At 31.6% G+C, this 61,950-nt stretch overlaps 3 protein-coding genes across 7 annotated transcripts; all 3 read left to right on the top strand.

The window, feature by feature from the left end:
* The first annotated feature begins 42,077 nt into the window (after positions 1–42,077).
* Positions 42,078–44,499, top strand: LOC107940001 (F-box/kelch-repeat protein At1g74510-like). Its single transcript, XM_041083199.1, has one exon. The coding sequence runs from the start codon at positions 43,094–43,096 to the stop codon at positions 44,273–44,275; it is 1,182 nt and encodes a 393-aa protein (XP_040939133.1). The 5' UTR covers positions 42,078–43,093; the 3' UTR covers positions 44,276–44,499.
* Positions 44,500–47,515: 3,016 nt separating this feature from the next.
* On the top strand, positions 47,516–50,263 carry LOC107940010 (ABC transporter A family member 7). 5 transcript variants are annotated; one of them, XR_001695298.2, is made up of 8 exons: positions 47,522–48,055; positions 48,186–48,263; positions 48,640–48,683; positions 48,778–48,937; positions 49,205–49,313; positions 49,397–49,481; positions 49,729–49,857; positions 49,955–50,263. XR_001695298.2 is itself a non-coding variant. In XM_016873418.2 (6 exons), exons 2-6 carry the CDS (start codon positions 48,258–48,260, stop codon positions 50,144–50,146), a joined length of 456 nt encoding a protein of 151 aa, XP_016728907.2. In that variant the 5' UTR covers positions 47,516–48,055; positions 48,186–48,257; the 3' UTR covers positions 50,147–50,263. The 5 variants fall into 5 exon arrangements, 1 of the variants encoding a protein (XP_016728907.2); XR_005906397.1 differs by having other exon boundaries at positions 47,521–48,055; positions 48,640–48,942; XR_005906398.1 differs by having other exon boundaries at positions 47,523–48,055; positions 48,640–48,937.
* A 7,675-nt stretch (positions 50,264–57,938) lies between these two features.
* On the top strand, positions 57,939–59,294 carry LOC107940008 (F-box/kelch-repeat protein At1g74510). The gene has a single exon (XM_016873416.2). It carries the CDS (start codon positions 57,966–57,968, stop codon positions 59,145–59,147), a length of 1,182 nt encoding a protein of 393 aa, XP_016728905.1. The 5' UTR covers positions 57,939–57,965; the 3' UTR covers positions 59,148–59,294.
* Positions 59,295–61,950: the final 2,656 nt, after the last annotated feature.

Consider the following 61,950-nt stretch of genomic DNA (forward strand, 5'->3'; position numbering starts at 1 on the left):
ACCAAAAAGGGAGCTGTATGAAAAATTTGGGCACCAACCGGGAAACCCTTAATCATTCCAGCCAACAAGTGAGCGACATAATTCACCTCCCTTGGAATTTGCTCAAAACCAATTCTTCATTCACGACTAAATGACTCCAGAATTCTTAGAACCAAATCTCTATGTAAATACCCTCTCAAACCACCATTGATACTTTTAATAGCAAGTGTGCAATCTGTTTCAATATCTCTCCATTTAGCATCCCACCCCATAATAAGACCGTCATAAATTACCCATACCTCCGCTTATTCAACACTATACCTGCCGATATTTCTACCTATCCCACACACCTAATTATCGTACTCATCTCTCACCACTACTACCGACGCGACTAAACCTGAAACCGGACTACAGGCACCATCGATATTCAATTTAATGAATCTTGAAAGAGGTGGAACCCGCATTCGATCCCCGTTGTAGGATAATTATATAAATATATGCTTAAAGTATATATGTAACTCTATTAATTGTGTTTGAAAATTAAAAAAAAAAATACTAATAATTACAAATATCATAAAAGGAAGGTTGGTGAGAAAAAAGGAAAGAGAAAAATGCATGCAAAAACAAATCTGATAATTTTAAATACAATATAATTATAAAATAATAAAAAAATAAAAATAAAAATACAAAACAAAATATAAAAATAATTATATTTTTTAGTGAAGACTAAAGAGGGTTTGAAATTTCAAACACGTGAGGAAAACATGGTTCGTAGTTTGGTTTTCCTTTGCAATTCTTACACAGCAACTTTCTTCCATAGAAGTTGTAGGCCCCGCATTTTCCTTCCTTTTTTTTTCTTTTTAAAAATAATTAAAAAAATTACAATTTTAAATATTTATGTCTTTTAGTTATAAATTCACTTCTCTTTCACCCAAAATTTTTTATAAGCTCTCTGTCTGTAACACCCCAAACCCGGCCCAGACGTTATGACCAGATCCGACATGCCACATCGAAGCGTTCAAAATATTTTATATTGTTGATCCAGAAAAACTTACTTAGTGTTTTAAAAGATAATTTCATTATAGGTTAAAGTGAATGGAAGCTGTGCACCAGGTAAGAAACCGGAAAAGAGGTGGTGAGTCCATCGGACTGCTTAAGTACCAAGCTCCTTTCGGATCCAATCCTAGACATGCATACCGCCATTGCCACACCTTAACGTCATGGATATTTCTAGGAAACCGATTTGATTAAGTCACTTTTAGGAAAAGTGATTAATTTTGGAAAATACTTTCATTGCGGAAGCTTTGCTTGTTGTCGTGTTAATACCTATCTTAGTAATACATATTAAAACCATCAAAAATAATTAAGCGGCCTTATTACATTTAAAAACCCAAAACTTCAAACGTAAATAAAAGGATGTCCAGTTCACCAGAAGAAAATCAAACTTTCAGAACGGGTGGCCACTCCGAATTCCCTCACAGCTCCAAGCCCACTATGGTTGGGGATTTCCTGCGTGGATGAAAATAAAAGGGGTGAGTTTGGGGAAACTCAGTGTGTAAGGAAAACCCATTTAAAGCCCAAGTCAGCTCAAGCCTATTGGGCCTAAGCCCATTCAGGTAACAGTGATACTGGGCCAGAGCCCTTTTCAGATTACAATAAACTGGGCCTTAGCCCCTTATTCAGATAACAGTATGGCCCATAGGCCCATTTCAAAATACATGCAACATCAATAAACATATGCAAGCCCATTTGGGGAGACTACTCAACCCACCAACCACTACACTCCACCCGTACCAGCCATACACTCCATGTGGGGAATAGCTCAACCCACCCAGCCCAACACTCCACAGTTGCAGCCTTGCTGCTCAGTTAACAGTAAATTGAGGCAAAGCCTCCAGTATGTGGACAAGCCACTTTCAGTACTTCCTCCGTCAATATCCCAATCCTATGCATCGGATAATAACAACATGGCATGCAGTAAATAACAACAGTCAAACATGCATTTAGGTCAATTTAACCCTAGGGGTATTTCAGTAATTTATCTACTAGGGGTAAAACTGTAAATTTTCCACTTTTAAAGGTATTTCAGTAATTTATCTATTTTAAGGTTTTTCATGCATATTCCTACTTTTCACGTACTAACAGAATCACGTATCGAGGGTTCTTACTGAATTGGGCCCGTTGGCCCATCATTCCAATTTTGGCCCATTAAGCCCCAAAATATCTAGGGCACAGAAATCATGCACTTTGCAGTCCAAATTTTGCAGCTTACCAAAAACATTAATCGATTTACCTCACGAGCATTCGCACACTCGCAAATCTACAAAATACCGGTTTTTGGCATTTCGACTTTTCGACTTTGCCGATCCAGACTAAGAAAGAGGGTGTTAGTTACACACCTGTTTGCGACGATATGCTGACGAGATCCACACACGAACCGCCTACAATTGGATTACTAACACGCTAATCTAACTATTCAAATACAAACTACGTATTAACCCCTTACAATATTCGGCCAACCACACCTACAGATCATAGTAAGCTTATAAGAAATCAATAAGCAACTCATTAACAAATTTTTGTCAATGTTTACCACATAATCATAATTTCACTGCAAGCTGTCTTCCTGAGCAACAGTCACTAAATCATTTATAACTAGAGCTACGAAACTCCAAATCAAGTGCCGTTAATTTTCCCTGAAAATAGACTCATATATATTATATCCATAAAATTTTCAGAATTTTTGGTTTGTCCAATCAATACCAGATTTTTCTCAAAGTTTCGCATGTTTCACTGTTTGACTAATCTGACCACTCTTCATTTCGAATCAAATTTCTCATTGTAAAGAATTCAAAATATGTTCTCGTTTATTTCATTTGAAACTAGACTCAACATGCTTTAATTACATAATTTATTCAGCTTCTAATTCATCTCCCACAATTTATGGTGATTTTCCAAAGTCACGTTACTGCTGCTGTCCCAAGCAGATTTATTACCAAATTCACTCTTTCACACATAACTTGCATGCATGTTATTTAAACATGTATATCACCAATCAATCATCACATATCTATGATTTTACTTAAGTAAAATCTCCATTTCATCATTTTAAAGCACAACATGTTAGCCGATTTTTCCCTTTAGCATCTAAGGCACATGCATGTTCATTTGTTTGGCTCAACTTCATTTATCTTCCATTTTTCATCAAAAGAACATGAAACAACAACCATTTCCTTCATTTTAATTCGTGACCAAATGCTCACAATACAACCAAAAACCAAAATATGCTTCAAGAGTTAAGGTAGAATCAAGAAGAACTCATGAACATCAAGATAGAAGCAAACTACCATGAACTTACCTTCAATTTTCTTCCCCAAGTGACCAAACATTCAAGAGCTTTCTCCTCTCCTTTCTCTTCTCTAACTTTCGGCTATGATGAACAAAGATGGACAAAACTTTGTTCTTTTCACCCCTTTTTCTTTTAATAAAATTTCATATTTCATCCATTTAATTATTTAATACAAAAGACATGAAATGCCCATCATGGAACATTTACCTAAGCCATTATCATGGAACATTTACCTAACCCATTATCATGGAATATTTACCTAATCTATTATCATGGAACATTTACCTAACCCATTATCAATTTGTACCATGAATTATGGATATCAAGTGCTCATATTGTCTACAACAACATGATGGCTGGCCACTTCATGTAAAATGGGAGGTTTGTCATGCAAATCCTCCTATTTTGCACTCCTATTTATTTGGCCACTTCAATTTAGCTTATAGCATTTTCAAACATTTTCATAATTTCACCCCCTTTTTCTTATGGAACAAAAATTAACTAAAATTGTTGGGTTTTATCTTAAGCTTGGGCCTTCTAGAGGCCCACTAACATAATTAAACCTATGCCAACATTCACAGAATTCCCGAAAATTGGAGCGTTACACTGTCTCTCTTACTCTCTAAGTGAATATAAACTATAGCTAGAGAAAGAGAGAATTTGAAGCAAATTGAGCTTTTGTTTTTTTAATTTGATCCCTAAATAGCTAAAAGCTTCAGCCCCTTTGTTATCCAATTTGTAAGCCTTTTTTTCGTTTCTTTTATGATGGTTTGTGGATTCATCTTCAACTTTGTCATTTCCATTGTTAAAGCTTATGGTTTCTTTTTCTTTTTTCTTTTGTTTTTTAGTGGAATTTCTCTTTAAGGGCAGCATCTATTATGAAATGAGAGTAAACCCTTTTTTATTATTTGAAATGTATTGATTTTAGAGAAGGGTAGATCATTTGTCTTGGTTACATTTTGGAGCTAAACTTAGATTTGATTTTTATAGTTGATTGTTAAAAAATGTGGCATGTGATTGACTCTTGACAAATTTTCTTTCCTTTTCTTACCGTTTCTTAACTTTATATGTGTTCTTAGAAGTGAAATAAAAAAAAAACATCTTTTGGATAATTATCATTTCTCATTAATGTTGCAGATTTTAATTTTCAGGTTATTTCTACTTCGTAAAGAGCATCAAGTTGTAAGTTTTATCAGATTGTTTGATTCTTAATTCTTGGTTTTGATTACTAGAGTATTCTTGTTATGAGTGTTGCTTTTGATGATAAGCATTATTTTATCGTTCTTTTTTTTTGTTTGTAATAATTTGTTTTTTGCTTTGTTTGGGTTGATAGTAGTGTGCTATTCCTTTTCTTCTAAATTGAGTTATTTTTTTTCTTGAGATTAGCATGAATAGTGTATTTCAGCTCTCTTAAAATTGATTTCAGCAGAGATTTTATAATATTTTTTGTTGAATTTTATGGAATTCTATGATATGTGAATTGGTGCATTTCCTATATAAACCCCCCAACACATACACACATTCTGTTTATATATTTCATGTAGTGGCTGATCAATTTTACATATTATTATCATGAAGAACAAAAGGCAAGGTTTCTGGTGCTCTCACAAAGCTACAATTAGTAAGAAGACAAAAAATCTTACGGCAAATAGGGGTGTCAAAGTATTCATAGGTAACGAGAAGAAGGAAAAAGGGAGGATATGTGGCTTGCCCAAATTGGCCAACGAGAAAACCACTGCTATACTTGGGACAATTCAGAATCAAGTTTACTAATCCACCAGCTTGGGCGAGACATCTTGTAAGACCCCGAAAATTTCTATAGTAAGATATTATCATTGATATAGAAAAATAAGGAAACAAGTGAAAAAAAGGGAAGTTTTGAGTTATGACAACGTTGGGAAGTAAATTATGATATCTTGATTCATGAAAGGATTAAATTGTAAAAGTGTGAAAAGTTTTATTGCCTAAGAGTAAATACTCAAAACTTGAGAGGTTAAAGTGTAAATATAAAAAATTTGAAGGGCCAATAGTAAATATTTTAAGGGTGGAATGATCTAGAAACTAAGGAAAATGGATGAATTAGGACCAAATTGAATAGGTGAAGAATTATGATGGACTAAATTGTAATTTTACCAAATTAAATGATGATTCAAGAGTGGAATTTTAAAAGATAATAAAGGGCAAAATGGTCAATTGAAAGAGAGAGAAATCTAGAAAGTAATGATGATGTTGATGATATTTTATAATTATTTAATTAAAATAAATATTATTTTAATATTTTAATGAGATATTTTATTATTTATTGTTATTTTATTATTAATTTATTTAATATATAAGGAAGGAAAGATGAAGAAGTTCTATCATCTTTGATCCATGCAATTCATGTTAGAAGAAAAGAGAAGAAAGAAAGTTTTCTTTTCTTTACAATTTGGTCCTTCCACAAAAAATCCACCATTTTCACTTAGAAATCAAAAGAATTTCCATAATTATCAAGAGATAAAGATGAAAAGAACCATGAGGATCTAGAATATCAAGTTAGATTCAAGAAATAGAAGCTGGAGAAGAGAGAAAATCAAGTTAAAGATTGAAATCAATGAGACAAGGTAAGAACATCAAGATTTCAATATATTTTTAAGTTTGATACTATTGAAAAAGCATGAAAATGATGTTAATGTAGAGTTTTCTTATATAAAGTTTTATGTTCTTGATATGTTTGTGAAGAGAAAGTAATGAGAAATAGTGTAGAGAAAGAAAATAAGGATGTTATAAACATGGTAAATAAATATCTTGCACTAAAACAGTTTTGGACAACAACAGTAGGCTAACTTTTAAAAATCACCATAAATTGTGGAAATTCAATTAGAGGATGAGAAAAATATGTAATTAAATCTCATTGAGTCTAGGGTTTTATAGAAGAAACGGTGTAAGCAATGTAATTTTGAATTATGAGATACAATAAATTTTGTGAGACAAGTTCAGAATGATTTCGGGTTCCCCTGTTCTGACTTTGGAAAATCATCAAAAAATGGATAAAAATAATTAAGGGCTTAAATTTATATGTTTAAAATCCTTAATCAGTATTTTTTCAATATAAATAATCAGAAACATCATCCGAATCTTGTACTAGGAGATAATTAATTCTTAGCGAAGAAGGGTCAGAACTACCAGACAGCAGAACATGGGTAACTTTAAAGAATAAACTGTACTTATTGGCTAAATAAAAAATTCTAAAAATTTTATAGTAAGAATATATGTGAGTCTAGTTTCAGGGAAAATTAGTGGATTTTAATTTGGAGTTCTGTATCTTAAGATAAAAATAATTTAGTAACTATGATACAAATGGACAACTTTGAATATACATATAAGTAAATAGTGAAATTATAGATAATGTTACTTATAAGCATGTTATAGACATTAAGGATGTGGAATGGAGAGGAGGATGAGGAAAATATATATGAATATTCAGCTAGTATGGCTAATTTACATGTTTTAGGCTCAAGGACTAAATTGAATAAAAGTAAAACTTTAGGGAGCAATTTTGTAAAAAAGTCAAAAATGACCAAATTGAAGGGAATGAATTTTTTTATTATCTAAATTAATAAATTGAATGAAATTATTAATTTAAGATCGAGTGAAAATCAGGAAAATGGTATATTACCAAAATATCCCTAAATCTTGGTATTCTGTAATTTAGTCAGGTAGGTTCGTATAACTTGAATGAGCATGTAAATATGTCAATTTAAATATTTTATTATATTTTATATGATGTTTGAATTGAATATATGAAATGTATGGATGTTGAAATGAAAGAAATAAAACATGTTCTGAAACTACTTGAAAGGGATAAAATTTGTTTGAATATTGGGTTCTAGATGGATATAGGTGATTCCCCAAATGAAAGAGTTCCTGCATGTGTTGCAGAAATAGATAACACGGATGGTTAATCTGACAAAAGCCTTCTCGAGAATATAAAGTGGATAGGATTCGTTCCTGATTCAATATAATACCTCAAAGTGGATAGGATTTGTTCCTGATTCACTGTGGTAATTTAAAGTGAATAAGATTTATTCTTGATTCACTATGGTAACTTAAGGCGGATAGGATTACGGTTACATGATATATGATCCATTATGGTAACCTAAGGTGGATAGGATTTGACCTGAAAAGGGTAATCCTGATTCGCTTCGGTTACACGATACATGATTCCTTATGATAACTTAAGGTGGGTAGGATTTGACTTAAAAGGTAATCCTGATTTACTACAGTTACATGAGATGTGACTCGAGAGAGTGCTTGATGATTAAACGTCCTAAGGGTTATTTCTGAATATGAATTGATGGAATATGGAAATGTACGCTTTGAATGTATTGTTAAGAAATCCATCGGAACTCCAATGATTCAATGATAGAATATTTGATATGATACGAGAAATATAATATGAAAAGGATGCTACATGAAACATGAAAATGAGTACTAAATGATATAAATTAATTGAAATTATTCTAAAAATTTCGGTAATGCCTCGTATCCTATCCCAGTATCGGGTACGGGTATGGGGTGTTACATTTATTGGTATCAGAGCTAAGGTTTAGTCGGTTCTCGGATCGAACGTAGTATATATGAAGTCTAGAAATACATGTCATTATAAAACTTGTGATAGCGTGATATCTTCCAACTCTGATGATATTTGTTTTACTTATAAAATGACATGCTTTCCAATGGAGCTAATTTCGATAATGCTAAAAACGATGCTTAAGTGTATGAGTAAAAAATTGATTATGATGAATCGGAACTTATAAGGTATGAATAAATGTTTTATAATACATGTCGATGATGAATATTATGTTATATGTATTATTAAAAGTAAATTATATTACTACACGAAATATTGTACTGATGGCTAAATTACAATATATATATATGAAGTACATGATAAGGATTACTAGTGAATTATGGATGAATAGTGAATTTTAAAATATATTACACGTATTAAAGATACAGAAGATATAAATGTACGGATTATTGGTACAAGTATTAAATTGTAAATCATGTAAAAGCATTGTCTAGTCTTCTGGGCCTCTGCTAAATAAAAAAAACAATTTTCGTTACAAGATAAAGGATTATCTCTGAGTAAAATTGTTGATTACTGTAACACCCCTAACCCGTATCCGCTGCCAGAATAGGGTTTCGGAGCATTACTACCATTTGCAGATCACTTAAAAAAATTAAAATACTTACCGATTCAATGCATCATATAAAATAAATATATTACCATTCAATCAGCAGTTTGACACTTGTATAAGCATCAAACAACAACATTGTTAGTATACTTGCACATATCTCATATAAATTCAACATTGATATATCTATTTTCTCGACATGTCGCACTTGAGTTTAATAATAGTTTCAATTACATAATTTCCTTGTATCAACATATCAAAGATAATCATATATGTACATGTCATGAAACATATCATGCTCTTACCGTTTCTTCACAAGCATATATCATTCATTTCATTATATCAATATTTTATGCTTCATCATTTCCATATATTTTATGTATATTTATTCTGGTAATAGCTTATATCAAACTTAACATAAATTATATTCCATGTACTTATACTTATTTCGTTTATCCATTTTCATAATTATTTCATACAACGCTTTTGTACATATATTTCCATATGAACAGTTCTTGTAAACATTTCACACAACCATTTCATATAACCATTCGTCATCTGATACATTTTAACTGAATATCAATTGTTCAACAGATGTTATAGTGTCTCCCATCCACGGTCTTATTTATCTTTGACGTGATGCCATAGAGTCTTTCAACTATGGTCTTACTCATTTTCTATCATGTTGCCATGGTATCTTTCAACCATGGTCGTATTCTTTACATGTCACGTTGCCATGGTATCTTTCAACCATGGTCTTACACATCTCATATCAGGTGGCCATGGTATCTTTCAACCATGGTCTTACACACAGGTTGCCATGGTATCTTTCAACCATGGTCTTACACACAGGTTGCCATGGTATCTTTCAACCATGGTCTTACACATTTCATATTAGGTTGCCATGGTATCTTTCAACCATGGTCTTACACACAGGTTGCCATGGTATCTTTCAACCATGGTCTTACACATTTCATATCAGAGAGCACACTCCCGCGAACCTCATCCTTACAGTGGGATTACCAGTCCAGGCTAAATCCCCTGTAATATAAACTCATAGAGTATTTTCGGGATTACCAGTCCAGGCTAAATCCCCTGCAACGATAATTACTCTAATGAGCTTGGATCTGAATTACCAGTCCAGGCTAAATTCAGACCCTAATTCGAATTACCCGTCTGGGCTAAATCCGTTTTACACATATTCTTCGGGAGGGCTATATCAGGATAGGATCACCCATCCGGGCTAGATCATTTTTACCGTCAATTCCTTTTCAGAGATCCATCGAATTTTCCTTTCATTCAACCGAGATTTCTTCTCCTTTTATCAAATTTATCAATGTTTCATAAATTTTCATACAATGAACATTCAAATCATATTCACATAAATAACATACCATCTCAAGCATTTAAGAATATAATTCAAGTTACACGAACTTACCTCATTGCTTGTTTGTGTTTATAATTTCATTAATCTGATATCTTTTCTTTTCCACGATCAAGTCTCATATTTGAGTCGTCCAGATCTTTATAAATAAATTTAATCATCATTTTCATTCATTTCATATTCTAATGCATTTAATTAATGCTCTAGGAAAAATTACCATTTTGCCCCTAAACTTTTAATTAATGACGATTTCATCCTTAGGGTCAGGAAAATAAAATTCTTGCAATTTAATCCGTATTTCCAGCTATTATTCTCATATATATTGATAACAATCCATGAATTCTATAAAATATCAGAATTTTTCATAATTTCAATTTAATCCCTAAAACATGTTTTCCCCCGATCTTGAACTAAATTAATAATTTCATTCAATTTTGTAATTTAAATAATAAAATAATCCATTTCATGCAATTTGGTCATTTCTGACATGTTTACAAAATTACCCATAAAGTTTTACTTTTATTCAATTTAGTCCCTGAGCCTAAAATATGCAAATTAGCAATGCTAGATGAATATTCATACATATTTTTCATCCTCCTCTCCATTCCATATCCTTAATGTAGATAACACACTTGTAAGTAACATTATCCATAATTTTTATTATTTACTTTTATGAATATTCAAGCTGTTTATCTACATCATAGTCACTAAATTATTTATATCTGGATCTATAGAACTCCAAATTAATATCCGATAATTTTTCCTGAATCTAGACTCATATATATTCTTACCATAAAAATTTCAGAATTTTTGGTTTAGCCAATAAGTACAGTTTATTCTTTAAAGTTACCCCTGTTCTGCTGTCTGACAGTTCTGACCCCTCTTCACCAAAAATTAATTATCTCCTTATACAGGATTCAAATGATGTTCTTGTTTGTTTATCTTAAAAATATACTCATTTAGGATTTTATAAATATAAATTTAAACCCCTAATTATTTTTATTCAATTTTTTATGATTTTTCAAAGTCAGAACAGGGGAACCCGCATTCATTCTGACCTTGTCTCACAAAATTCATTATATCTCAAAATTTACAAATCCATTGCTTACACTATTTATTCTATGAGAAACTATACTTAATAAGCTTTAATTCCTTATTTTTTTTAATCTTCTAATTCGATTTCTACAATTTATGGTGATTTTTCAAAGTTAGTCTACTGCTGCTGTCCAAACTGTTTTTGTGCAAGCTATTAATTACCATGTTATAACACCCTTATTTTCTTTTTCTACACCATTTCTCATCAATTTCTCTTATTTTCTCTTCACTAACATATAAAAAACATAGGACCTTATGTAAGAAAACTCTACTATAACATTATTTCCATGCTTTGTCAATAATAACAAACTTAAGAACATATTGAAATCTTGATATATTTAACTTATTCTATTGATACTAATCTTTAACTTAATTTTCTCTCTCCTCAAGCTTCTATTTCTTGAATCCAACTTGATATTCTAACTCCCCATGCTCTCCTTAACATTTTTGTCTCTTGGTAGCTATGGAAATTCATTTGATTTTTGGGTGAAAATGGTGAATTTTTGGTAAAAGGACCAAATTGTAAAGAAAGCAAAACTTTCTTTCTTCCTCTCTTTCTCTCATGTTAGTGCATGAGAAAATATGGATGAGAATTTCTCATCTTTCTTTCTTTATATACTAATAAAATAATAATAAAACATCTTATTAAAGTATTAATAAAATAATATTTATCTAATTAAATAATTATAAAATATCAAAATATCTCTAGCATCATTATTACTTTTTAAATTTCTCTCTCTTCCAGTTGACCATTTTGCCCTTCATTATCTTTTAAAATTCCATCCTTGAGTCATCATTTAATTTGGTAAAATTGCAATTTAGTCCCTCATAGTTCTTCATCTATTCAATTTGGTCCTAATTCATCCATTTTCCTTAGTTTCTAGATCATTCCATTCTTAAATTATTTACACTATTGGTCATTCAAATTTTTCATATTTACACATTAACCCCTCAAATTATGAATATTTACTCTTGTGCAACAAAACTTTTCTCAGTTTTACAAATTAGTCCTTTCTTGAATTAATAATCATAATATACTTCTCAATATTGACATAACTCAAAATTTCCCTTTTTGTCACTTTATTTCCTTATTTTACTATATCAAGGATAATATCTTACTGTAAAAATTTTCAGGGTATTACATTTCTCTCCCCCTTAAATAAATTCGGTCCTCGAAATTTCGTTGTTCTCTTTTGATCATGAATTTCATTATTTCTGTAGTTCTATAGTTTCTTTCTGTACATATTTACCCAGTTTATCATTTATATCCATTCTCTATCCTTTCATTTCACAATTTATTTTCAATACAATATTTCACATTTGCCTTTCAGAGCTTCTACCAACAGAAATAGAAAATAATATCATATGAATCTTATTATCAAGTGTTCTATCACATATATTGGCTTGGAAAACCAAAGAAAGATAGAGTAGTACTACTTGTGAATTAATCAGACTTGCGATAATTTCTGTCTATTAGCATATTTATCCAACCTTTCCATATATTGATTATAGCATCCAAACATGAACAGTTCCATATGCCTCTGAAAATATCAGTATATATATAAGATACCCATATAAAATCCCAAAAAAAATTTTACTATAATATACCCAGTTATAACGGCTATATTCAAATATTTTTGCAATTTATTCACCAATCTATTGACTAGTATAGTCATCAATAATTTCACATTATTTATTTCACTCAAAAAAAACTAATTCGGAAGAAATTTTCAGTTAACTATTCTGTAAATACCATATTTAAATAAATCGATTTTCCCATAAATAACTTCTTTCTTTAACAGTGATATTGTATATCTCAACTAGTTTAAGAAAAATCTGATATCTCTATTCAGAACCCATCTTTACTTATTAACTCATTCTCAGTTCCGACTGCATTATCAATTGTTCAACCATTGAGCTTTTCACTTTCCGCTTCTGAACTTAATCAATATAAATCTCATGACTTTCATTCCATAGAATTGTATTAGTAAAGGGGTATAGATCGTAAAGCCTCATAATTTAATTGTCATGTATTTACTCATATAATATTTATCATTCTCAAGTACTATAAAACATTTATCTGTACTTTTACGAGTTCTGCTTCATCATAATTAACATTTTTACTCAGAGATAATCCTTTTCCTCATAACGAAAATTATTTACTTTTTACTTAGCAGAGGCCCAGTAGACTAGATAGAACACTTCGGATATATGGGACTTATATAGAGGTGCGTTATTATGCACTATTAAACAGAGAACACTGAAATGCTATACAGAGAGTACGAATGTACTGAATGTGCTAATAATCAGAGAGCACTAACGTGCTAGTAATCAGAGAGCATGCTGAGGTCCCTTAATTTCCTAGTAGTTCTAATCTTGTCTACTTGGGCAAATTATTTCATGCACGCATATCACTTTTACACCTTTCGCATAATGCTTTTACATGCTTTACAATTTAATCATTGTACCAATAATCCGTTTATTTATGTCTTCTCTACCTTTAATACATGTAATATTTTTCAAAATTTACTATTCATCCATAATTTACTAATAATCCTTATCATGTACTTCATATACCACTTTTATATATTTTGTAATTTAGTCATCAGCACAATATTTCGTGTAGCAATATAATTTACTTTTAATAATACACATAACATTCATCATCGACATGTATTTATTAATACCTTTATGAATTCCGATTCATTCTAATCAACTATGTACTCATATACCTGAGTATCGTTTTTAGCATTATCAGAATTATCTTGGGTTAGAAAGCATCTCATTTTATAAGTAAAACAAATCTCATCAGAGTCGGGAGATATCATACTATCACATATTATAATGACATGTGTTTTTAGACTTCACATATACTACGTTTAGTCCGAGAACCGACTAAACCGTAGCTCTGATACCACTAAATGTAACACCCCTAACCCGTATCCGCTGCCAGAATAGGGTTTCGAAGCATTACTACCATTTGCAGATCACTTAAAAAAATTAAAATACTTACCGATTCAATGCATCATATAAAATAAATATATTACCATTCAATCAACAGTTTGACACTTGTATAAGCATCAAACAACAACATTGTTAGTATACTTGCACATATCTCATATAAATTCAACATTGATATATCTATTTTCTCGACATGTCGCACTTGAGTTTAATAATAGTTTCAATTACATAATTTCCTTGTATCAACATATCAAAGATAATCATATATATACATGTCATGAAACATATCATGCTCTTACCGTTTCTTCACAAGCATATATCATTCATTTCATTATATCAATATTTTATGCTTCATCATTTCCATATATTTTATGTATATTTATTTTGGTAATAGCTTATATCAAACTTAACATAAATTATATTCCATGTACTTATACTTATTTTGTTTATCCATTTTCATAATTATTTCATACAACGCTTTTGTACATATATTTCCATATGAACAGTTCTTGTAAACATTTCACACAACCATTTCATATAACCATTCGTCATCTGATACATTTTAACTGAATATCAATTATTCAACAGATGTTATAGCGTCTCCCATCCACGGTCTTATTTATCTTTGACGTGATGCCATAGTGTCTTTCAACTATGGTCTTACTCATTTTCTGTCATGTTGCCATGGTATCTTTCAACCATGGTCTTACACATTTCATATCAGGTTGCCATGGTATCTTTCAACCATGGTCTTACACACAGGTTTCCATGGTATCTTTCAACCATGGTCTTACATATTTCATATCAGGTTGCCATGGTATCTTTCAACCATGGTCTTACACATTTCATATTAGGTTGCCATGGTATCTTTCAACCATGGTCTTACACACAGGTTGCCATGGTATCTTTCAACCATGGTCTTACACATTTCATATCAGAGAGCACACTCCCGCAAACCTCATCCTTACAGTGGGATTACCAGTCCAGGCTAAATCCCCTGCAACGACAATTACTCTAATGAGCTTGGATCTGAATTACCACTCCAGGCTAAATTCAGACCCTAATTCGGATTACCCGTCCGGGCTAAATTCGTTTTACACATATTCTTCGGGAGGGCTATATCAGGATAGGATCACCCGTCCGGGCTAGATCCTTTTTACCGTCAATTCCTTTTCAGAGATCCATCGAATTTTCCTTTCATTCAACCGGGATTTCTTCTCCTTTTATCAAATTTATCAATGTTTCATAAATTTTCATACAATGAACATTCAAATCATATTCACATAAATAACATACCATCTCAAGCATTTAAGAATATAATTCAAGTTACACGAACTTACCTCATTGCTTGTTTGTGTTTATAATTTCATTAATTTGATATCTTTTCTTTTCCACGATCAAGTCTCATATTTGAGTCGTCCAGATCTTTATAAATAAATTTAATCATCATTTTCATTCATTTCATATTCTAATGCATTTAATTAATGCTCTAGGAAAAATTACCATTTTGCCCCTAAACTTTTAATTAATGACGATTTCATCCTTAGGATCAGGAAAATAAAATTCTTGCAATTTAATCCGTATTTCCAGCTATTATTCTCATATATATTGATAACAATCCATGAATTCTATAAAATATCAGAATTTTTCATAATTTCAACACTTTTCAATTTAATCCCTAAAACATGTTTTCCCCCGATCTTGAACTAAATTAATAATTTCATTCAATTTTGTAATTTAAATAATAAAATAATCCATTTCATGCAATTTGGTCATTTCTGACATGTTTACAAAATTACCCATAAAGTTTTACTTTTATTCAATTTAGTCCTGAGCCTAAAATATGCAAATTAGCAATGCTAGATGAATATTCATACATATTTTTCATCCTCCTTCTCTCCATTCCACATCCTTAATGTAGATAACACACTTGTAAGTAACATTATCCATAATTTTTATTATTTACTTTTATGAATATTCAAGCTGTTTATCTGCATCATAGTCACTAAATTATTTATATCTGGATCTATAGAACTCCAAATTAATATCCGATAATTTTTCCTGAATCTAGACTCATATATATTCTTACCATAAAAATTTCAGAATTTTTGGTTTAGCCAATAAGTACAGTTTATTCTTTAAAGTTACCCCTGTTCTGCTGTCTGACAGTTCTGACCCCTATTCACCAAAAATTAATTATCTCCTCATACAGGATTCAAATGATGTTCTTGTTTGTTTATCTTAAAAATATACTCATTCAGGATTTTATAAATATAAATTTAAGCCCCTAATTATTTTTATTCAATTTTTTTATGATTTTTCAAAGTCAGAACAGGGGAACCCGCATTCATTCTGACCTTGTCTCACAAAATTCATTATATCTCAAAATTTACAAATCCATTGCTTACACTATTTCTTCTATGAGAAACTATACTTAATAAGCTTTAATTCCATATTTTTTTTAATCTTCGAATTCGATTTCTACAATTTATGGTGATTTTTCAAAGTTAGTCTACTGCTGTCCAAACTGTTTTTGTGCAAGCTATTAATTACCATGTTATAACACCCTTATTTTCTTTTTCTACACCATTTCTCACCACTTTCTCTTATTTTATCTTCACTAACATATAAAAAACATAGGACCTTATGTAAGAAAACTCTACTATAGCATTATTTCCATGCTTTGTCAATAATAACAAACTTAAAAACATATTGAAATCTTGATATACTTACCTTGTTCTATTGATACTAATCTTTAACTTGATTTTCTCTCTCCTCCAGCTTCTATTTCTTGAATCCAACTTGATATTCTAACTCCCCATGCTCTCCTTAACATTTTTGTCTCTTGGTAGCTATGGAAATTCATTTGATTTTTGGTTGAAAATGGTGAATTTTTGGTAAAAGGACCAAATTGTAAAGAAAGCAAAACTTTCTTTCTTCCTCTCTTTCTCTCACGTTAGTGCATGGGAAAATATGGATGAGAATTTCTCATCTTTCTTTCTTTATATACTAATAAAATAATAATAAAATATCTTATTAAAGTATTAATAAAATAATATTTATCTAATTAAATAATTATAAAATATCAAAATATCTCTAGCATCATTATTACTTTCTAGATTTCTCTCTCTTCCAATTGACCATTTTGCCCTTCATTATCTTTTAAAATTCCATCCTTGAATCATCATTTAATTTGGTAAAATTGCAATTTAGTCCCTCATAGTTCTTCATCTATTCAATTTGGTCCTAATTCATCCATTTTCCTTAGTTTCTAGATCATTCCACTCTTAAATTATTTACACTATTGGTCATTCAACTTTTTCATATTTACACTTTAACCCCTCAAATTATGAATATTTACTCTTGTACAACAAAACTTTTCTCACTTTTACAAATTAGTCCTTTCTTGAATTAATATATCATAATATACTTCTCAATATTGACATAACTCAAAATTTCCCTTTTTGTCACTTTATTTCCTTATTTTACTATATCAAGGATAATATCTTACTGTAAAAATTTTCAGGGTATTACAATTACGATGTAACAGAACTCGTAAAGATACAGATAAATGTTTATCAGTACTTGAGAATGATAAATACTATGTTATATGAGTAAATACATGAAAATTTAAATTATGAGACTTTACGATCTCTACCCCCTTACCAGTATAGTTATATGCAATGAAATTCATAAGATTTATATTGATTAAGTTCAGAAGTGTGAAAGTGATAAAGTTCAATGAATGAGCAATTGATAATGCAGTCAGAACTGAGAATGAGTTAATAAGTAAGGATGGGTTCTGAATAGAGATATTAGATTTTTCTGAAAACTACTTGGGATATACAGTACCACTGCTAAAGAAAGAAGTTATTTATAGGAAAATTGATTTATTCAGATATGGTATTTAGAGAATGGTTAACTGAAAATTTCTTCTGAATTAGTTTCTTGAGTGAACTAAATGATGTGAAAATTATTGATGACTATACTAGTCAATGGATTGGTGAATAAATTGCAAAACTATTTGAATATAGCTGTTATAATCGGGTATATTACAGTAAATTTTTGGGATTTTATATGGGTGTCTTATATGTATTGATATTTTCAGAAGTATATGCAACTGTTCATGTTTAGATGCTATAATCATTATATGGAAAATGTTAGATAAATATGCTAACAGACAGAAATTGTCACAAGTCTGATTGATTCACAAGTGGTATTACTCTATCTTTCTTTGGTTTTCCAAGTCAATATATGTGATAGAACACTTTATACTAAGATTCATATGATATTATCTTCTATTTCTGTTGGTGGAAACTCTGAATGACGAATGTGCAATGTTATTCTTCTGGACTTTCTCTGACATGTTATCAATCTTTATATTATTCAATATGAATTATCTTCTCGAAAATTTGGTATAGTTTCGCAATTTGGATTTTGTTATCTCAGTTTTCTTGTCATTTTATGGTTTGACTGAAAAAGATATTCATTGATTAATGGTAATTATACTTACTACTGTTATAAATCCTAACTTGAACATGGGAATTTGGTAATATGGATCAAAGATTATAGAAACTATATCACGACACTGGTTATTGGGAATACTCTCGATTTTTCCTTTCCTATTTGGGAAATATTATTGAAGTTTAGGTATTATTGCATCTATACTGTTGAAATGTCAGATTTATTATAGCACCATAGTTTTTAATTTATTGGATGATTATGGTTTTGGAATAGTTTAAAGCTTCGATATTAATTATAGAAATAGTTACATCAATGATACGATTATTACAGAAATATATAAGATTTGAATGGATTGATAAATGATAGCAAAGTTTTGATCAGTTTAAAGTCTTGTTGAACGAAGCATCAATTCTGATTCAGTTCGAATCGGGTAAGGAAATTGTAATTTATAGTGATACATCATCGAATGGATTACACTATATTTTGATGAAGAAAAGCAAACTAATAGCTTATACTTCCAGATAGATAAATCACAGGAAAAGAATTTCTCGATATATGATTTTGAATTGAAAATTATTGTAGTTGCATCAGGAATTTGGCAACATTATTTGTTTAATGAAAGATGCTATAATTCTGAAACTGGCAAGTGGGAGACCATTCCAAGCATGAATAAGGCCAGAAGAATGTGTTCTGCGGTGTTCATGAAGGGGAAGTTTTATGTTATTGGTGGCATTGGGGTTGAGAATTTGAAGATAATAACATCCGGAGAGGTGTATGATTCGAAGACCAAGACTTGGAGTGAGAAACGAGAGGGCTAGATCAATAGAAGAACATTTTATAGCAGAGGGACCTCCTCTATTGGCAGTTGTGAATGATGTGTTGCATATAGTTGATCATGTACTGAATCAAGTGAAAAAATATGACAAGGAGAAGAACTTATAGGTAACAGTAGGGCGATTCCATGAGCGTACAGCCTCACTGAATGGGTGGGGTATAACATTTAAGGCAGGCATGGATCAACTAATGGTTATTGGGGGACCTAGAAGTGCAGGGTTTGTTCAGATCAACTCTGAAATGACCCGAAATTTATGGTTGCTGGAAAAGTGTATTTTTGGGTCTTCATTTTTGTAAGACGGATTCGTAAATATTTATTAGAAATATTTACGAAGTTAGTTGTGAGGTTAATTAGGTTTTGGATGGGTGAATTAGTTTAAATTAAGGTTAATTAGGTATAAGGATTAAATTGAATAAAGTATGAAAATTTAATTATAGATTAAAGAAAAGTTCAAGGATTAAATAAATAAATAAACCAAATAGAGACAATTGTATGGTAATAAAAATGTACATGTGTAAATTTTTATATACATACATTTGTAATAAATATATATTACTTATTATTTAAGAAAATATTAAAATATTATATCATTATTATATTATATTATTATTATTATTATTAAAATAAAGATAAAAAAGAATGAAAAAGGAAACAGAATAGCAAAACAAAAATAGGGAAAGAAAAGAGAAAAAGAAAGAAAGAAAAGAAAAAGGGAAATTAGGGTTTTAAAGGTTCAAAGTTCAAGTGGTAAGTCAATTTAATCCCTTTTCTTGTAATTTTTGATGTTTTTGGAATCCTAGAACAAAATACTACTTGATATAAGTGGAAAATTTGAAAGTTAGATGATTTTTAGATGTGGTTTATGTTGAATTAATTGAATAATTATGCTTTGAATTGATCGAATTTTAAGTTAGAATTGAGATAAGGATTGAATTGTAAAGTAAATCATAAGTTTTTATGTAGTAGGGACTAAATTGATAGAATTTTGACATTAGGAAATTGTAGTGAAAATTAGAGAATTAATTTTAGTTTTGGGTAGAAATTGAATGAAAAATAAAGAATAAATTGTAAAGAAATTAAACTAGTTTTGGTTAGGGATTAAATTTGAATGTATTCAAAAGTTGAATAGAAATTGAAATAATTGATGTGAATTGTGTTATATTGATAAATTTTAATTCTTTATTTCCGTAGCTAACTTTGAGCCGGAGACATCGGCTAAAAAGAGGAAAGAGAAAATCAACAACGAGTGACTCAGAAAAAAATACGGTTTGTATTTCTATAATCTGAATTTTAATTATTATTTGTTATGTTTTGGTTTATATGTTATGGTAAGTAATTAAGGTAAGTATTAGTAATTGTTATTGAATTGAATTTGTATGGATATATGTGATTGATGTGAAAATTGAAAATTGGATATATGTTATATTTGAAATAATATATTGATTGGGATTGTGATGAAATTGATATGAATAAGTGATTATTATGAAATTTGAATATTTGTTATTGAAAAGTGAATTGAATTGTATTGAATTGAGAATATATGTGATTAATTAAAATGTGTATTGATTGTAAACTGGAAAGTGAATTTAATACCTTATTAATTGTATCGGGCTGAGTCGGATATAGTTGGCATGCCATAGGATTGGAAGAGTTCGGGGATACTTCGGCTTTGAGTCGATGAGGCATTATAAGTGTCGTATTACTATTATTACTTCGGATAAATCCGATGAGGTACTGAGTACTGTATTGTTACTGTTTTACTTCGGTAAAGTCGATGAGGCACTGAGTGCTGTATTAGTGTGTTTTCGTTGGACCCGTGTATCCGTCAAAGTCCGAGTTTTATTAATAGGGTAAATAAATGAATTGGCAATGAGAATGAGATTGAATGATTTTTGTACATGAATTAAATTGAAATATTGAAGTGGGTAATGAAATTGAAATGTATGAACCATGGGTTCATGGAATGGTGATTGATATAGTGAGATATGTGAATTGTGTTTTACATTGAGAAGTGCTATTTGAGATATCAATTAATGAGAATTGAATAAGAGGTGAACGAATTAAATAATTAAATGATTATGCTGATTATATGATTTAAATATGCATATTATGTTTATTTCATTTAAGTATTTGGATTATAGAAATACCACTGAGTTTTATACTCAGCGTATGATTTATTTTCGTGCGCAGGTTAGGTTAAAGTGAGAACGTTGAATCAGCATCCAGAGCCGACCCCGAACTCAAAGTGGTGATGGACATTTCTTTTTGGTAAATGGCATGTACCTAGGATGTTATACTTGTCCTTTTGGAGAATGTTTGTAAATGAAGTATAAGTTAATATTGGTACTTGTATAAATATGTTTTAGGTTATAGCTATTAAATGGTATATTTTGGTTGAAATTAGTATAATTTAATTGCGAAATGTTTATATTTGAACTGAAATGTCTGGTAATACTCCGTAACCCTATTCCGGTGACGGATAAGGGTTGGGCTTTGGTAATACTCCGTAACCCTATTTTGGCGACAGATAAGGGTTGGGGATGTTACAAACTCTTGCATCCCTAAGGAGGGTCCACTAGAATGGAAATTGGTCGGCAGAAAGCCCTCTAGCACTTTTGTGTATAATTGTCCCGTCATGGGATGCTGACATGTGCATCTAGTTTCGATGGCACCATGTTGTTGCATAAAGTCTTTTTCTGCTACAACCTATAGACACAGTCATAAAAGGAGGCTTGAAGATTTCGACCCTTCTTAGTTTTATTATGTTTTGTAAATTTCTTTCCATTTTCTTTCTTGTTCCTTTTGTTGGGTGGTTGCCATCAGGGTTTGTTAAAGTTTGTGTTATGTAGAACAAAGCATAGTTCCATAACAAAATCCAATTACATTTTAGACTGTTTTCAATGTTAAGCAAGTTTCTTTCTACCAAATATCAGTCTCGATCAATTATTGAACACACACATATTAATAACAGTTTACCCATTCCATACTCTTTTCCTCTAGGGAAAGAAAAAGATAAAAAGGATGTATGATCATGAAAAGCTTAATCCTTTCCACTAATGAGAGGGAGCAGTACCAGGAGAGAGAGAGAGAGAGAGAGAGAGAGAGAGAGAGAGAAGGGGGGAAAGGGATTTTTTTATTTAATATTAAATATATTTTTTTAAATTTTTAGTAAATTAATTTTTGAGGATAAATGATAGTAGCTAAACTAACTAAAAATTCGACTAAGGCAAGCGCACCTATTGAACAGTAGTATAGTTAAGGTGAGACCCGAAATATCGTATCCATAAGGACTAAAAGTACTAATAATTACTATCTTTTTATTATCTAGCCTAAGAACTGAAGGGAGGTTTTCTAAACCAAACTTAATTATCTAATTAACTAAGAACACGACAAAAATAAAAGTTGGAAAATTTTCTTTGGAAAACCGATGGAGAAGACAATACCCAAGGAAGAATCCACCTAGACTTCACTTATTACTTCTGACTTAGACGATTTATTCACTTGACTCAATCCGAAGAAATCCATGATTTATGTTATTATCTCTCTCGAGACTAAAAACAACTGACTCTAGGTTGATTAATCGAAATCTCTTTCTAATTAAAACCCCTATTGTCACATTAACTCGACCTATGGACTCCCATATTAGATTTGACTCTAATCCGGTAGATTTATGTCGTCCTATCTCTAGGATTGCATGCAACTCCACTTAATTATGGAGGATCTACTCTTAAACAAGGACTTTTGCTCCATTGAATAAGCACATCAAAACCTGAATTAATATCCTGAAATATTAAAACAAGGATTAAATCTCACAATTAAGAATAAGAACAAGTATTTATCATATAATTCAATTAGTAATAAGATCCATCTTAGGTTTCAACTTCCTTAGGTATTTTGGGAATTTAGTTCATAACAATAGAGGAAAACATCTCAAAATTGGGACAACAACAAAACATAAAGAAACCCAAAGAACTTCTAAGGAAATTGAATGGAGATCTTCAGTCTTGAAGGAGATCCTACTTCCGAGTTGATTCCGATGGCTATCCCTGAGTATTTTCTACCTTCTACTCTCTGTCTCCTCTTTAATCCTCTTCTAAGGTGTTTATGTAGACTTTGAAATGCTTAAAAACCCTTAAAATTAGCCTTTTCTAAGTAGAATTAGACTTGGGCTCAAAAGGGACACGGCCGTGTGGCACGCCCGTGTGATGGTGTTCAGGCCGTATGTAATTCTAAGTTGGTTTTTAGTCGACACAGCCATGACACACGGGCGTGTGGCCTGCCCGTGTGTATCACACAGGCGTGTGGTTTACCCGTGTGAAAATTCCTAGGCCGTGTGAAATACTGAGATAAGCCCATTTTGCCCGTTTTTAGCCCGCTTCTTGCTCTTTTCACCTTTCTATGCTCACCTGAGCATAAAAAATGAAATTAAAGGATTAAGAGCATCAAATTCACTAAATCTCATGATAAATCATCCAAAAATATGCCAAGCATGGGATAAAAATATGTATATATTATGGCTTATCAATAAACTATCAAAATAGTCACTTTTGTTTGCCTCATGTTATATTTTAGTCACTTATGTTTGAAATGTTACATTTTAATAACTTACATTATTGTTTTGTTACGAAATTGTCACTTTGCCATGAAGATCTATTACCTCCTAAACAACAGTCCGGTGTGGTAGTTAAAATGATTGTTAAATGCCAAGGTGGATGTTCAGTCAAGTAAATTAATTGATTTTTTAATTAATTGAATTTTCTAACCTTGATCTGGAAGAAAAACTCTTGGTCTCCTTTTTCACTTAGTTTTCATTAAAACTCTTGGTCTCCTTTTTCACTTAGTTTTCATTTCTATTTTGATTGAAAAAATCATCTATTTTCATAATCTTCTTTGTTGAATTGAAACAGTAGAAATCAAATTGAGTGCTCCATCAATCGATTGAATTTTTTATTCAAAATAGAAGAACAAATGATCGATTCGATGGATGGTCTAGGCATGGATTACAATAAGTAATGAGTTTTTTTTGTTCTTTGCTTGGATTTTGGGTTCAGATATTATGGTTATTTTTTCGCAAAAGATTATCCATATTTTCATGTTTTTCTGTATATGTGATAGACAAAAAAAGACATGCTTTATTTTTGTTTATTTATGTATTGTGGGCAACCACAATAGCAAGCAGGTATAGAGGTTGTTGCATCCATTTCTTCTTATTTTTCTTCTCCATAGTTCTGCTCTTCTTTTTAAACTCAACATTGCTTCTTTTTAAACTAGAGAAAATTGGGTTTTAGGGAACAATTTTGTATTCTATTTTCATAAAAAAATTTAACTTTTCTCATCCTAGCTAAACATCCACGTTGGCATTTAAAAACCTATTTTAATTGTTACGTTAGACTGCCTTTTGGGATGTAACAGATCTTAACTGTAGAGTGATCATTTAGTAACAAAATGTTAACGTAAGTGACTAAAATGTTGCATTTCAAACATAAGTGACTAAAATGTAACCCAAGACAAACAAAAGTGACTATTTTAATAGTTTACCCAATTTTTTAGTGATACTTATCATTTTCTAATTGCCTATAGATTCAACCTTAATTATGGAAATAAAATTGATCTAGATTTGACCAAAAAAATAATATCAATTGCATGAATAAATTTTTTTTTATATATTAAGTAATTAATGGTTCTTTGTATTAATTTTTTTAACACAATAACTAGAATTATTTATAACCCCTCTCCAACTCATAAATATAAGGATAATGCATTTCAACAAACTCGAACCCACATCCTCCTGCATTAGGAACAATATCCATGGCGATCGAATTAAGACTCAATTTGACTATTAACATTTTTATTTTGGTCATTTTATTTTTTATTTTCAATTTGAAAAATTTTAAATTTGAGTAAATTATCGAAATTTAGAAAATGTAAAGGTAAACTATGTGATTTTAGTGAAGAGCCACTCGCTCTCCCTCTCCTTCCTCCATTTTTTATCAAGCTCTCCTCCCTCATTTCCCCATAATCACCGCACTCCCTTCAGTTCAAGCATAACCACCGTACAAACTAAGAATTTAACAAAATAAGTGTAACACCCCTAACCCGTATCCGTCACCAGAACAGGGTTACAGAGTATTACCAAAATTTTCAAAACAATTTTGGTTAACTTATGCCATTTACTATTCATAGTCAAAATCAAACATATTTAATCTTACAGTTACTAGATACTCAGTTCATTTTTATGTATGTTGTAACAAACATGTTAACCAAATTCCATCATCATTATACTAACATGATTTCTATAAATTAATCATTTCAAACATATACCATAATATGATCTTTTATACGTAAACATCGAAACATGTTTATCACTAGCCATTCCAATGGCTAGTTATAACCAAACCTTTATATGCCGTTGTTGACCAAATTAACCTATACATGCCATTTTAACCATAATTAATTACCATATATATATATATAGAAATGGGTCAATGGATAGTGTGAGTGATCTCCTCCAAGCTTCCAATCCAACGAACTTCCAATTTATATTCATTCATTTCAATATAAACATGTATGGCACATTTAATCCTTTTGGTCACAAACCCTAACACATATCCTTACCATATCTTGTATCCCTATAATGTTTTCAAAACATATCTCTATATTTCAATTACATTTTCATATTAATTCATCTCAAGTTCAATCTAATTCATGTCAGAACTTTACTTATTACTCAATTGAGATAACAATAACTATATGGATAGTACACTGAAGGTGTACAAATCTATTCCCATAGATGAACGTATTCATAAAACCATTTCATGTTCATATATAAACATTTCATGCTTTCATATTTCATGTAACATTATTTTCATATATTTTAGACAAATACATGTAAAAATAATTTCTTTTCATGTCATATTTCCATCTCTCATATTTCATTCCATGGCTGTAACGCCCCAGAAAAATTTCGGCTTTTTTTAAATTTTGACATAAATGTGTATCTGCTTCAATGGTTAAGTATTCTGAGTGGATGTGAAAGGTCCCAATTCCAAGCCATGACTTGGGCAAATTTTGGTATTTTTCTGAATTAAGCCTTAAACTTGATTAGTGGGCTTATATTTGATTATTGTAATTTAATATTAGAATGGGCCTGCTGGTCTGATGGGTAACGAAACTAACTAATATTTCGACTAAGGCAAGCACACCTATCGGTTTGTAGTATAGCTATGGTGAGTCCGGAATATCGTATCCACGAGGACTAAAAGTACTAAACTCCACTGAGACAATACCCAGGAAAGAATCCACCTAAACTTCACTTATTATTCTGACTCTGAATCAAACGATTTATTCACTTGTCTTGATCCGTAGAAATCCCTAAATTATGTTAATATCTCTTTCGAGACTAAGAACAACTGACTCTAGGTTGATTAACTCGATTTATGGATTCTCCTATCAGATTTGACTCTAATTCGACAGATTTATGTTGTCCTATTTCTAGGATTGCAAGCAACTCCGCTTAATTATGCTAGATCTACTCTTAAATAGAGACTTTTTCTCCACTGAATAAGCACATCAAACTTGGATTAATATCCTGAAAATATTAAGGCAAAGATTAAGAACACATAATTAAGAACAAGAACAAGTATTTATTGTGTAATTCAGATAATTAAATAATAAGATCCATCGTAGGTTTCATCCTCCCTAGGTATTTAGGGAGTTTAGTTCATAATGTAATAGGAAAACATCTCAAAAATAGGAAAACAACAAAACACAAAGAAACCCAAAAACTTTGAGAGAAATTGAATGGAGATATTCAATCTTGAAGGAGATCCTACTTCTGAGCTGAATCCCTTGGTGTTCTTCGAGTAATTTCTATGTTCTACTGCATGTCCCCTCTTTTAGGTCTATTTCTAGTTTGTTTATATAAACTTTAAAATGCTCAGAAACCCTCAAAATTAGATTTTTTGGCATGTTTGGGAAACAGGGAGCGATATCGAAACAGGCTGCCACATGGGCGGGTGGCTAGCCCGTGTGGCTCACACGGGCTTGTGCTCAGCTCTGTAGAAATGGTCTTGGCCGTGTGAATTTTTAAATCAGCCTGTTTTGTCCATTTTTTGGCCCATTTTCTGCTTCTTTTGTTCCCCTATGCTCTCCTAAGTATAAAACATGAAATTAAAGGATTAAGAGCATCAAATTCACTAAATTAAATAATAAATCATCCAAAAACATGCTAAGCATGGGATTAAAATGTGTTACTTTTATATTTTATCATGTTCAAATGAGTGTTAATATGCTGGTGGACCTGTGTTTGAATCCCTGCTTCAGCAAGGGTGTTTTATTTTACTCGGTTAGTGGCAGAGTTTTGGTTGTATTAGAATTCTGAGTAGTGAGATTAGTGGAGAGACGTGTTTCTCTGCTTCTTTATCGATATTCGTTCTCCCTCTTTCTTCTCCATTTGATTCCTGTTTCGATTTATTTTCTTCTGCTTACCGTCTGACTTCATCGATTCAGTAAGTTTTGGTAAGAAGGTTGGTTTTCGTCCGATTGACTTTTGTCACTTATGTGCGTTTTAATGCCGTTTAGGTGAAGATTCCTGGACTCCTAATCGCTGTTTGGAGACTTAGGCTCGTAGAATTCTAATTGTTCAATCGAAGGTAAGGTTCTTGATGGTTTTGGGTTGGATATCTCGTTATAGTTTCAATTATGTTTCATTAAATAATACTGATCTTGGGCGTTGAAATATTGATTTATAGGTACGAGAGTGCTTAGGGATCATTTTAGCTTCAATTGAAACCAGGTGTGTACCCTATTACAAAGAAAATGAGGCTTCAACGAAAGCCGAAAACCATTCTGTTGACGCCACACAGCCATGTGGTAGGCCATGTGATAGAACACGGGTGTGTGATTGACGAGCCAGGCCGTGCGTCACACACAACTTACGTGTTCAAATCCCTGCTTCAGCAAGGGTGTTTTATTTTACTCGAGTTGGTGGCGGAGTTTTGGTTGCATCAGAATTCTGAGTAGTGGGATTAGTGGAGAGATTTTGGGAGTTGGGGTTTATCTTGAGTAGTTTTGTTTTCAAAAATTTGGTTGTTTCTTTCAAATTCCTGACGAGTTTCTTTGCTTCTCTGTCTATATTCATTCTCCTTCTTTTTTCTTCTTTTGATTCATGTTTCGATTTGTTTTCTTTGGCTTACCGTTCGACTTCATCGATTCGGTAAGTTTTGGTAAGAAGGTTGGTTTTTGTCCGATTGAATTTTGTCGCTTATGTGTATTTTAATGCCGTTTAGGTAAAGATTTTGGGACTTTTAATCGCCGTTTGGAGGCTTAGGCTCATAGAATTTTGGTTGCTCGATCGAAGGTAAGGTTCTTGAAGGTTCTGGTTTGGATATCTCGTTATAGTTCCAGTTATTTTTCATTAAATAATACTGATCTTGGGTGTTAGAATATCGATTTATAGGTACGATAGTGCTTAGGGATCGTTTTAAATTCGATTGAAACCAGGTGTGTACCTGATTGCACATAAAACGTGGTTTCGACGAAAGCCAAAAACCATTTTGTTAACGCCACATGACCGTGTGGTAGGCCGTGTGATAGAACACTGGTGTGTAATCGATGAGATAGGCCGTGTGCACCAGACACGGCCATGTGATGGCCAGGTAGGCCGTATGCAATACACGGGCTTAACTAATCTGAGCCATGTGAGAATCTGGGCTAGGCCGTGTGATCTACACGGCCAATGTCAATTTGGACCGTGTGGGCCACGCGGGCATGTAGGCCCACACGAGCAAGCCACATGGGCGTGTGAGCCCACTTTACTGAAATGTTTGCTTTGCATGGGTTGCCTATGTCGATTGTGAACCTATTGTAGGGTTGGTAAGCACTACTTAGACTCTTAATTGATTGAAATGACTGTATGATTGATATGTATCGATTTGCATGTTATCGAGCATGATGATATTGAATGAATTGATATTGTATGCACTGTTTCCATGAGATAGCATGTCATTACTGTATGTTGCATTGCATTGGGATGGAGATTGATATTGTTTGAAGAAAGTGTACTGAAAGGCCTTAGGCCTAATATATTGGCAGTTCAGCTACAAATTACTGTCTAGTGCAGCACTCGGTACTTTTTGGAGTGTAGAGATGGGTAGGTTGATTATATCCCCACATGGAGCGTAGGGTTGGACGGAGATGGTGTGTAGAGGTTGGCTGGGTAGGATTTTTTGACTGCATATCTATTACTGCTACTGATACTTTGATGTGCGAAGGCCCAATTGCATATTATTACTGAACAAGGCTTAGGTCCATACTATAAACATGTGCATACTGTCTGTTTGATTACATGGGGATTAAACACGAAGTTTACGTAAACTCACCCATCCAGTTTAATCTGTACAAGTAATCCCCAGACTTGACAGATCAGTACAGCGGTGAACTCGATGGCGGCCACACGACCTCTTTGACATTGTTTCGCACATATTTATGATTTTAAATTTTATTTGGGTATTTTATTGTAAACATGGTCTCTATGGATTTTTATTACGGTTTGGGATTTCTTTTATGGGTTAGTTTATAATTTCTAGTATTAGGGAAACTCGAGTTTTCAAAAGAAACAAACATTTGAACAAAACCCTTACAAATATGCAAACCGTTTTAAAAGCTTCCACATTGAATAAACATTTTGAAAACTTTCGACTGATAAATAACACGATTTTAGAATTAATAAACAATAATGAAAAGTTTCTAAACTGAAATTGTTTTAAGCAAAGTAATGCTTTTCAAACACACTACCATATGACATCGCCTGATCCAGCCATAACGTCCAGGCCGAGTTTGGGATGTTACAATGGCAACTTATCTTTAGTTCATATTTAGCCCTGTTAGAACTTTGCCCGTTGAATTTATTTGAAATATCGATGGATACTCATATGGTACACTTAAAGTGTACAAGTCTGTAATCCGTCAGTTTGTATCCAATGGTACCTCTTTAAGGCACATAATCGGAAAGCACATTCTCGAGCCACATATCAGGATGTTCATCCAGGCTAAATATCAGGAAGCTCACAAAGAACTTTTAAATCAGGAAACTCATAATTTCTCACAAAAAGCCACGTAACAGGAGCACCGAATAGCTATGTCTCAGAGAGTTCAAGCGATCCATGTCAGGATGCTCACAAAGAGCTGCGTTTGTGTCCGCAACGTATGCAGGATCACACCGATATAATCATGAATCAGGATGCTCACAAAGAGCTATAGTAGTGTGCAACACATACAAATTCACTACCAATCAGGATGCTCGCAAGAACTATTTAGTAGGATTACCAGTCCAGGCTGAATCCTGTCTACAACATATAATTAGTTAGATAAAGATTACTGATGGTCGCTAAACTAACTAAAAATTCGACTAAGACAAGTGCACCTATCGAACAGTAGTATAGTTATGGTGAGACCGGAAATATCGTATCCACAAGGACTAAAAGTACTAGTAATTACTATCTTTTTATTATCTAGCCTAACAATTAAGAGAATTTTTAATCTAAAACTAATTATCTAATTAACTAAGATTGCGACAGATATTAAAGTTAGAAAAATACTTTTGGAAAACTGATGGAAAAGACAATACCTACGGAAGAATTCACCTAGACTTCACTTATTACCTCTGAATTAGACGATTTATTCACTTGACTTAATCCATAGGAATCCCTGATTTATGTTAATATCTCTCTCGAGACTAAAAACAACTGACTCTAGGTTGATTAATCAAAATCTCTTTCTAATTAAAACCCCTATTGTCGCGTTAACTCGATCTATGGATTCCCTTATTAGATTTGACTCGAATCCGGTAGATTTATGTCGTCTTGATGTAGATCCTCCTTCTGAGCTGATCCCGATGGCTGTTCTTGAGTATTTTCTGCCTTCTATTCTCCGTGTCCCCCTTGATCCTCTTCTCGGGTGTTTATATAGACCTTTGAATGCCTAAAATAGCCCAAAATTGGCATTTTCTAAATAGAATTAGACTTTGGCTCGATCGGGACACGACCGTGTGCCACGTCTGTGTGAAGGTGTTCAGGCCGTATGTAATTTTGAGTTGGTTTTTAGTCGACACGGCCATGACACACGGGCGTGTGGTCTTCCCGTGTGTATTACACGGGCGTGTGGATTACCTGTGTGGAAGTGCCTAGGCCGTGTGAAACACTGAATTAGGCCCATTTTGTCTGTTTTTGGCCCGTTTCTTGCTCTTTTCGCCTTTCTATGCTCGCCTAAGAATAAAACATGAATTTAAAAGATTAGGAGCATTGAATTCAATGAAACCAAGGAAAAATCATCCATAAATATGCCAAGCATTGGGTAAAAATATGTATATATTATGGTTTATTAATTACCGGTCCAAGATAAATCCCATCTCCAACATATAATTAGGATTACCAGTCCAGGCTAAATCCCAATTTCAACGTAAGATCAGAATTACTAGTCCAGGCTAAATTCTGTCTTTAACATATGCTCGAGAAGACTTATATCAGAATTACCCGTCCGGGCTAAATCCTTTATGTAATGAGGTCAAGGATTACTCGTCCGAGCTAAATCCCATCAGCAACACATGCAGGACCTCATTCCATATGGGAAATCACCTTTATCAATCGATATTCAATATTTAACTAGAACTTGTCACGTATCGGGCATTATCATTTATCGTGCTTTGTTGGACATATGCGAATAATTTCAAATATATTCATAGTATTTATATAATTTATATGTACACATCCAATATAAGCATAAAAATATACAAAATTTAGTTACATGAACTTACCTGGCTAAATTGTAGAAATACCAAGATTCAGGGGTATTTTGGTAATTTTCTATTTTCCCCGATTTTCACCCAATCTTAAATTAATAATTTCATTCAATTTATTAATTTAAGCAACAATTCATTTCCTTTTTGGTCATTTTTGACATTTTTACAAAATTACCCCTAAAGTTTTACTTTTATTCAATTTAATCCCTGAGCTTAAAACATGTAAATTGTCTATTTTTAATGTAAACCCTTGCTAGCTAAATATTCATATATTTATTTTCCTCCTTCTCCTCTCCATTCCACATCCTTAATATATACATAATTCCACTATTTACTTATATGTTCATGTCAAGCTATCTACTTGAGTCATAGTCACTAAATTATTTATATCTTGAGCTACAGAATTCTAAATTAAGATCCACTTGATGTTTTTGAAATTAGACTCAAATATATTCCTACCATAAAAATTTCAGAATTTATAATTTATCCAATAAGTACAATAAAATCTTTAAATTTATCCTTGTTCTGCTATTTGATAGTTTTTGACCTTTCTTTACTAAAAATTAATTATCTCTTAGTACCAGATTTGGATGATGTTCCCATTTGTTTCTATTAAAAATAGACTCATTAAGAATTTAAACATATAAATTTAAACCCCAAAATATATTTATAAAATTTTTAATGATTTTCCAAATTCAAAATAGGGGAATCCGAAATCATTATGACCTTATCTCACAAAATTTATTATATATCATAATTTATTATTCCATTGCTTACACCATTTCTTCTATGAGAAACTAGACTCAATAAAATTTAATTTCATATTTTATTCAACCTCCAATTTGATTTCCACAATTTTTGATGATTTTTCAAAGTTAGACCACTGCTGCCGTCCAAAAATGTTTTAGTGCAAAATATTAATTACAAAGTTTATAACACCCTCAATCCATTTCTCTACAATATTTCTCATCACTTTCTCTTATTTCCCTTCACTAACATATCAAGAACATAGAACCTTATATAAAAAAACTCTACTTTAACACCATTTTCATACTTTTTCAATAATATCAACTTAAAAAAATATGTTGAAGTCTTGGTGTTCTTACCTTGTCCTATTGATTTCAATCTTTAACTTGATTTTCTCTCTCCTCCAGCTTCTATTTATTGAATCTAACTTGATATTCTAGCTCCCCATAATCTCCTTGTTATCTTTCTCTCTTGATGGCTATGGAAATTCTTTTGATTTCTAGGTAAAAATGGTGGATTTTTGGTTAAATGATCAAATTGTAAAGAAAGCAAAATTTTCTTTCTTTCTCTATCCTTCTCACATTTATGCATGGGAAAGATGAAGAGAATTCTTCACCTTTCTTTCCTTATATATTACATGAAATAATAATAAAATAATAATAAAATATAATTTTTAAAAAATAAAATTAAAATATTAATAAACTAATATTTATTTAATTAATCTAAAATATCTCCACATCATTATTGCCTTCTAGATTTCTCTCTCCTTCGAATTGACCATTTTGCCCTTCATGATCTTTTAAAATTCTATCTTTGAGTCATCATTTAATTTGGTATAATTACAATTTAGTCCCTCACAATTCTTCACCTATTCAATTTGGTCCTAATTCATCCATTATCTTTAGTTTCTAGATCATTTCACCTTAAAATATTTACACTATTGGTCCTTCAACTTTTTCATATTTACGCTTGAACCCATTAAATTTTGATTATTTACTCTTGTGCAACAAAACTTTTCTCACTTTTACGATTTAGTCCTCTCTTGAATTAATATATCATAATATACTTTCCAATGTCGACATAACTCAAAAATTCCCTTTTTTTCACTTTACTTCCTTATGTTACTATATCAAGGATAATATCTTGCTATAAAAATTTTCGGGGTATTACAATAAGCAAATCTTCTCCTGATTTCGACCTAAACTGAGACGAAAATCCATGCCTCTCTTACGTGTATGTGTGTGTCTTTCCAGTTTGTTCTTCTTGATGGTGAGGGTATTATGCTTTTGTTCCTAGTTTATGCCATTCTAACACACATGCAGTCAAGATTTTTCAGGAAAACTATGATACCTTGCAAAAGTATGAGTTTTTGAGTTTTGCTTGCAGTTTTGACTTAGGTATACCTGCTTCACTTCTTTCTAATTTCTTCTTTTAGAGATTAGAGTCTTTTTTTTCTTTGCATGCATTTTTTTTCTAAAACATGAATCTAGGAAGATTTATAATTTCTTTTTACCTAAAGCTCAAGTTTTTCTTTCTGATGAATTTTATTGAGTTTTAAATCTCTAATTTTTTAAAAAATAGCAATATTTCTCTTGTATTTTTTTTAAGATTTCTCTTTGTTTTTTGCATGCATTGTTTGGCGCCACCACTTTTTCACGTGTAAGACGATTTTTTTTAGATTATCGTTAAACAAAACATACATTTAAATTTAAAAAAAAACTAAATAAACAAAAACACGAATACATAAAAAAATGCTTCTCATCTCTCTCTCCCATTCATCCTCTAACAAAATATAAGTAAAAGATAGAAAAAAATTGTTTCCTTCATCTCAGATTGATCTACCATTGGGGGTTATATATAGCAATTTGGTCACGTGAGAATAGTTTCACCAAATCAAATATTATGTTTTACATTTAAATTTAAAAAAAAGGTACCGTGCACTGGTGGTGCTATTTTAAAAGGAGCCACCCAATAAAATAATATATTTTTTAATTAAAAAAAAAACATCTGACATGCAAAAAAGTGGTGGCATCATTATTAATGGCTCCATAAAAAAAAGGATTATTTTTTTAAAGTCCCCAATTTTTTAGAAATAGCAATATTCTCTGATATTTATATAGGTGAAGCCATTCTACATTGCTCCACTAAAAAAATAAATTTTTTATTGGGTTTGCTAACGTGGCATGTTAGCGACCCCAAACTCTTTGACTCCACCAAAGTTTACTATAAATTTCAAGTTATTTACGTGTATAATAAAAAAAGATCATATTCGTAATTAATCAAAATTTTAATTTCATTAGTAAAAAAAATCTCTATGTAGAGAATTTACTTACTCAATTTAGCTATTTCTAAATATTTGGTTGTCTATGTGCTCCCCAAACAGTTGTTAATGGGAATATGGTTGAGAAACCAATAGTTCATTGCCTCTATTTTAGTCTTTTCCAGTCCATTTTTCCGGAGACTAGTTGTTCTGTTTTTGCAGCAAAATATGACAATAGTTTTTTTACTTAAAATCTTGAATCATTTTAATTGGCTTATGGTGTTCCTTTTAGGTACAAATAGAAACCTTACCCATCATATTTGAGTTTTTTGGCTATACTATGAAGTCTATCTATGCACATTGCATTTTGGTTTAGTCAGTGACACTAAGGGATAGGGCTGCCTCAATGGTCCAAATATGTTAATTGACTTATAATTCCCATTAAAAAAACCTTTTATATAAAATTAGCTCTTCTAGTGTATTGCTACTTAAATTTTTTTTTGGATACTGGCATAATAATCCCAATGAGAGGGAGACCTGTCACCTCAACAACTAAGTTATTATTAAGTAAATAATAGGTAAAAGATTATAAAAGAAAAAGAAAAATATGAAAATCAAATTGAAAGTTTTAAACATATATAAAAATTTTGAAAAATTTAACAAAACAAAATTAAAATAAATTAAAACTTTAAAAAATATGAAAAATAATATTTTCTTAAGATTATATTTCTTAAATGATAGTATGGAGCTACTGTGTTTGTAATTGAAATTATCTTATTCTAAAATTTACCTAATTCAAGTTTAATTTATCTAATTTTCTTATTCTAAAAATGAATTATAAAATTTTGGTACATTAATCTATAATATCATAAATTTTGTAAAGTAAATTTATCATTTTTGGTTAAAGCCATTACCTACGAATTACCCGTTATGATTATAATTATTTATGTATGTAATAAATATACATAAAATAATGATATAAAAATTAAATTAAAATAAAAATTTTGATACTTGTAATTCAGCCTATGTGTGAACAGAGAGCTGAAATGGTAGGAACAATAAATTCTCCATATTTGGAGATTGGTTAGAGCAAGATTTTTGAAACTTTCTAAGGGAATCTCACATAAACGAGAAAAGGAAAAAGATAGTAAAAAAATGAATGTCTATCCACATAAAAAGAGAGAGAAAGGGAAACTTCTTGTAAATATGTTAACCAATGGTTAGACGATGTATATATGGTAATTAACCTTTTTTATATTTTAAAATTCATTTAGAAACAAATATATAAAAATCTCTTAAATTGGTAAGTAATTTTAAGAGGATTCATGCTTTTTATTAAACACAAAAAGACAAAAAGCCAGAAAAAAAATCCAAATTTGAACACATCTGTATTGCCTATGCCATTTCAAGAAAATGGGTCCCACCATTTTGACAGTTTTTTTTCCTCCAACGGTATTACGCAAAAGATTTTCAATTTTAGAAAACAATAAAAAATTATTGTTTTTAATTTAAAAATTTATCATTATCTCGTTTATTTAGTTTAATTTTAAAATATTTTAAAAATTAATTAAATACTAATGTGTTATATACGTGGTAATCTACATGTATGTTATGAAATAAAATTAACAAACATTAAGTTTTCCATCCAATTTTAGGTGATTTAACAAGAAAACACGAGTTCAATGGTTAAAAGAGACGAAAAATTAAATAGAGGTTTAAACTGTAATTTTTATAAAGTTTGAAGGTGAAAAAAATTATTATGCCTATGCAAAACATCATCATTCGTCAAAATTAAGGTTATAAAATGTAAAAGGCAAGTCCTTGTTGACTAAATAATTGTTATGTTAGCTCAATAAAAAAGACACATTTCTAATTTTTTACTGAAAATATTAACTTCAACTTTGGGTATGTATAAATTTTTACGAATTCATGAAGTTGAATTTTAAGGAAAGCTAATTTAAAGCAACATGGATTCATTTGAACTTAGTCATTCAAGTATATGCTAAACAATTTGAAATTTATTTTTGAAGTATGAGTTGATTTAATTTGATTTAATCAAAACCCGAATTTGAATGTATATTTTTTTTCTTTTGACTATATATTTTTCTTTTTTAAATAGTATGCATTTTTTTAAAGAAAAATATTATTATTAATAGCAATCATGAATAATAATAACACAAAGATATGATACATAGTATAAATTATAAATAAATCGCTGCAAAACTAACACAAATGTCTTTTTTACTGAATAATTTCAAAAAAGGAGAAGGACAATTTGCCAGTAACTACAACAGTAGAATAATTGCATCAACTTGATCAATTTATTGAAGTTTACACCTTAACATTATCATCATCAAATCAACTTGACAATGAACACTAATCAACCAAGAAAAACTTCCAAAAGGCACACCATATCGGAAATGCACAAAAGGCCAAGTCTCAGATGACCTATCCTCATCCTCATCATCTCGGATCTATCATCATCGCTATGATCTATCATGATAAAGCCTTTCGAGAACAAATCTTAAAAGATCTGGCAACACCCTTATATTGACAAACTTTACATACGCTAGAACATGACTTAAAATAGAAAGTAAAACTACAACCACATCTGTTTTCAAAGAAAACAGAGTGGACAAAACAAAAACCACGAAAAATGTGGACAAAATAAAACTACAAAGCTGTGGACAAAACTGCGATAATGTGGACTGAAATTAAAAACAAAATAGAACTACAAAAGATATTGAAGAAATCGCGGTCAACAACCAACCCAAAAGCCAATGTTGCCGATGAAACAAAAGTTTAATTTGAAAAAGTTGAGCAGCTAAGGTTTAATTTGAATTGACTCGATTAAAACTTTCATTTTTTTTTGGGTGAAAAATTATAAACAAAAATACAACATAACAACTACTGAAAGACTCTAAAAGCTTTGTCTCTTTGGATAACCGTAACCACCAAATCAGTAGGTGCTTCAAAGATCTAAAGGGAAGTCTGCCAAGAGAGACTAATTTTTGCCAATTGATCAAAAATTAAATTACGCTCCCTAAGAACATACTTGATTTCCCACAGACCACCAGAGTGCAAAAAATGTTTAACTCTTCTGAGCAACGTAATACCGGAGTTCACTGACTCTTCCATGGATAAGGCCCTAACCACCTCAACGTTATTTGTCTGAATCCTAACTTTCCTGTAGCCGTTCTTTTAAAAAAAATGAGAATTCCATCAAGAACACCCCAAAGTTCTACCTCCAAAGGCGAACATTTGCCCAAATAATGATTAAAGCCCAAAATCCAATTGCCAACCTAATCATGAACCACCCCACCTGCCAATGCATTTCCAGAAGGTCTAGCCACTGTTCCATCAGAAAATAAATAGACCTAATTGTCTTCATAATGGGAGTGAATTTTCGAATTGGGTGAGTTAGGCTTGGCCTCATTTAGAAAAGGTTCAAATAGTTGGGCCTAACGAAGAGAGACTTTTACAATTTCATAAGCCGTCCAATTAATGTTTTGGAAAATGAAAAGATTCATGTTCTTCCAAATTCTCCAAGTAATTAATCCAAATAAGCATTACCAAGTAATTCCTTTATCCTGCATCTTAAAATGACAATAAAGGCTAGTGGAAAACCAATTTTGAAAGGAATCAGAAAAAAAACCTAGATTGCTTTTCAGGAGGGACTACAAGCATCCATGCTTCCTTAGCCGTCGAACAGTCTTGGAGAACATGCATAATGTCCTCAGTATCATGACCACATAATAAGCACACACTGTTTTACCAAATTCCTCTCCTAGCGCGTTCTGAATCAGTAAGAAACCTCTGTTTGACCACAAGCTATAGAAAAAGACAGACTCTCTGTGGGCTTTGATACTTCCAAATAGGCTTTCAAATATCATCTTTAAGACCCCAAGAATCTTTTTTTAAATCCAAGTAAGCACTACGAACAGAAAAAGACCCTGAACCAGATCGAGCCCAAATGATCCCATCCTCACCACCAACAGAATGAGGAGGGGGATACTTACTATACACTTTATCACGTGATCAGGTAGCCAAATATGAAGCAAATCAACGTTCCAAGAATCATAAAGAAGAACTCAATCCTTCAAAGTGCTCTCCAAATCTAAGCTTGCATGTGCTGGGACATAAGAAAAAAGAGGACCAACTTTCTGTACCTAAGAATCTTTCCAACCACGAATTGTAGAGCCATCACCTACAGACCACAAAAGATTCTCACAAAAAGTGGCCACACCTTAAAAAGGGAACGCCAAAGATGAGAGCATTGATATCTGTGAATATAATCTGGAAGCTGATTCTTCCAGCAATATAAGTTAAACCATTATAATTAATAAAGTCAGGGGAATTTATTGTAACTTATTGACGTATACGTTAAAATAAAATGATTTTTTCATATTTAATCGATAAAGTACTAGTTGCTTTATTCAAAATAATTAATAGAACATAAGAACATTAATCTAGATTCAACCGTTGTGGAAGACGACAAATAATAAAGATAATTATATCAAATTTTTAATAAATTCATTAAATATACTTCCATCAAAACCTTAATTTAGTCGAAATCCCTTTTTTCGATTATTATTATTTATTTGTTTTCATAGTATCTAATTTAACACGATCAAAACCTAATTAAGATCAAGATTATAAAGTCAACCAAGTCAAGAGGGTTTATGTTAACTTTTTCATGCATATACGTTAAGATAAAGGTTTTTTTATTCACGTTTGATAAAAAAGTAGTGGGTTTATTTGATAATTGATAGAACATAAGGACATTAATCAAGATCCCACCATTGTAAAAAATATTTTCCTTAAGAAGTAGTGGTTTTTTTTATTCACCCTTTGACCTTGGTCAAACTCCATCTATTGGGATTTTAATTTTCTCCAAAAGGAAGATCTTCAATTAAATTTAGCCATTCTTGTGAAGACCTGACTTCCAAAATATTGTCCTCTCATACTATGTTTCCTTGGAATAAAAGCATTTATAACATGACCGTGACAACCAAAAAATTTCCATAACCCTTTCTAAAAGAGTTTTTTTTTTTGGTAATCTTTCCATGAAAATTGTTAAACACCTTTTAGTCCATCCACAAAACCGAAACACCATCTCGAAAGAGTCTCAATTGCCACATATAAAGTAAGGTTTTTTTTCACATTGGATTAGAAAAATACTAATTTATTTAATCAAAATAATTAATAGAACATAAGAATATCAACCAAGATCGATCATTTTTTTGTCAAAACTAGTGTATCCACCGCCAATAGTGGTAACTAATACTCTCACCATAGATGCTCTCCAAAGAGATAAACGACTGGTCAGGAAATGTACTCCATTCCCATGGGCAGGCATCAGACCCCTGACCTCATGGTCATGGAGGATCCGATCGTTTTCACAAGCAACAAAAAATAGATACATTTATATTAATTTTTGAAGTATAAATTCATTTAATGTGATTTGGCCGAAATTTTAATAACGATTATATTTCTTCCTCTTTTTTTCCATAGTATTGATTTGACTCGATCAAAGCCCTAATTAGGATAAACATTAAAAGATTAAAATTCAATTAAACTTATTGACATATATGTGTTAAAATAAAAGTATTTTTATTCACATCCGATCAGAAAAGTACTAGTTGATTTATTCAAAATAGTTAATAGAACATAAGAACATTAATCAATGTTCGATCATTCTGAAAAACAACAAAAAATGTAAACAATAATGTTAAAATTTGAAGTACAAGTTCATTTAATGTGATTCGATCGAAACCGTAATTTAGATGAAATTCTTTTTTATTGATTTTATTTTTTTATTTGTCTTCATAGTATAGTATGTATTTGGTTTGCCTCAATCAAAACCCAACGTAAAATTGATATAAATATGTTAAAATAAAATGAGGAAGGAATGCACATACTAGGGTTTTATGGCCAAATGTGATCAAGAACCCTTTTGTTTATTAACTATAGTCATCAATCATCATATTACGGTACATTTTTTTGGTAATGAGAAAATGGATTAGTCAACTAACAGTTTGTAGTAGGAATCGAAAGCAAAAACATGCTATCCATCCTTAATTGGTGAAGGAAAAAATAGAGAGTTATCTGGAAAATCTTGGCACCAATAGGAAAATCCTTCATCATTCCAGCCAACAAGTGAGCGATATAATTCACCTCCCTTAGAATCTGCTCAAAACCAACTCTCCATTCACGGCTGCATAACTCCTAAATTCTTAGAACCAAATCTCTATGTAAATACCCTCTCAAACCACCATTGATACTTTTAATAGAAAATGCGCAATTTGTTTTAGTATCTTTCCATTTAGCATCCTAGCCATAATAAGACTGTCATAAATTACCCATATCTCCGCTTACTCAACACTATATCTGTCGATATTTCTACCTATCCCACACACCTAATTATTGTACTCATCTCTCGCCACTACTGCTGAGGCGACTAAACTTGAAACCGGACTACAAGCACCATCGATTTTCAATTTAATGAATCCCAAATGAGGTGGAACCCACATTCGATCCCCATGGTAGGATAATTATTTAAATATATGCTTAAAGTATATATGCAACTCTATTAATTGTCTTTGAAAATTTAAAAAAAAAATACTAATCATTACAAATATCATAAAATGAAGGTTGGTGAGAAAAAAAGGAAAGAAAAAAGTGCATGCAAAAGCAATTCTGATAATTTTAAATATAATATAATTATAAAACAATACGAAAAATTTATAAAAAATATAAATACAGAACAAAATATAAAAATAATTATATTTTTTTATTGAAGACTAAGGAAGGTCTGGAATTTCAAATACCCGAGGAAAACATGGTTCATAGTTTGGTTTTCCTTTGGTTGGGGCCACAATTTTTTAACATCAATTCCTTTCCATAAAAGTTGTAGGCCCTACCTTTTCCTTCTTTTTTTTTTCTTGTTAAAAATAATTAAAAAAATTACAATTCTAAATATTTTTTTTCTTTCAGTTAAAAATTCACTTCTCTTTCACCCATTTTTTTATAAGCTCTCTCTCTCTCTGACACTCTCTAAGTGAATATAAACTATAGGTAGCAAAAGAGAGAATGTGAAGCAAATTGAGCTTTTGTTTTGTTAATTTGATCCCTGAATAGCTAAAAGCTTCAACCCCATTGTTATCCAATTTGTAAGCCTGTTTGTGGATTCATTTTCAACTTTCTCATTTCCATTGTTAAAGCTTATGGTTTCTTTTTCTTTTTTTCTTTTTGTTTTTTTATTAAATTTCTCTTTAAGGGCAGCATCTACTATGAAATAAGAGTAAACCCTTTTTTATTATTATTTGAAATGTATTGATTTTAGTGAAGGGTAGATCATTTATCTTGGTTACATTTTGAAGCTAAATTTAGATTTGATTTTCGCTGTTGATTGTCAAAAAATGTGGCATGTGATTGACTCTTGATGACATTTTCTCACCGTTTCTTAACTTTATATGCGTTCATAGAAGTGAAATAAAAAGATAACATCTTTTGGATAATTATCATTTCTCATTAATGTTGTAGATTTTAATTTTCAGGTTATTTCTGCTTCGTAAAGAGCATCAAGTTGTAAGTTTTATCAGATTGTTTGATTCTTAATTCTTGGTTTTGATTACTAGACTATTCTTGTTAAGAGTGTTGCTTTTGATGATAAGCATTATTTTGTCTTTTTTTTTTGTGATAATTTGGCTTTTTGCTTTGTTTGGGTTGATAGAAGTGTGCTATTCCTTTTCTTCTAAATTGAGTTCTTTTTTTCCTTGAGATTAGCATGAATAGTGTATATCAGCTCTCCTGCAATTGATTTCTGCAAGGATTTTATAATAATTTTTTTTTGAATTTTATGAAATTTTATGATATGTGAATTGGTGCATTTCCTATATAAATCAGTCTCTCACTCTCACTCTCTATATATATTTCATGTAGTGACTGATCAATTTTACATATTGTTATCATGAAGAACAATAGGGAAGGTTTCTGGTTCTCTCACAAAGCTAGAACTAGTAAGAAGATAGATAAGGTTTTATGGCAAAAAGGGGTGTCAAAGTACTTAAAGGTGACGAGAAAAAGGAAAAAAGGGAGGATATGTGGCTTGCCCAAATTGGCCAACAAGAAAACCACCGCTATGCTTGGTACAATTCAGAATCAAGTTTACTGATCCACCAGCTTGGGCGAGACATCTCGATTGACTGTCTCCTCTGTTGCTCAAGGTCTGATTATGGTGTCATTACAACTTTGAATACGTGTTTCCATTCTCTTATACGGAGTGGTGAGCTGTACAAGTTGAGGCGACAAATGGGAATTGTTGAACATTGGGTTTACTTCTCCTGCAACCTTCTGGAGTGGGAAGCTTTTGATCCAATCCATAGTCGATGGATGCATATACCTAAAATGCAGGCCTATGAATGTTTCATGTGTTCTGATAATGAGTCATTAGCTGTTGGGACCCAACTTCTGGTTTTTGGAAAAGAAATAATATACCCTACTGTCTATAAATATAGCATTTTAACGCACAAATGGACAACCGAGATGAGGATGCACACACCCAGGTGCTTGTTTGCATCTGCTAGTCTGGGTGAAATTGGAATTATAGCTGGTGGTTGTGATCTACTTGGAAATATTTTGAGTTCAATAGAGCTTTATAATTCTGAAATTGGCAGGTGGGAGACCATTCCAAGTATGAATAAGGCCAGAAGAATGTGTTCTGCGGTGTTCATGGAAGGGAAGTTTTATGTTATTGGTGGCATTGGAGTTAAGAGTTTGAAGACAATAACATCCGGAGAGGTGTATGATTTGAAGACCAAGACTTGGTGTGAGATACCTAACATGTACCCTGCACCAAACGAGGGGGCTGGACCAATAGAAGAACCTCTTACAGCTGAGGCACCTCCTTTAGTGGCAGTTGTGAATGATGTGTTGTATATAGCTGATCATGTGCTGAAGCAAGTGAAGAAATATGATAAAGAGAAGCACTTGTGGTTAATGGTAGGGCTATTCCCTGAGCGTACAGCCTCAATGAATGGGTGGGGGATAGCATTTAGGGCATGCGGGGATCAACTAATGATTATTAGAGGACCTAAGGTTTTAGGTGCAGGGTTTGTTGAGATCAACTCTTGGGTCCCAAAGGAGGGTCCACTTGAATGGAACTTGGTTGCCAGAAAGCCCTTTAGCAGTTTTGTGTATAACTGTACCGTCATGGGATGCTGACATGTGCATCTAGTTTCGGTGGTACCATGTTGTTGCATAAAGTCTTTTTCTGCTACAACCCACAGACACAGTCATAAGAGGAGGCTTGAAGATTTCAACCCTTCTTAGTTTTGTTATATTTTGTAACTTTCCTTCTATTTTCTTTCTTGTTCCTTTTGTTGGGTGGTTACCATCAGGGTTTGTTAAAGTTTGTGTTATGTAGAACAAATCATAATTCCAAAACAAAGTCCAATTAAATTTTAGACTGTTTCCAATGTTAAGGAAGTTTCTTTCGACCAAATATCAGTCTCGATCAATTATTGAGCATACACACATATTTATAACAGTTTACCCATTCCATACTCTTATCCTCTAGGGAAAGAAAAAGATAGAAATGATGTATGATCATAAAAAGCTTAATACTTTCCTCTAGTGAAAGGGAGTAGTTGGGGGAGGGAGAAGATGGAGACAAAGAGAGATAGAGAGGGGGGAAGGATTTTTTGTTCATTTAATATTAATATAATTTTTTTAATTAATTTTTTTAAATTTTTAGTAAATTTTTTCATTCCATATTAATATAAAGTTTATGTTACATTTTAGTCACTTATGTTTGAAATGTTATATTTTGTCAGTTACGTTATCGTTTTGTCACCCTTTAAACAATAGTTCGACGTGACAATTAAAATGGTTTTTAAATGCCAACGTGGATGTTCAGTTAAGTAAATTAAATGATTTTTTAATTAAATAAGTTTGATTAATTAAATTTTCTAAATTAATTAAAAGAAAATGTTAATTAGGTTTCTCGAAATAATCAAAACCAATGCATCAAATTAATCTTTGAACTGGAAAAAAAAAACCTCTTAGTCTCCTTTATTCTTAGTTTTCGTTTCCATTTTGATTGAAAAAATCATCTATTTTCATAGTCATCTTTGTTAAACCGAAACAATAGATATCAAATTGAGTGCTCCATCAATCGATTGAATTTTTTACTCAAAATAAAAGAACAAATGATTGGTTCGTTAGAGGGTCCAGATATGGATTATAGTAAGTAATGAGTTTTTTTGTTATTTACCTGAATTTTGGGTTCAGATATTATGGTTTTTTTTTTACAAAAATGTGGTTCATCTTTTCATGTTTTTCTGTAGGTGTGATAGGCAAAAAAAACATGCTTTATTTTTCTTTATTCATGTATTGTAGGCAACCACAATAGCAAGCAAGTATAGAAGTTGGTGCGTCCATTCTTCTTCTTCTTCTTCTCCATAATTCTACTCTTCTCTTATCTTCTCTGACGGTAACAAAGAAAACTCAACTATTGCTTCTTTTTAAACTGGAGAAAATTGGGTTTTAGGGTAAAATTTTGTATTCTATTTTGATAAAAAAAATTTAAACTTTTTTCATCCTAGCTGGACATCCACGTTAGCATTTAATACTCATTTTAACTGTCACGTCGGACTGCCATTTGGGATGTAACAGATCTTAATTGTAGAGTGACTATTTCGTAACAAAATGATAAAGTAAGTGACTAAAATGTAAACCAAGACAAACAAAATTGACTATTTTAATAGTTTATCCAATTTTTTAATGATACGTATCATTTTCTAATTGACTATAAAATCAACCTTAATTATGGAAATAAAATTGATCTAGTTTCAACCAAAAAAATAATATCAATTGCATGAATACACTTTCTTTTTATATATTAAGTAATTAATGGTTCTTTGAAATAATTTTTTTAACAAAATATCTAGAATTATCTATAGCCCCTATTCAACTCACAAATAGGAGGATAATGCATTTCAATACACTCAAACCCACATCCTCCTGCATTGGGAGCAATATCTATGGCAATCAAGTTAAGACTCAATTTGACTATTAACATTTTTATTTTAGTCATTTTATTTTTTATTTTCAATTTGAAAAAAAAAATTGAGTATATCATCGAAATTTAGAAAATGCAAGGGTAAACTATGTTATTTTAGTGAAGAGCCGCTCACTCTCCCTCACCTTCCTCCATTTTCTATCAAGCTCTCGTCCCTCATTTCTCCAATAATCACCGCACTCCTTTTACTTCAAGCATAACCACCGTACAAACTCAGAATTTAACAAAATAAGCAAATCTTTTACTTATTTCTACCTAATCAAAGACGAAAAGCCATGCCTCTCTTGTATATGTGTGTTTCCAGTTTGTTCTTCTTGAAGCTTGCAAAAGTATGAATTTTTTAATTTTGCTTGCAATTTTGACATAGGTATACCTACTTCACTCCTTTCTATTTTCTTTTTTGTGAGATCAGATTTCTTCTTTTTCTTTGCATGCATTATTTTTATTTTTTTATTTTTTTAAATTAAAAAAATGTTATTTTAGTTTAAGAATAAAAAATGGTATTTAATTTGGTAGAGTCATTAAGAATGACATCACTAGTGCTATAGATATTTTTTTAATGTGTTTTTTAATTAAAAATAAAAAAATGATATTTTGTTCAAGACCGATAGCATTGTGTCTTACAACATTATGTCTTACAAATAAAACATAATCAAACGATTTTGTTCAAGACCGACAACATTGTGTTTTACAAATTGAAAAATATAATGTTTAACCGCAAGTCGACCAAGCAAGTTTCTCAGTACTATTTAATTGTAACTTAGATGCTGTCGATATTGATGATCTCACCGGTGTGATTTGATTTGAAATTTCTTAAAACCTTCAAACATCCTGTTGACACATGGAATCTCAAATAATTCACCCGTTGGCTATATAACTAATTTGAACCCTTTATTATCCTACTATAGCCAATGAAAACATTTACATCACCAATTTGATCTCGTTACCAAATAAATAATTGGTATCCAAAAATAACTTTTAAATTTATCGATGTCGAAGCCTCATCAAATTATTATTAAACAAAACATACCTTCAAAGTAAAAAAAATTACTAAATAAACAAATAAACAAATACATAAAAAATACTCCTCATCTCTCTCCCATTCATCCATTAACAAAATATAAGTAAAAAAAAAATATTTCCTTCAACTCAAATTGATTTGTCATTGAAGATTATATATAACAATTTAATCATGCCAAAGACAATGATTCTATCAAGTAAAATATTACTTTTTATATTTAAATTAAAAAAATAGAAAAAGTACTGCACACATTAGTGGCTCCATTTAAGTGTCTGACATGTAAAAAGGTGATAGCGTCGTTTATAATAGCTCCATTAAAAAAATTATTTTTTAAAAGCCCTTTGAAAAGCAGTGTTTGGCCCAATTTACAGTCAGTCCGGAGTTGGGTTGACCCGATACCAATCAAAATTCCACTCGTTTCATTCTTTTGTTAACAATCCACTCGGTATCTCCTCCATGGAAGCATCGAATCAGTCGATCTGCTCCACTTTGTTTCTCATCTCCATCCAATCCTGAACATCGAAATTCCCTATTTACCCTCCTCGCCCTATCAAATTTCCCTCATCGCCCAAATTTTCCATGGCTTGACCCGGAAATCCGACTCAAATGGACTCTCTGCAAAGTCTCCCTCCACTATTGACTCTGTCCACCTCAGTTTCCTCTGCCCTCAACGCTAAACTCGGCACCAACCATGATCTAACCCAAGCACCAAGCATCGTCGCCTAGTTTCTGACTCAGTGCGATGATCTGGAACGAAATCTAGTCCACCTCAACCGCACCCTCGAGTCAAACCTCGCATCTTACGCTTCCTTCTCTAATCGCATCGGCCACCTTTTCGGCATTGTAAATTCGAAATTGACCGATCTAAGGTCCTCCGTTTGCCTTCGGTCCTCCGTTTCAGGTTCGCATCAATGCAAAGTTTCGATTTTGATATTGATTTTCTCTTCTTCTTCTTCTTCTTTTATTTTTGAGTTTGTGCATGAAGAGCACTGGTTTTATCTTTTTTTTATGCGGAAACTTCTGTGTTATAGACGGAGAAGGATTGGGAGAGGAGTTGCCGTCGTTGGCCAAGGAGGTGGCCTGAGTGGAAGCGGTCCGAGCATATGCAGGTGAGAGTTCTAAAATGTCATAGATTATAGGAATTCTAAAATTCTCATTAAATTTAAGCAAAAGCACTAAATTTTTGTTTAGATAGTTAAGAAGAATTATTCTTTATAGTGTTCTGGTATTTCAGTTGTTGTGTTTCAATATGCAAAGAAAGGTGTTTTTGGTTATTCTATGGTTGAAATTGAGGTAAAATGATTCATATTAGGGCTTTCACTCTGCTTTTGCTATTTGGTTTCTTTCTTTTCTTTTTACTTGTAAAATATGTATAGAAAGCTAAAAGTAGCAGAAGTTTCAAACAGACATAGCCTACTAATCATCAATATGATTTATTCTCTTCTGGTAAGAAGATATTGATGGCCCATTATTGCTTTTTCTCAGGTAATACCTCCAAGTGGATGTCCTACCATCTGTAGCTCAATGTGGTATGAATAACTCATTTGTGTAATAATATTTTCTTTTATATTTTTGTTTCCACCGAGAGAAAGTTGAACAGTTGCTACTTGAATCAACTACAAGTTATCCCATCATTTGTGACAACCCCAAAAAGATATATCCTGCAAGGGATGGAAATCCTGCGAAAATTGCTTTGAGAGGATTGTCTCTTGCTTTGCCCAGAGGGGAGTGTTTTGGCATGCTTGGACCCAATGGTGCTGGCAAGACTTCTTTAATTAATATGGTAGTGTAAGATTTTTTTTCTCTCTCTAAATTGAAAGTATGGTTCTTTTATGCACTTAGCAGACTCGTATGCATTTTCTGTGACGTGAGGGGCTGAAAGTGAAACCTTCCATGTTAGGATCTAGTTTGTTTCCCTAGTAGTAATTTTAGCCATTTTGTTCCCTATGTTGGGATTACTTTTGTCTTACTCATGCCTGTATCTTATAAAGATAGAATCAGGTTTAGCTGCTAAAAACTATGCAAGATTGATGTGTTATTCTGTGGACAGATGATTGGGCTCACAAAACCAACCTCAGGGACAACATATCTTCAGGGTTTGGATATACTGACTTCTATGGATATAATCTATACAAGCATGGGTGTCTGTCTGCCCCGGAGTATGATAAAATTGTTTCCTTTTGCCAAGAAACACATTGTTTTCCATGTTGAAAGATTTCTTATTTTGTTATTTGTAAATTAGCCTGCTCTGGGAAACTTTAACTGGGAGGGAGCACTTGCTATTTTATGGGAGACTGAAGAACCTCAAAGCTTCTGCATTAAATCAAGTAAGTCAAGATTACCTTCTTAGCTTGTTATGGATTTTACTTGGAGAAGTTGATGCTCATAAATATTATTTAATTATAAATCTAAAGTCTAGAGGCTCTTCTATCAGACTTCCGTTTTGTCTTTTAATATTCAAATATTAAGGGCGGATGGTGGACCTTCACAGAAAACTAGGCTGAGGCGATGTAGTTCATCGTCATGTAAAATATTTGGATTCTATTTTTGCTCATTCCCATGCAATTGCCTCAGGCAGTGGAAGACTCTCTTAAGAGTGTCAACCTATTTCATGGAGGGGTTGCAGACAAACATGCGGGCAAATACAGTGGAGGTATGAAGAGGAGACTCAGCGTTGCCATTTCACTGATTGGGGATCCTAAGGTAAAATGGTTCACTCTACATTTCTATGTAAGACATTACTAAACTTATATCCTGGGGTGCTGTTCATGGCTTTAATAATTTGAGATTTTGCAAATAGGTTGTCTTTATGGATGAAACCAGTACTGGTCTTGATCCAGCTTCAAGAAAGTCTATGGAGTGTTGTGAAACAGGCAAAACGAGACAGGGCAATTATTCTCACCAGTATCTCTCTCTCTGCACTGCCACTCTTGATTCACCATTCTTGATTTTAACCTATTTTCATGCTTTGCTCTCTCTTTTGCATTCTTGATTCTACAGATATAGTTGTAGTGTTACTTTTTGTTTTTGTCATATACGCATTTACCTTGTAAATGAATTGGATTCGCCTTTCTTATTTATGGATTATGAAAAACTAGAATTTGTGTTACAAGGGAATGTGTGTGATGCTACTCTATCATATAATGTAAAAAATGTGACAATGTTGCTCCTAGCGAAGTGAGGTTGCAGCAAGAAGAGATTATGGTGGCTAAGCATCCACAAGTGAGGTCAAGTATAAAAATTGATGTAAAAGTAACATAATTTTGAGTCTTATTTGAAAGATAATTTACATTTGATGTATATTAAATTAACCAGTTAATTGACTTATGATTCCCATTAAAAAAACCTTTCATATAAAATTAGCTCTTGTACTATATTGCTACTTAAAATTTTTTTTTTTCGATACTGGCATAATAATCCCAATGAGAAGGAGACCTCTCACCTCAACAACCAAGTTATTATTAAGTAAATAATAGGTAAAAGATTAAAAAAGAAAAAGAAAAATATGAAAATCAAATTCTAAGTTTTAAAAATATATAAAAATTCTGAAAATTTTAACAAATCATTATTAAAATAAATTAAAACTTTAGAAAATATAAAAAATTATATTTGCTCAAAATTATATTTCTTAAATGGAGTTATTGTGTTTGTAATTGAAATTATCTTATTCTAAAATTTTCTTAATTCAAGTTTAATTTATCTAATTTTTTTATTCTAAAGATGAATTATAAAATTTTGGTATATTAATCTATAATTTCATAAACTTCGTAAAGTAAATTTATCATTTTGGGTTAAAGCCATTATCTACGAATTACCCATTACGATTATAATTATTTGTGTATGTAATAAATATGCATAAAATGATGATATAAAAATCAAATTAAAATAAAAATTTTGATATATGTAATTCAACCCATGTGTGAACAGAGAGCTGAATGGTAGGAACAATAAATTCTCTATATTTGAAGATTGGTTAGAGCAAGATTTTTAAAGTTTTTTGAGGGAATCTCACATAAATGAAAAAGGGAAAAAGATAGTAAATAAATGAATGTCTATTCAAATAAAAAGAGAGAGAAATGGAAACTTCTTGTAAATATATTAACCAATGGTTTGACGATGTATATATGGTAATTAACCCTTTTTATATTTTAAAATTTATTTAAAAGTAAATATATAAAAATCTTTTAAATTGGTAAGTAATCTTAAGAGGATTCATGCTTTTTATTAAACACAAAAAGACAAAAAGACAGAGAAAAAATTTAAATTTTAACACATCTGTATTGCCTATGCCATTTCAAGAGAATGGGGCCCACCATTTTGACGGTTTTTTCCCCTCCCACGGTATTACTCAAAAGATTTTCAGTTTTAGAAAACAATAACAAATTATTGTTTTAAATTTAAAAATTTATCATTATCTCATTTATTTAGTTTAATTTTAAATAATTAAATACTGATGTGTTATATAGGTGGTAATCTACATGTATGTTATGTAATAAAATTAACAAAGACTAATTTTTCCATCCACTTTTAGATGATTTAATAATAAAAAAAACACAAGTTCAATGGTTAAAAGAGATGAAAAAAATTAAATAAAGGGTTAAAATATAATTTTTTAAAAGTTTGAAGGCGAAAAAAATTATTATGCCTATGCAAAACATCATCATCCATCAAAATTAAGGTTATAAAATATAAAACGCAAGTCATTGTTTTGACTAAATAATTGTTATGTTAGCTCAATCAAAAAGGCACATTTCTAATTATTTACTGAAAATATTAACTTCAACTTTGGGTATATATTTACGAATTCATGAAGTTTAATTTTAAGGAAAGCTAATTTAAAGTAACGTGGATTCATTTGAACATGGATTCATTTGATAGATAGTATATATTATAAATAAATCGCTACAAAACTAATTACAACAATGGAATAATTTTATCAACTTTATTAAATTACTGAAATTTACACCCTAACTTTATCATCATCAAATCAACTTGGCGATGAACATTGATTAATCAAGAAAAACTTTCAAAAGACACACCATATCAGAAATGCACAAAAGGCTAAGTCTGAGATGACCTATCCTCATCATCTCAGATCTATCATCATCACTATGATCTTTCGTGATAAAGTATTTCAAGAACAAATCTTAAAAGATATGGTAACACCCTTATATTGACAAACTTCACATACGCCAGAACATGACTAAAAATAGAAAGTAAAAATACAACCACATTTGTTTTAAAAGAAAACAAAGTGGACAAAACAAAAAACCATGAAAAATGTGAACAAAATAAAACTATAAAGTTGTGGACAAAACTGCAATAATATGGACTGAAATTAAAATTAAAATAGAACTACAAAAGATATTGAAGAAACCGTGATCAACAACCAACCCAAAAGCCAGCGCCGTCAATGAAACAAAGATTTAATTTGTAAAAGTTGAGCTGCTAGGGTTTTTTATGAAAAGAAGAGAAAGAAGAGGGGGAAATATTTTCCATTAGTTTTAAATAGTATGTATTTAAATTGACTCGATTAAAACTTTCATTTTTTTTGGTGAAAAATGATAAACAGAAATACAACGTAACAACTACTGAAAGACTCTAAAAGCTTTGTCTCTTTGGATACCCGTAACCACCAAATTAGGAGGTACTTCAAAGATTTGAAGGAAAGTCTGCCAACAATGACTAATCTTTGCCAATCGATCTGCAATTAAATTACACTTCCTAGGAACATACTTGATTTCCTACTGACCATCAGAGTGCGAAAAACGTTTAACTCTTCTAAGCAACGTAATATCGGAGTCCACTGACTCTTCCATGGACAAGGCATTAACCACCTCAAGGTTATCTATATGAATCCTGACTTTCTTGTAGCCCTTATTTAAAAAAAAAAGAGAGAATTCCATCATGAACACCCCAAAGTTCAACCTCCAAAGGCTAACATTTTCCCAAATAATGATTAAAGCCCGAAATCTAATTGCCAGCCTAACCATGAGCCACCCCACCCGTAGATGCATTTCCGGAAGTTCTAGCCACTGCTCCATCAGAAAATAAATTGATCCAATTGTCTTCATAATGGGAGTGAATTTTCGAATTCAGTGAGTTAGGCTTGGCCTCATTTAGAAAAGGTTCAAACTGTTGGGCCCAATTGAGAGAAACTTTTACAATTTCATAAGTAGTCAAAATTAATGTTTTGGGAGATGAAAAGATTCCTGTTTTTCCAAATTCTCCAAGTAATTAATCCAAATAAGCATGACCAAGTAATTCCTTAATCCTGCATATTAAAATGACAACAAATGTTAGTTGAAAACCAATTTTGAAGGGAATCGGAAAAAAAACTAGATTACTTATTAGGAGGGACTACAAGCATCCATGCTTCCTTAGCTGTCGAACAGTCTCAGAGAACATGCATAATGTCCTCAATATCATGACCACATAATGAGCACACATTGTTTTTCCCAATTCCTCTCCTAGCACGTTCTGAATTAGTAAGAAGCTTCTGTTTGACCACAAGCCATAGAAAAAGACGGACTCTCTGTGGTCCTTGATATTTCCAAAGGCTTCTAAATATCATCTTTAAGACTCCAAGAATCTTTTTTTAAAGCCCAGTAAGCACTATGAACAAAAAAAGACCCTAAACCAGATCGAACCCAAATGATCCTATCCTCACCACTAGCAGAATGAGGAGGGGGGATACTTACTATACTCTTTATCACGTCATCAGGTAGCCAAATATGAAGCAAATCAACGTTTGAAGAACTATCAAGAAGAACCCAATCCCTCAAAGTGCTCTCCAAATCTAGGCTAGCATGCGCTAGGACATAAGAAAAAAGAGGACCAACTTCTGGTACCCCAAGAATCTTTCCAACCATGAATTGTACAACCATCACCAAAAGACCACATGAGATTCTCACAAAAAAGAGGCCACACCTTAGAAAAGGAACGCGAAAGATGAGAGCATTAATTTCTGTGAATATAATCTGGAAGCTGATTCTTCCAGCCATATAAGTTAAACCGTTATAAGTTAATAAAGTTAAGGGAATTTTTTTGAACTTATTGAAGTATATGTTAAAATAAAACGGTTTTTTTCATATTTAATCGATAAAGTACTAGTTTCTTTATTCAAAATAATTAACAGAACATCAGAACATTAATCTAGATTCGACCGTTGTAGAAGACGACAAATAATAGATATAATTATATCAATTTTTTAATAAATTCATTTAATATACTTCCAACAAAACCTTAATTTAGTTGAAATCCCTTTTTGTCTATTATGTTTTTTTATTTGTTTTCATAGTATCTAATTTGGCATGATCAAAACCATAATTTAGATCAAGATTATAAAGTCAACCAAGTCAAGAGGGTTTATGTTAACTTTTCCATGCATATACATTAAGATAAAGGTTTTTTCATTCATGTTTGATAAAAAAGAAGTAGTAGTTTTATTCAATAATTGGTAGAATATAAGAACATTAATCAAGATCCCATCATTGTGAAAAATATTTTTCTCAAGAAGTAGTGGTTTTTTTATTCACACTTTGACCTTGGTCAAACCCCATCTCTTCAGATTTAAATTTTCTCCAGAAGGAAGATCTTCGATTAAATTTGTCCATTCTTGTGAAGATCTGACTTCCAAAGACAACATATCGATTAAGCTTGGCAATGGCTTTATGAGCTTCCGCAAACTTGGGAAACCTTACAAAGCCAAAACATTGTCCTCTCATACTACGTCTCCTTGGAATAAAAGCATTTATAACATGAAAGCGATAACAAAAAATTTTCCATAACCCTTTCCAATGGAGTTTTTTGGTAATATTTCCATGATAATTGTTGAACACCCTTTAGTCCCTCCATAAAATCGAAACACCATCTTGAACTAAGCTCAATTGCCACATATAAAATAAGGTTTTTTTTCACATTGGATTGGAAAAGTACTAATTTCTTTAATCAAAATAATTAATAGAACATAAGAACATCAACCAAGGTCCAATCTTTTTTTTTTTGTTGAAACCAGGGTATCCACCGCCAATAGTGGTGACTAATACTCTGACCACAGGTGCTCTTCAAAGAGGTAAACCCCTGGCCAGGAAATGTACTTCATTCCCATGGGCAGGGATCAAACCCCCGGACCTCATGGCCATGGAGGATCCGGTCGTTTTGAAAAACAACAAAAAATAGATAAATTTATATTAATTTTTGAAGTATAAATTCATTTAATGTGATTTGATTGAAATCTTAATTTAGATCAAATTCGTTCTTTACCTATTAAATTTCTTTATTTGTTTCCATAGTATTGATTTAACCCGATCAAAGCACTAATTAGGATGAACATTAAATGATTAAAATTCAATTAAACTTATTGACATATATGTGTTACAATAAAAGGATTTGTATTCACATTCGACCGAAAAAGTACTAGTTGATTTATTCAAAATAATTAATAGAACATAATAACATTAACCAAGGTTCGATCATTCTGAAAAACAACAAAAAATTTATATAATTATATTAAAATTTGAAGTACAAATTCATTTAATGTGATTTGATTGAAACCTTAATTTAGATGAAATTCATTTTTTTCAATTTTATTTTTTTATTTGTCTTCATAATATAGTATGTATATGGTTTGACTCAACCAAAACCCTACGCAAAATTGACATAAATATGTTTAAATAAAATGAGGAAGGAATGCACATACTAAGGTTTTATGGCCAAATGAGAACAAGAACCCTTTTGTTTTTTAACTATGGTCATCAATCATTATATTACGTACATTTTTTTGGTAATAAGAAAACGAATTATTTAACTAACATTTTGTAGAGGAATTGAAAGTACAAACATGCTATCCAGCCTTAACTGGTGAAGGACCAAAACGGGAGCTGTATGGAAAATTTGTGCGCCAACTGGGAAATCATTCATCATTCCAGCCAACAAGTGAGAGACATAATTCACCTCCCTTGGAATCTGCTCAAAACCAACTCTCCATTTACGACTACATAACCCTTGAATCCTTAGAACCAAATCTCTATGTAAATACCCTCTCAAACCACCATTGATACTTTTAATAGTAAGTTCGCAATCCATTTTGACATCTCTCCATTAAGCATCCCACGCAATGATAAGATTGTCATAAATTACACATACCACTCAAAACCATACCTGCCGGTATTTCTACCTATCCCATACATCCAATTATAGTAATCATCCCTTGACACTACTACCGAGGCGACTAAACTTGAAACCGGACTACAAGCACCATCAATATTCAATTTAATGGATCCCGAATGAGGTGGAACCCACATTCGATCCCCATTGTAGGATAATTATATAAATATATGCTTAAATTATATATGCAACTCTATTAATTGTATTTGAAAATTTAAAAGAAAAAATACTAATAATTACAAAATCATAAAAGGAAGGTTGGTGAGCAAAAAAGGAAAGAAAAAAATGCATGCAAGAACAAATCTGATAATTTTAAATACAATATAGTTATAAAACAATACAAAAAATTTATAAAATATATAAATATAGAATAAAATATACAAATAATTATATTTTTTCAGTGAAGACTAAGGAGGGTTTGGGATTTCAAACAGGTAAGGAAAACATGGTTCGTATTTTGGTTTTCCTTTGGTTGGGACTGCAATTCTTAAACAGCAACTCCCTTCCACATAAGTTGTAGGCCCCACCTTTTACTTCCTTATTTTTTCTTATTAAAAATAATTTTAAAAAATTACAATTTTAAATATTTTTTCCTTCAGCTATAATTTCACTCCTCTTTCACCCATTTTTTTTTTATAAGCTCTCTCTCTCTATCACTCTCTAAGTGAATATAAACTATAGCTAGAGAAAGAGAGAATTTGAAGCAAATTGAGCTTTTGTTTTGTTAATTTGATCCTCAAATAGCTAAAAGCTTCAGCCCCATTGTTATCCAATTTGTAAGCATTTTTTTCGTTTCTTTTATGATGGTTTGTAGATTCATTTTCAACTTTCTCATTTCCATTGTTAAAGCTTATGGTTTCTTTTTCTTTTTTTCTTTTTGTTTTTTATTGAATTTTTCTTTAGCAATTTCTATTTTTTTCATTATTGATTTTATGAACTAGATCATTTATTTGTTCATTTGGAGTAAATTTAGATTTAATTTTCACTGTTGATTGTAGAAAAAAGGTGGCATGTGATTGACTCTTGATGAATTTTCTTACAATTTCTCACTATTTCTTAACTTTATATGTGTTCATAGAAGTCAAATAAAAAGATAACATTGTTTGGATGATTATCATTTCTCATTAATGTTATAGATTTTAATTTTCAGGTTATTTCTGATTCGTAAAGAGCATCAAGTTGTAAGTTTTATCAGATTGTTTGATTCTTAATTCTTTGTTTTGATTACTAGACTGTTCTTGTTATGAGTGTTGTTTTTGATGATAAGCATTATTTTGTCTTTTTTTTTGTGATAATCTTTTTTTTTTGCTTTGTTTGGGTTGATAGAAGGGTGCTATTCCTTTTCTTCTAAATTGAGTTTCTTTTTTTCCTTGAGATTAGCATGAATAGTGTATTTTAGCTCCCTACAATTGATTTATGCAGGGATTTTATAATAATTTTTTGTTGAATTTTATGGAATTTTACGATATGTGAATTGGTGCATTTCCTATATAAACCAGTTTATTTCTCTCTCTCTCTCTCTATATATATATATTTCATGTAATGACTGACCAATTTTACATATTATTATTATTATGAAGAACAAAAGAGAAGGTTTTTGGTGCTCTCACAAAGCTAGAACTAGTAAGAAGACAGAAGATCTTATGGCGAAAATGGGTGCCAAAGTACTCAAAGGTGACGAGAAGAAGGAAAAAAGGGAGGATATGTGGCTTGCCCAAATTGGCCAACAAGAAAGCCACTACTATGCTTGGGACAATTCAGAATCAAGTTTATTGATCCACCAGCTTGGACGAGACATCTCAATTAACTGTCTCCTCCGTTGCTCAAGGTCTGATTATGGCATCATTGCAACTTTGAGTACAGGTTTCCACTCTCTTATACGGAGTGGTGAGCTGTACAAGTTGAGGCGACAAATGGGAATTGTTGAACATTGGGTTTACTTCTCTTGCAACCTTCTAGAGTGGGAGACTTTTGATCCAATCCATCATCGATGGATGCATATGCCTAAAATACAGGCCAATGAATGTTTCATGTGTTCTAGTAAGGAGTCATTGGCTGTTGGGACCGAACTTCTAGTTTTTGGAAAAGAAATAATGTACCCTATTGTCTATAAATATAGCATTTTGACGCACACATGGACAACTGGGATGAGGATGCATACACCTAGGTGCTTGTTTGCATCTGCCAGTTTGGGTGAAATAGGAATTTTAGCTGGTGGTTGTGATCTGCATGGAAATATTTTGAGCTCAGCAGAGCTTTATAATTCTGAAACTGGCAGGTGGGAGACCATTCCAAGCATGAATAAGGCCAGAAGAATGTGTTCTGCGGTGTTCATGGAGGGGAAGTTTTATGTTATTGGTGGCATTGGGGTTGAGAGTTTGAAGACAATAACATCCGGAGAGGTGTATGATTTGAAGACCCAGACTTGGAGTGAGATACCTAACATGTACCCTGCACCAAATGAGGGGGCTGGACCAACAGAAGAACCTTTTATAGCTGAGGGACCTCTTCTAGTGGCAGTTGTGAATGATGTGTTGTATTTAGCTGATTATGTATTGAAGCAAGTGAAGAAATATGACAAGGAGAAGAACTTGTGGGTAACGATAGGGCCATTCCCTAAACGTATAGCCTCAATGTATGGGTGGGGGATAGCATTTAGGGCATGCGGAGATCAACTAATGATTATTGGAGGACCTAGGGTTTTAGGTGCAGGGTTTGTTGAGATCAACTCTTGGGTCCCAAAGGAGGGTCTACTAGAATGGAACTTGGTTGCCAGAAAGCCCTCTAGCAATTTTGTGTATAACTGTGCTGTCATGGGATGCTGACATGTGCATCTAGTTTCAGTGGCACCATGTTATTGCATAAAGTCTTTTCTGCTACAACCCACAGATACAGTCATAAGAAGAGGCTTGAGGATTTGGGCCCTTCTTAGTTTTATTATGTTTTATAACTTTCCTTCCATTTTCTTTCTTGTTCCTTTTATTGGGTGGTTGCCATCAGGGTTTGTTAAAGTTTGTGTTATGTAGAACAAAGCATAGTTCCATAACAAAGTCCAATTACATTTTAGGCTGTTTTCAATGTTAAGCAAGTTTTTTTGAGCAAATATTAGTCTCAATCAATTATTGAAGACACACATATATTTATAACAGTTTACCCATTCCATACTCTTTCTTCCAAGGAAAGAAAAAGATAAAAATGACGTATGATCATGAAAAGTTTAATCCTTTCCTCTAGTTAGAGTTGGAGCAGTAGCGGGAGGGAGAAGATGGAGAGAGGGGGGGGAAGAAAGAGATTTTTTGTTCATTTGATATTAACTTCAACTTTGGGTATATATAATTTTTTATGAATGCATGAAGTTGAATTTTAAGGAAAGCTAATTTAAAGTAACATGGATTCATTTGAACTTATTCATTGAAGTATATGCTCAACAATTTGATATTTATTTTTGAAGTATGAGTTGAACCCAAAATCGAATTTGAATGTATTTCTTTTTCTACATACTATATATTTTTCTTTTTTAAATAGTATGTATCTTTTAAAGAAAAATATTATTATTAATAGGAATCATGAATAATAATAATCAAAGACATGATACCTAGTATAAATTATAAATAAATCGTTACAAACTAACACAAATGCCTTTTTTACTGAATAATTTCAAAAAAAAGAGAAGGACAATTTGACAGTAACTACAACAGTGGAATAATTGCATCAACTTGATCAAAAAGAAAATGAAATAGTGACGCCATGTCATCTGTATCCCTTTCTAATAGTTTTATGCCATATCAGTATTCTTATCCTGAATTTCAGAATTTTATCCTGAATTTTAGTATTTTAATTTGGATTTGATTTTTTTCAGGATAAAATCCTGAAATTCAGGATAAGAGTACTGATGTGGCATAAAACTATTGAAAAGGGATACAGATGACATGGCATCACTGTTTCATACAATCCTTTCCCCTTGATAAAATTATTGAAATTTACACCCTAACCTTGTCATCATCAAATGAACTTGATGATGAACACCGATCAACCAAGAAAACTTCCAAAAGACACACCATATTAGAAATGCACAAAAGGCGAAGTCTCAGATGACCTATCCCCATCCTCATCATATTGGAACTATCATCATCACAATGATCTAACATGATAAAGCATTTCGAGAACAAATCTTAAAAGATCTGGCAACACCCTTATATTGAAAAACTTCACATATATGCCAGAACACGACTTAAAATAGAAAGTAAAAATACAACCACATCTGTTTTAAAAGAAAACAGAGTGGACAAAACAAAAACCACAAATAATGTGGACAAAATAAAACTACAAAGTGTGGACAAAACTGCGATAATGTGGACTGAAATTGAAAACAAAATAGAACTACAAAAGATATTGAAGAAACCGCGACCAAAAACCAACCCAAAAGCCAACGCCACCAATGAAGCAAAGATTTCACTTGAAAAAGTTGAGCGGCTAGGGTTTTTCTATGAAAAGAAGAGAGAAAAAGGAGAGGGGGAAATATTTGCCATTACTTTTAAATAGTATGTACTTAAATTGACTTGATTAAAACTTTCATTATGATTGACTTTAAACCGTTATAAGTTACTAAAGTTAAGGGAATTTATTTTAACTTATTTATGAATATGTTAAAATAAAATGGTTTTTTCATATTTAATCGATAAAGTCCTAATTGCTTTATTCAAAATAATTAATAGAACATAAGAACAGTAATCTAGATTCGATCATTGTGGAAGATGACAAATAATAGATATAATTATATCAATTTTTTAATAAATTCAATTATTATACTTCCACCAAAACTTTAATTTAGTCGAAATCCCTTTTTGTTGATTATGTTTTCTTAATTTGTTTTCACAGTATCTAATTTGACACGATCAAAACCCTAATTAAGATCAAGATTATAATGTCAACCAAGTCAATAGGGTTTATGCTTACTTTTTCATGCATATACGTTAAGATAAATGTTTTTTTATTCACATTTGATAAAAAAAGAAGTAGTTGTTTTATTCAATAATTGATAGAAGATAATAACATTAATCAAGATCTGATTATTGTGAAAAGTATTTTCCTCTAAAAGCGTTGAGTAAGATCACCATATCTTACTCCACCAATACAATCTAATCTTACAGATGTCAAACAACTAATGAATGTCGAGATGTTTACCATTAAAACAAGGGTGAAGCTAAAAAAAATTTATTGGAAGGTGAAGATTGAATTTGGAGGGGTTTACCATTTAATTAATTGTCAAGTTCACAAATTTTGAGGATTAAAAGAGAAATTTTACCAAGCCAATAGGGGCTAAGGACCTTGCCTACCCCTTTGGTGCCATCCTTGCATTAAAGACAATCTCATTTTGATAGATCCAAATAGACTATGAAATAAAATAACAAAGAAAGACATTTTCCAAATATGCCTAGTTCGTTGAAAATGAAAATTTTGTAGTCAACTTTGAAAAAAAGATAGTTGGGTTCTTTGGAAGGACCAAATGAATACTCTAAATAACGCAACACTTTTAGAATAACCTCCATGAAACATTACACTCAAAAAACAAGTGATCAACCAAATCTGAACTTGCATGATAGAAAGTGCAAGTCGTAGAATCAAAGA

This window comes from Gossypium hirsutum, chromosome A12 (genome assembly GCF_007990345.1).
Source record: "Gossypium hirsutum isolate 1008001.06 chromosome A12, Gossypium_hirsutum_v2.1, whole genome shotgun sequence".
Classification (NCBI taxonomy): Eukaryota; Viridiplantae; Streptophyta; class Magnoliopsida; order Malvales; family Malvaceae; genus Gossypium; species Gossypium hirsutum.

Excerpts from the sequence above, each read along its gene's own strand:
- LOC107940001 (XM_041083199.1), top strand. The coding sequence starts at position 43,094 with ATGGCAAAAAGGGGTGTCAAAGTACTTAAAGGTGACGAGAAAAAGGAA.
- LOC107940010 (XM_016873418.2), top strand. Across the intron at positions 49,482-49,728 it reads AAGCTTCTGCATTAAATCAA|GCAGTGGAAGACTCTCTTAA; the intron begins GTAAGTCAAGAT and ends CAATTGCCTCAG. Across the intron at positions 49,858-49,954 it reads CACTGATTGGGGATCCTAAG|GTTGTCTTTATGGATGAAAC; the intron begins GTAAAATGGTTC and ends TTTTGCAAATAG.
- LOC107940008 (XM_016873416.2), top strand. The coding sequence starts at position 57,966 with ATGGCGAAAATGGGTGCCAAAGTACTCAAAGGTGACGAGAAGAAGGAA.